Source organism: Melopsittacus undulatus, chromosome 2, assembly GCF_012275295.1.
Source record: "Melopsittacus undulatus isolate bMelUnd1 chromosome 2, bMelUnd1.mat.Z, whole genome shotgun sequence".
NCBI lineage: Eukaryota > Metazoa > Chordata > Aves > Psittaciformes > Psittaculidae > Melopsittacus > Melopsittacus undulatus.
The window spans coordinates 26,744,899-26,816,987 of NC_047528.1; the positions used below are offsets into that span (position 1 = coordinate 26,744,899).

The 72,089-nt window shown below is 39.7% G+C and overlaps 1 protein-coding gene across 2 annotated transcripts; it reads right to left on the reverse strand.

Annotated features, from left to right (window-relative positions):
- Positions 1-11,935: 11,935 nt before the first annotated feature.
- On the reverse strand, positions 11,936-56,848 carry RNASEH2B (ribonuclease H2 subunit B). Of its 2 annotated transcripts, XM_005147650.3 has the most exons (11): positions 56,724-56,848; positions 43,646-43,717; positions 40,590-40,697; positions 38,293-38,369; positions 35,576-35,696; positions 29,767-29,831; positions 28,447-28,552; positions 25,396-25,474; positions 24,446-24,488; positions 19,310-19,390; positions 16,643-17,373 (listed from the first exon to the last, which is right to left on the reverse strand). In XM_005147650.3, the coding sequence occupies exons 1-11, from the start codon at positions 56,785-56,787 to the stop codon at positions 17,266-17,268; spliced, it is 924 nt and encodes a 307-aa protein (XP_005147707.1). In that variant the 5' UTR covers positions 56,788-56,848; the 3' UTR covers positions 16,643-17,265. The 2 variants fall into 2 exon arrangements, with proteins under 2 accessions (XP_033929795.1, XP_005147707.1); XM_034073904.1 differs by lacking the exons at positions 16,643-17,373; positions 19,310-19,390 and adding an exon at positions 11,936-13,422.
- Between the last annotated feature and the right edge of the window lie 15,241 nt (positions 56,849-72,089).

Here is a 72,089-nt window from a genome sequence, read left to right on the forward strand (position 1 = left end):
CATCTTATCATTTGTTGCAGATAAAAGAGATCAAATCACTCCAATTACTTTTAAAACCTCTCTATAGGATGATTCTCATCACAGTGCCACTAAAATGCACTTCTCACTGGAATCCACAAACTCCAAGCCAGACTCAGAGCCTGTGCTGTGAAGCATGTTGTCCAAAAAAGATGCCTAACCTAGGGACCATTGTACAAGAGGGGTTTTTAAAATTATATTTTAGCAGCAAGCCATTGCTATAAACCTAGTGCTGGGTCTCAAAAATCTGTAAAGATAAGTACACTTGGTCTTCTTCAAACTGTCAGTTCCAGGTCCCTTACTTAGCTATCAAACTGCAGTGTCTCCAGGGAGAAGTGGTATGTGGTTCAGAGTCTGATGGTGAATGCATCCTGGCCTGCTCCTGCCAAGAAGAGCAGTCATTGCCCTGAAGGTAGGCATATGGACCTGGACTCATCCCATTTAACTTCAGGCCAAGTTGTGAGTCTTATTACATTAGGATTTTTCCCACAGTCTGTAGAGAGAGGCACCACCAGACCCTTTGTCAGCACTCAAATAAAGACACGTTTCTGTCTCCAGTGACTCTGGAGGAAACAGTTTCTGACAAAGTGTTCAGTTAAATGCCTAAAATGAGGTGAAGCAATATGGACCAGGCAGTAGCCCAGTGTAGCTGCCTCCATATGAACAGCCTATGTGCTTCATTGCCAAGTTCATTGGCAGGTGAGGATCAACATGTCTAGCCATGACTGGCATTGCATTAGCATCTGAGGATACTAAGGGAGATGACCTCTACTCCAAACAATTTGGGGGCCACACAAGGGAGGGAGAAGCCAGAAGAAAAAGCACATCACCATCTCAAGGTGCCGGGTAGATGCCTGGCTAGAACCAGCATCAGTCCCCGGAGGGCTCCCCTCCTCCCAGCTGGCAATGCTCTCTGCTATGCTTTCTGCATGCTTGAACCCATGTCCGCGAGCTCTCTTGGTCCATCACACGCCACTGTAAGAGGACAACTTCTGTGCTCTTTTCAGAGCTTTTACTCTGCTTCAGCTCAAGCTGTATGCATGCATGAAGGGGGAAAAAAAAGCCACAACTGAATGAGATCATTTTTCTCTTCTCATCTCAGACATTCAGCCTGCTAGCCAGGGTTACTGGAATAAAGCAGGGAAGCTCTTTTTCCATAGCAAGCCATCTGGTTGACATAGACTCACACTGATGCTAATCTGTTGGTTTCTTTCTTTTTATTATTTTTTTTTTTTCCTGAGGAACACTTCATCTGCAGCTGTAAATTCAGACCTGCTCCCTCTGTGTGCGGAGCATTCATTTTGCACACATATTTATTACCGCATTATGCCCCATTGTAGGTGTCAGGAAATCATTGTTATCCTTGGTGTGTCTACGTTGTTCTAATGTCAGGGATGTACTTTCAAATGGAAATTAAGCAATTATGTTTCACATGGGGAAACCTGACAGACGCATAGATTTTTACACCACTGGCAATGTCGCTGTCACAAAAGCAGACATTGTTCTCAGTGGACTGTCAAAGAAATATAATGTATTTCAAGAGCAAAGCGGGAGGGGGAGGGGATCAAGGAGGGGGAACGTGGGGTAATTAACTGTGTGATTGGAGTTCATAGATCATGGAGCTGTTTAACTTCAAAATGCAGTAACGACATGACAATGAGGCTACTTAACTCATCCTTCAAAAGGAGGTTTCCAGTAGCCTTTTAAAGCACAAATAAAAGCTTTCCACCCTACATTCACCTCCAGCCTGGTTAAATCAGGATGCTACTGTGTGTTTACTGTTTGCACTGTATTTAGGAATTGGTTTAAGTAGCCACCAGGACAAGTACCAAGTGAAGAGCCATGCTGGTTCCCAGTTTATTCAGCATCAGCCCTCTCTCTGAGCTGATCAGGTGGTGTCCTTGAGGCAGGGAGCTGGGGAACCTTTGCCTGGTGAGAACCCTGTGCTGCAGGTTGGTGCAATGCATGAAATAGGGATGGGGACTTTCTGCTTAGCCCCTGTGGCTCCGTTGTTGTAATGCAGTGAACAGCACCGCTCTAGAGCCTTGTGCAGCACAACTCACCTTCCCTTCTCCTTGCCTCCCCTCATTGATTTCTGGTTTGTTACAGGCTTTATTCAGCAGCCTCTTGTGTAACTCTCCTCTACCCTTGGTCATTAGCTTCATACTACTCCCCCGGGTGTAATAGACCAACAGCAGTCCGAAGCCGGCAGCCAGTGAGCACAGGCAAAGGGCTGTACTCGTGCCCAGTTGAACTCAAAAGGAATCTGGGGCCCAAGGAAGAGAATGTCTTAAAAAATGAAGTCTTTAAAAAATGTTTCAATCAAATGCTCACCAGTAAACACACACATTTTACAGCAATGGCTGTAAAGAGCTACAATACAGTACATCAAAAACTAAGCATCCAGTTAAATGAATTTCTAGACAAGATCAAAAAGCATGCTCAGGAAGATGTATTTGTTTAATGGGTATTTTAGATGGGCAAACCCTGTAGTCTTCACTGTAGCAGAATTCTTCTGATTGAGATTACAGAGGGATAACTGAAAATCAGGACTCTTGTAAGCCAAGAGCTGCATCAGCATGGCTGAGGAAATGGGCCTCACCTCAAGGAGCTCCCATTAAAAATACAAGGCATCACAAAACCACTGACAGGAAGGCAGAAGCAGAGATTTCTATTCTTCCCCCCCTCTATGAGGCATAAAAGATAATATCTCACTCCAGGTCTCAGTGGAGTTTTGAAGCAAGAATTGAACCCAGATGCCAGTCTGGGCTTTTAGGGTCCTCCTCTGGTCAGTCAGGTCACCTTTACTTATGTGAGCAGGGAATAAAACCACAGCTGTTGGTTTGGGCCCAGCTGGGTGCATGTGTCCAGAGTCTGTTGCTCCTCAAGATGCAGAGCAGAAACACTTGTTGGTACCAGGACACATCTGTTGAATGTGGGGAGACCCTGTCCCATTCCCACAGCCCAAGGAGCCTTGTTGAGAAACTGCCTACTGCCACCCATAGCTCTCAGGCTGGGAGCTACTGGTGATGCCATTGGCTCCAGGACATGAACACTTCTGTCCCTGTCTTCTGCAGCTTCCCACTCACTTTTCCTATCCACTCACCAACCCTGATCACATGCTCCAGTTTTAATTCTTTTTGTGGGAATTACCAGGGAAGGTAACACTTGTTCATTAAGACACCCCCCTCCTGTCCTTTCTCCAGTCTCATTTATTTCATTCTCAGCCCCTTGAAGAAGATCAACCACATGAAACTTGAAAGCACTCCTTGAGGAGATTAAAGATCACTGGACAAAAAAGTGCTGCTGTAACACCAGTAGATTAGCACTTTAGTAGATTAGATGTGGCCTCTTCAACAAGAGACAAAAATCGATGCCCAGCAGGTTGGGTGGGAAAAATGAACAAACAAGCCCAATGGTAGAGATCCCTGTAAGTGCAGAAGGTGAATCAGTATCAGCATCAGCTGACTTTCTGACAAGCAAGGCTGGGATGGGGGGGAGATGACCTTTTTTGGCCCTCTGCAAATATGTGTTTTGCAACAACTTGGCAAAATCCACAGAATTTTTCCTAGGAGTATTTGCAGCTGGTTGGGTGCTAAAGGAGAAAAACAAGTTAGTGTCACTCTCAGGACAGTGGGCCACAAGTAATCCATATGCATGCTAATGCTGTGATGCCTAGGGGTAAAGAGCACAGGCCATCCCAGGAGGCAATGAATTTGAGAAAAAAGCATGGTGTGGGCCCAGTGTACTGCTGATGGACCACCCACACCATGTGCAGCATTGTGGTAGAAAGGGGGAATGTAATCCTTAGATAACAAATTGCAAAATCTCAAGTAGAATCTAGATTTTGAAAAATTCAAACTTGAACCAGGAGAACAGGCAAGTAAGCCTTTCAGCAAAGACTCCCATCTATCGATCTTCCCTCCAGAAAGCTGAACAGCTCAGGGTACAGAGCGTGGTTATGTTCTCCACCCCACAAAAAAGGAAGAAATCCAGTGGCTAGAATCATAGAATGGTTTGAGTTGGAAGGGATCTTCAAGATCATCTAGTTCTAACCCCCCTGCCACAGGAATGGACACCTCTCTTTTTATTCCCTGCCTCTTTCCAGGGAGTCAGTCAATAACAACTCTTCACTTTGGCAAACTGTACCACTATGCCTGTTATAACAATGGTGCTGTACTGTTGCATGCAAAACTTTAGTTCCTTCTGCTTGTTTCCCAAACTGATTGCATTTGTGTAATTGTACTTGAGGCAAATGTCCCTTTGGCCTGCTTTATCATTCACGAAGTCTTTATTTTATCCAACATACTGCAGCCTCTGCTTTTGACCTTGTACACTGCTATCTCACTTAACTCATGATAGGTCATCATTGCCACCTCCCTCCCTTGTACTTCCTAGTCCAGCTCCCTTTACCAGGTTGGTCATCCTATTGGCAAAGATGCTTTTGTTTCACCTTGTCAGGCAGATCTCATTTCTTCCTACAAGGCCTCAGTCCTCAGAGTGGGTCCCATGGTCATAAATGCCAAATTCCTGTGGACACCAAGTGTGCAAACAAGTATTGACCCACCAGACCTAGTGTTCCTCCCCAAGCCCTCTCCTTCACTCATGGAGACCAGGTATTGTGAGCATAATGGCTTAGGCTCTGCCAGCCTATAAACATAAGCACATTAATACACACTTGATATAAACTCAATGCTTCCAAACCCCAGAACAGAATTTAGCTACACAACTCCCATTTTGCTCAATAGGATTTGTGTGGTTACACTTTGGCGGAGTTCAAAATATACCCACATAGAACAGAACACATGGACGTAAGTATGAGGACATCTGAGAATGTCACTGTTTGCAGTCATTCTCAAGACCTCTGGGACAGATATCTCGTCTCTCAGTGGTCTTCAAAGCCAAGTAGGACTTTTTTGTACCCTGTAAAAACAAACAGTCTTCCATGCAGAACTGCTGAAAAAGGCCCTGGAAAACTCTTGACCCAGAATCTCTCTGATCCCTGCAAGTGCTTCTGGCAAACTCATTTCTGTGGTGGTTTTCTCTTAAAAAGGTCCAGTAACTTTTTCTTGCCACGGAGCAGCATGACTATTCTAATGAGTTACTGCTTTTTAGTAGTTGCCTGCTACCTCGTGGTTTTCACATACCACTGGCACAAGTAAAGAAGAACATTTACTGCACAGCTCCTAGACAAAACGAGATGATGGAAAAGAGCTGAACCCCAGTCCTCTTTGCTCCCCTGTGCTGTCCAACCTCTCTCTCTTCTCTCTGCTCCTCCTACATCTGCTCCTTCATTTCCCATCTTGAACCTTTTTTTCTCACATAATTTCCTGCAAAAAATTACTCTGATCCCTATAGAAGATCATTTGGCCCATGCTGCTGGTCACTAAGCAGTAGCCCTGGAAGGGAAATGTCAGTCTCTTTGAGCCCAACATATGCACACAGGGACAACTTGCCATAGAAATAAAAGACACAGCTGACAATTTTCCCTGAAGGCCTCCTCTCTGCCAAAGCTGCACTCTAGCCCACTGGCTGGAAAAAAAAGGACATAACACACTTGCTGCAGTTATGTGGCAGCACATCTATTATAGTTTTCACAGAACTATAGAACACCCCAGGCTGGAAGAGACCTCGAAATAGCATCTGGTCCTGCCTTTTGTGGGAAAGGGAGCTTAGATTATCTAGCACCCTGTGCAATCATATCTTGAAAACCTCCAGCAATGGGCACTCTACCACATCCCTGGAGACGTTGTTCCAGTGAATGATGGTTCTTACTGTCAAAAATTTCTTTCTTATGTCAAGGTAGGTGTAATTTATACCTGTTGCCCCTTGTTTTCTCCATGTGACTCCTCATGAAGAGAGAGCCTCCTTTCTCTTTGCAGTTAGCCTTTAATTACTGGAATGCTATGATGAGCTTCCCCCCTGAAGCTTCTTTTCTCTGTGGAGAAAGACCTAACTCCTTCAGTCTTTCCTCATACAGAAGGTTTTCCAGCCTTTTGATCATTTTTGTGGCCCTCCTTTCAACCCTCTCCAGTCTGCCCACATCTTTCTTGAACTGTGGGGACCAGCACTGGACACAGTTCTCCAGATGCACCCTAACATTAAGCAGAATGGAACAATCATGTCTCTACCCCTGCTAGATTTCCCCACTACATTCAAATTTATTTCTTTATTTCAACCTCACTCCAGTTCTGCCACTGCGCCATCTGCTTAGAGCTGGAGCAGAGCATATCTGAAGGGGGCCTATAAGGATGCTGGCGAGGGACTATTCATTAGGGACTGTAGTGATAAGACAAGGGGTAACGGGTTAAAACTTGAACAGCAGAGGTTTAGATTGGATATAAGGAAGAAATTCTTTACTGTAAGGGTGATGAGGCACTGGAATGGGTTGCCCAGGGAAGCTGTGAATGCTCCATCCCTGGCGGTGCTCAAGGCCAGGTTAGATGAAGCCTTGGGTGATATGGCTTAGTGTGAGGTGTCCCTGCCTATGGCAGGGGGGTTGGAACTAGATGATCTTGAGGTCCTTTCCAACCCTAACTATTCTATGATTCTATATACTTATGTCTGTGCTGGGTGAGGAACTCTTGCGAAGGTTAAAATCCTGTCCTGCCTGGGAGGAGCGTGCATGGGGAATCTCTCCTTGTCTTCATGGATCTTGCAAGTTACCCAAATAATCTGTCATTCAATAAACTATTCTGGGAACAACTATCCTGCTGAAACTCCCTGAACATGTTTTTTGTTTGTTTTTGCTAGGTTTATGGTATAACCATACTCCAGCAAGGACAGCAATTACAATTTGAGTTTACTAAGGTCAAAATCATGCCCAAGCAACACAGAACTGTAGAGGCTTTTGTCTGTGGCAACAAATGGCAGCATTAAATCTCCACAAAGCCTCTATTAGGCAGAGCCAAGCCTAAACCAACAACTCATCACCTGGATCTGTAGAAAAACTTCCCTCCATGAAGATTAGGGAGCCTGGGTCAGGGCCCAGTTACTCTGAAGCAGGTTGTCTGCCTCACACAGTGTTACAAACCAAGTGGTAATCTCACATTGCTTTACCCAAAATCAGAACAAATCAGTGTCTCTGTGTAGCTTTACTCTCCAGAGAGGTATTCCTGCTTGTGGTAGGCATATGGGAATTCAAAGAAGTTCAGGTTGAGTTCACCAGATTCAGTTTTAAATGTATTTTTATTTAAACTATAATCCTGTGAGCTAGTAACTGTCACAACTTACTGTGACGAGGTAGGGAGACATAATTCACAGTTTATAGATTGAAGGCCGAGGGACAGAGAGTTGAAGCATGCTTGGATATACTCTTTCAGTTGAGCCTTAACAGCTTAAACAGTTACAACCCTCTGGCTTTTGGTTGCTGTTTTAATTCACACTGAAAGGCTGTCTGTGCCTTGCACAATAAGTCACAGCATCGCAGCCAAAGGGGCAGGGGGCAGTTAACAGCTGAGAAACAATAACTGGAAATTAAGGGCTAAAACTCCTTAAAATCCCTCACTAGAGTACATCTGGAAAGGGGGGAAGAGGCCCAGATCAACTTACCTACCTTTATTTCTTGCAGATAGAGCAGATAGTCCTTCCCTGTGGGCTGATGGGAATGCTTCAGGCACCAGAGAGTGGGCTGCAAAATTATTACAAGCAAATTTTGCCCTCTCAAACATAGAACAGTAATTTGGGGGAGGGGGAGGAGGGGGAAGGAGGAAGGGTGAAGGGGTAGTAATAGGGCAAAACTTCAATGTTTTACATTTTACATGTTTTACATTTTACATGTTTTAGTATCTTTAGGGAAAGCAGTATGGCAACAGTGCAGAACACAATCTGTAGGGTGGAGAGGGGAGGTTTGCCCTCCTGGGAGAACAGGTTAAAAATTAAGTTTATTATGTATTTATAAAATTAGGAGGGAGAAGAGAGAGAGAAACAATACTTACTGACAAGCTAAAGAGATCTTGAGAGCCTGAGCTATCCTGTTGAGCCTGGAGGCTAAATTTAATTCCTCAAATACAGGACTGCCTCCAATTCTTGAAGGCACAGCAGTTATGCTGAAGACAACCATCCACAGATTTGTGGGCAGGCACACACAATGTCTAGGCTCATCTCAGTGTTTATGAGAAAAAGCCACAGCTCTAGTAGGCCATTCTGCTGGAAGACAGAAGTCACCTTTTCAGGATGCTCTTTATTAATAGCAGAGAACCTATGTAGACATCTAAATTTCAGGTGGTTAAAATGAGGTGGAATGATTCCTTAGTGACTTCCTTCAAGTTAGCTTCACTGCTAATCTCTGTAACCATTCTGATTAATTACATCTTTTACTTGCACTCCTTTCAATTAAGTTGGAATGGTTTATGAAGAACTCCTTGTAATGCCAGCTACACAGGGAATTCAAGAGGAAGCTGATGGTGGTTCCATTCACACCAGGACCAGCTTCGTTCATCTGTAGGGTTGCAGAAAACTTCAATTTTGGCTATCTTCAAGAGTGCAGGTGCCCATTATGAAACGATATGCTTGCTTGGCCTGAAGTCAAGGGGAGGTAGGGTTTTATACCAAGTTAGCAACTTTTGAAATACATCTTTTGAAGACTGAAAAGACAGCAGGTGAGCGCAGCAACAAACACAACCCCAAATTAGAAGCAAGATTTTAAAACACAGCTCTTTACTTTTCTATTAGCTTCCATTTTTTACTATTGATGAGCCTAGCTCGGGCATTGTTTTACCTATGATAACATTGCTTGCTTTGCAACTATCTCAGGGTACCAAGCGCATTTAAAAAGGGAGCTTTGCAAAAATTACTGCAGTTATGGGACAGACCCTAACAGATAACAGTTGTACACACAGAGGGTACTAGAGAGCTAAACTTAAACATCTGAATTGTAGCAGTTCTTTAAATATGTATAGCAATGAACCATTTTCTTTAGTTTTTGTATTACTTTGCCATTTGACTTTACTGAGCAAAGCAGCATAAATGCTTTTATTCTTAAATATAAGTTGCCTCAGCTCTTTGCCCTTAGCACTAATTCCATTTCTACAGATAAGTGCTGGTGAGTGGTGGAATTATGAAATGGTACAAATCTGACTGTTTTTCTTGCTTGGTTCTCACTAATACCAATAAACCAACTTGACTACCAAAAAAACTCCCAAACCACTATGTTTGCTTTGCTTTGCCTGTTGTTCTCTGGATTTTACAAACGAAATGGCAGTAACTCTCCTAAAAGCCTTGAAGCCTCCTGTCAGCACTTAGTGCAGCATCATGGTGATATCACAGTGTTTTGGCAGAGGAACAAATTTTCTCTTGTGTTTGATTAACTGTCTGCTACAGAATATATGGAAAAAACCTATCTATCAATTCTGTCTAAATCTGTGACAGAGCACCTATATACTACATATGTGATGGAAAGGAAAGATGCAAAAAAATGACATAAATATCACATCACTCTTTCTACCTTCACTCTCCTCATCTCATCATCACTCAGATTCACTGCCATGCTAATGAAAATCAAAATACCCAGAATACTTTGAGCATATAAAGAGCAAATAAATTGAGCAAATAAAGAGTTTGTGGGTCAGGGTTAAAGGGAGAACTGTGATGGGAGACATTACTTTGGGATCTGTTACAGACTGCCTGATCAAGAGGGCTCTGTGGATGAAGTACTCTACAGACAGATAGGAACAGCCTCACACTTGCAGGCCCTTGTTCTCATGGGGGACTTCAATCCTGATAACTGTTGGAGAGACGGTACGGCCCTGCACAAGCAATCCAGGAGGTTCATCGATTGTGTGGAAGACAACTTTTCTGCAATAGAGGAGCCAACAAGGAGAGGTGCCCTGCTTGACCTCCTGCTCACCAACAGGGAAGGGCTGGCTGGAAATGTGACGCTCCAGGGCAGCCTTGGTTGCAGTGATCATGAGATGGTTGAGTTTGAGATCCTCAGGACAGTGAGAAGAGCGTGCAGCAAGCTCACTGCCCTGGACTACAAGAGAGCAGACTTTGGCCTCTTCAGGAACCTGATTAGTAAGGTTCCATGGGATATAGCCCTAGAGGGCAGGGGGCCCAAGAATCTTGGTTAATATTGCCACACAACATCCTTGTCTCTAAGTTTGAGAGACATCAATTTGATAGGTGGACCACTCGGTGGATAAAGAACTGGCTGGATGGTCGCACTCAAAGAGTTGTGGTCAACGGTTCAATGTCCGGCTGAAGATCAGTAACAAGTGGTGTCCCTCAGGGATCGGTGTTGGGACCGGTCTTGTTCAACATCTTTGTCAATGACATGGACAGTGGGATTGAGTGCACCCTCAGCAAGTTTGCCGATGACACCAAGCTGTGTGGTTCCATTGATACGCTAGAGGGAAGGAATGCCATTCAGAGGGACCTTGACACACTTGTGAGGTGGGCTGATGCCAACCTTATGAAGTTTAACCATGACAAGTGCAAGGTCCTACGCCTGGGTCGGAGCAATCCCAGGCACAGCCACATGTTGGGCAGAGAAGAGATTCAGAGCAGCCCTGTGGAGAAGGACTTGGGGGTGTTGGTCAATGAGAAAATTAACATGAGCTTACAGCCCAGAGAGCCAACCATATCCTGGGCTGCATCAAAAGGAGCGTGACCAGCAGGTCAAAGGTGATCCTGCCCCTCTACTCTGCTCTCGTGAGACCTCGCTTGCAGTATTGTGTCCAGTTCTGGTGTCCTCAACATAAAAAAGACATGGAACTGTTAGAACAAGTACAGAGGAGGGCCATGAGGATGATCAGGGGACTGGAGCACCTCCCATATGAAGACAGGCTGAGAAAGTTGGGGCTGTTCAGCCTGGAGAAGAGAAGGCTGCGTGGAGACCTCATAGCAGCCTTCCAGTATCTGAAGGGGACCTACAGGGATGCTGGTGAGGGACTCTTCATTAGGGACTGCAGTGACAGGACAAGGGGTAATGTGTTCAAACTTAAACAGGGGAAGCTTAAGATTGGATATAAGGAATAAATTCTTTACTGTTAGGATGGTGAGGCACTGGAATGGGTTGTCCAGGGAGGTTGTGAATGCTCCATCCCTGGCAATGTTCAAGGCCAGGTTGGATGAAGCCTTGGGTGATATGGTTTAGTGTGAGGTGTCCCTGGACATGGCAGGGGGGTTGGAACTAGATGATCTTAAGATCCTTTCCAACCCTAACTATTCTGTGATTCTACTTAGGCCAACAATTATATGTACACATAAATAAGTTGTCATTACAACATCTGTACAGTAAGGTCCTCAAGGATTAGCCTAATTGCTTCACTGAATCTGTCTTAATGAACTTTCACATTTGTATCTATCTCAGGATTCATTATTTCCTTCAATTCAGTCTATGAATAACTGTCTACCTTGTGGTGGCTAACAGCATTAGTAGTCTGATTGCACTCTATTTTATTTGTATTTCTCTGAGAAATTAATAAAGTAATAATCAACAGATTATTCCAAAGGTATTTATTTCTTTCTTGTACATGAATTAAAGATCTTACAAAAAATAGAACTATGCTTTATTGAAATATATTACCTTATACATCAAGGATTTTTAAAAATGTAAGCTAGAAAAATAGAAATTTCATCTTGGACCCATATAATATTCCTGCAGTATTGCCTAGAATACTGTTACATATTTTTTCCTTGAAAAGCAATAGCACACATTGCTTTACCAGACAAGCATAAAATTAACAAAAAAGAATTCAGTGTAAATGTCTAAAATAAGCATTCAGATTATATTTCCCTTTATACATGATTTCTGAAGAGTTAACAGGTGAGGTTTTTCCTATTCTGAAACCAAGTTGATCAGAATCAGTTGAAAAGAAAGTTGAATAAGCTGTTGCCTCTTTGCCTTGGAATTTAGTTTTCAGCAATGCTCTTCTTGGAGCTCTTGTCTGACTTGAAGTTACGCAGAATTTGCCAGTTTTTTTTTTTGTTTGGTTTTTTTTTTCCTTCTTACCTAGAATGCTTCAAATATATTCAAGCTTTACAGAACATTCTGGCCATTTGCTGTAGGTCTCGGCAAAGTGGGGTCATAATTAAAACTTACAGAAGTAAACATTCATTACTTTAAAAATCCTGCCAATTATTACTTTTTAAAAGTGTTGCAGCAAAGAGGTAATATTAATGATAATTTGATAAACGGGTATCTAACTTAACATCAGACTGCATGATACAGATCACATGAGGGCTCATTAGCATCATTTTCTGTACGTCAGCTCAGGCTGACAATTTGGTTGAAATCGTTCCACAGGAAGTGTCTCTTACATGAGTAGAGAAAGTAATAATTATAATAATTATTAATTATATTATAATTATTATTTTTGTTTTTTTTACGTGGAGGATTACGCAGGTTTTTGTTTAGTTCTTAAAACAAGACGTAAATGTTATTTTATGCATGGTTTTAAGGTTTCAATATCTTAGAACAAAAGTAAAATAAGAATGCAACTTCTCCATCTGTACTTCTGAACCCACATGCTGCCTCAAGTTTTATAAGAGTCAGACTGTCCACTCAACCAGAGCTAGGTAGCATCTTTTGTACAGTAAGTCAGACTTGACCTACTGCTTGGACAAAACCACGTAAATCAAGCTCAATGAAATTATTTCAAAAAATGTAATTGTCCTAAAAATTAGAGTTAACTTTTTTAATTTTGGATGATTCTATGTCTGAACATTGGACTTCTGAATTTATTAGATTTTGGGAAAGAAAAGAGAAAATTTCATACAATTGCATATTTTGCTATGCAGCTTCTAAAACTTATGGTCACTAAAATCATATGCTCTGATAAAAAAAGAGTACAAAAAAAAAAGAAAATTCATACAAAATCAAGTAAATATTTAAGACTTGCTCAAGGATCCTGTTGTCTGACCTTGCAAAATACTTAGGCAGGTGCTTAATTTTAAGCATGTGAGTCATTGTGCCAAGAGAAGTTTTATGGTGAACACTAATGCATAAATATTAGACTGGCTCTTCCACTTCAAGATAAGCATGGACGTAAGTGCTTTGCTGGATATGGATCAGGATGCTCAGCACCTAACAGGACTTTAGGCGCTGATCCAGCAAAGCACTTATCCACACGAACAACACTGTGGACTTTAACATCACTGCTCATGTGCTTAACATCAGGCATGCTCGTAAGTGCTTTCCTGGAAGGGCCCAATAGACCAATAGTGTATAAGCTATAAAATTTGAAGCAGTGTATGTTTAACACACCACATATTTAACAATGTTAATCTGCTGAGATTTGCTTTTTCTTGGAACAGGGCTTGTCTAACTTCAAGCATTTATTTTCAGAAAGTGTGTAAAAAATGCCTTTAAAAGCTGCTTTGAGATTATGGCAAGTTAAAATAATATTAGCGAGTCTCCTTATGCTCCTTTCATTTCTTCTTTGCATGTCTTCGCCCAGGCATCTAAAAAGGGAAGAGAAAACCCTAGTCATAAACATTAATCTATTCAAATGAGCATCCATGCATTTAGTTTCCTGTAAAAAACAGAAGGTCAGACACAACTGAACACCTAAAAACAAGCAGCTCTTCCAGGTTTCAGATCTGAATGCAAATTCTGCCAAGTGTGTCACCTTTTCCACTGAAAATATTAAAATCACCAATTGTCACTTCTACAAATAGAACTAAGTTTATTACTTAAGAATGAAAATGATGTGCAAGTTCAACCCTTACATATCCCTAAGTCAGTGCTGTTATTTCCATATGAAGTTTTCCATGCCCACTGGTGTCAATCCATTTGCAATGTGAAGTCTAAAAAGTGGAAATGTAAGAGCTGCTTAATCCCAAACCAACAATTATAAAAGCATCACAACTCATCAGATATTTACATGAACATGGAGAGATATCATGTTAAGCCAGAAAAAGAAATAAAGTAAGACCACATTTCTGTAATGGTACTGGCATATTGTTTCATACTAAGCTAACCAAGGAAGAAATAGCAAAGCAAAACTTCTTAATGACCTACTGCTACTGCTGGCCAGGCACAATAACTATATTTAAATCCTCATGGTAGGAAATATTGTTTTATGTATTTGGCACCATATGCTCTTCATAACTTCTTACTGCTACATGTTGAGGAAGTTTCGAAGTTACTAAATGTATTTCATTCTTTCCTAAAGGGAAAAGAGTTTTTGTTTTCATCTGAAAGCTTTAATGGCTTTTGGAAATGGCTTATATTTTTGTCATGCACAAATTCCTGCTCAACCAAAAGCAGTCACTAATAAAATTACAATTGTTGTAAGTCACAGCATAGCTGACAGCTGAAGTCGTGATGTGACACACTAAAGCATAACGCACCTATGCACAGAGGAAGAACTCTAGACTTAGTCCCTGAGTGCAGTGGCAAGATGTGAAAGTCATGTACAGAGAAAGAAAAAAAAGAACCGGTACTTCAGATAGAAGTCAGCACAAAGGCCTCCCATCCCTATCAGAACTGTCTTCCTGTCCTACATTCTGACCAGAGAAATGGGGACTGTTTCTTAGAAGAAAGGGTCTCAAACTGTTCAGTCAATGAAAAGACACATTTCCAAAGTATGTTTCACAAAACTTTTCAACTATTAAAACCCAAACCCCTAAAACTAGCAGATTTAAACATCCAGAAGAGATTCTGTCATACATCCATCCTACTTACAGGTCCTGTTTCTAGTGTAATTCTCTCCCATTCTTGGTTTTCCACTCAAACATCCACCCATGCTTTGCTTTCTCAACATCTTCTAGTGCCTACAATTGGGCTGCCATTAATAGATACATAATTCCTCTCATTTATCAAAACTCTCCTAGGATGCTGCTTACTACAAAAACCTTCACGCAGATGTGCCTGGTTATCTTCTTTTTTCCCTCCATAACATTATCCTGCAGTTTTGAGTGGTGGTTTTCAAAAGTTGTCATCATTGGCTTATCCCTTCTTCTACTGATACGAAGCTTGGTGGTTTCTTTGACTGTCAAATAAACTGCTGGGTTAAGCTGAATGTTTTTCAAAATCTAACCCTTCCAGTTCATGACTGCAATTGCTCATTCAGGGCTCACCAAACGCTAGTTGTTTCTAATCATAGCAAAGACCCATCAGATAAACCAATATGTGCTGCCACAGGGCGGGTCTTCACTTACAGCCTAGACCAACTCTAAAGGTGGTGCACATAAAAATCGTCAAATGCAGTGACACCTACGATTAACTTTTAAAATTGACAGTTTCAGGAGGGAAAAAAAGGGGAAACTTTAGCGATAGGGCTGGTGAAATTCTGCTGAAGACAGCTGAACAACAAGGCGGTGTGGGGTAGCAGGAATTTATGGCAATTCCTGGGGGTTTTGTGTCCCCTACCTCTTCCCACACCCTAATATTGTTTCAGAAAGTTGACATTCGTGACTTTATTTTATTAAATAAATTTTATTAAAGCACCAAATGACTTGGAAAAATTATTCTAATTGAAAAATCAATAAAGACTCTGCATCTGAATCACACACTTCTCAATCTACATTCACACGCTAACAATACAGGCTGATTTTCAGAGGTAAGGAAGACTTACAATACTGACACCTCAAAATCCCTGAAAAGCATTTTTCCCCTGAAGAACTTCATTTTGGGTCTAGATAATCCACTTCAGACAAACACTTTTAGAACTAGGAACATTAACTGTATGCTTTTGGGAGGCCATCCACATTTGTTAGATAAGTCTCTGTAATTTGAGATAATAATTCCTTAGACTGCCAAATATTTTCTTTTATCTGGAATTCCAACCACACTGACTTCTCCGTTTACAAGCTATGTCCAAAACTGAAATAGCCACTGGTCTGAAAAGCACACAAACTCCAATAGTAGCAGAACTGCACAGAACACCCAGCAAGACTTCTCATTCTTTTCTGGTTGAGAGAAAATGCCATAATGCTCTTTAACCTAACAGACAACACTGTAAACCAATAGTTGTGAATGCAGCAAGTAATCTGAAGTGGAAAAACAGTGCAGTTACTAAAGAACTAAAGAAACTATTAGCTTCTCTGAAACTCCACATTATCAAGTGACACAGGCAGATTCTCTACCAAGCTGATGTAGCAAAGAATGAAATAATTTGTCTTTTTAAAACACAAGCTGTAGTTGACCCACAGTAATGACTCAGTGCAACAAATGGTGGATGAAACGATGAGTTTCCTGCAGAACTGGCTAGACCTATATTAATGATCCCAGTGATTCCATACTCTTAAATTCTGTGAATGAGAGAACTTGCAACTTAGCAGACAGCTATCCTTCTGAATATATAAGAATACTCAGCAATGTGGAAAGAATACGCCCAAAAGTGAGTAGTGTGTTTAAGTAACAGTCCTACCTTGTGCAAAGCTTCACAAAACCAAACCTTACCTTAGGCACCCATACTTAAGCTTTAGAATCCAGGTCCAAATAAGCTTATTTAAGAAAACAAGTTTTGTCTTTAAATAAATCTTTCCTTAATTATTTTTGTAAGAACCTACTGACCTTGGAACTGAACATAAAAATACCCCTGCATTGCTATGTGTTAAAAGATTTATCATGTAAGCCCAAAGTGATGCTGTAATTCTTTAAGGATTAAAATTTATACACAGGAAAATACCAAAACCCCTAAATCTTCAAATGTACATCAAATACAACAAGCACAAATTTGTTACACAAAGTACTTTATTGCGTTACATGTTGATTGACATATATTGCAATTTGTTTTTAGCATATTTAAACCAACCGGAATCCCAGTACAGACACTGGTTTTGCCTCCATAAATTGCCACCAATGACAATGCTTACATCAGCACTTAGATTTGGGTCAACATAAAAATCTAATTATGACATCCTACTCTGGTGTTATACTCAGTAAAAATCTCCCTAAAATGTCAAAATATAATGTTCAATATGAATGAAAAAAAATCCTTAAAAATTCAAAGGGGGGCATGTTTCCAGCCTGGAATGGAGTGCAATGGAGAAAACTCTGGTAGCCTTGACTGAGCTTGCTCTAGAACAAGCTGCAGTACAGTATGCTTAAACCTTGCTTCATGGTTCACAGGACCATGTGCTAATGCAGCAAGTCTATCTTCCTGACCCAAGTTGGAATATCTGTATGGTACTGCTTTGCACAGCTGAGGCATAACAGCTCTGTTCCGCGCTCACTCACAAACTCCACCATGTACACAGACATGCCCTGCACATACTATACTAACAAAAAACCCGAGGAGACAGCTTTAGCTTAACATAAAAATAACCACTGTAAAAACCTCTTTCAAGAACAAGCCCTTATTTTGATGCTTTAGGTTTGGAGCTGAAGAAAGAAGAAATTGATTTCATTCCAGTCTTATCAACTTTGGCCAAAGCCTTCTGTGCTGCAGACATCTTGCTGTTTGCCTGTTAGTGAAATGATAAACAGGAAAAGTTAAGCAGCATCTCCATAGGAAGAGCTATAAGCTCCTAAATACAGAAGTCAACCAAGAAGTTTAGTTGCCTTTTTAGTATACAGCAGTAAATATAATGTTGTGCAGGCTTTAAATTGTAAGAAAAAACCCTTACAAAACAAATTTGAGATTATTCAAACAGAAAAATACTTGTCACAGATTACTTAACCTCAGACAAAGAGAATCAACTACAAGGACAAGGAGGTGAAACGTATTTTTTTTCTGCAGAATGAGGTATCCCAACTCAAACGTTTACTTTGCAATAATCCCTGAGTGTACATTAAGAGGAATAATGCATGCAATATAACAGATGCATACTGTACCCTCCGACTCAATCTCATGATTATGCTGTCAGCAGGTTGAATTACAGCCTTGCATTACAGATGATGAATAATTCACACTGATTTATTATCAAAGACTCTAAGCACAGTAAAATAAAGGAAAAAGAGACAGAATAAAAGAATGAAGAAGGTAACTAACATTTGCAAAGCACTTTGAGGCCACTGGGACAACTTCCCAGACTTTTACACCTAAAACACATTTTATGAGTGCATTTTACAGAGCTGACCTCTTTTCTTTCTTGCATTTTAAAATGTTACGGTTTAAATCTCTAGCTGTTTTCCCTATTAAGAAAACTTTGCATTGACCTTTCTTTATAATACTCCTCAGTCTGCAGGACTTCACAATTACAATACTTGGGATGAGCTAGAAGATTATGGATAGGATGGAGATACACAACAACAGTATGATCGTCTGCATTACTATACAAGCAAAACCACTGCCAAAGTATTTTTAAAAAAGTAGTACAACGTACAGAGTCCAAGAGCTATCTTTTCTTTCCCAGATTCTCTCATCAATGTGCTTCATTATTTCAGAAGTAAATCATATTTAATGTTGCAATGAATTATCTCTCCTCAGCTTATTTCTATCTTTATGCTCGGTTCAAAAGCTATAGGTGCATAATGGGGGAAGAGGGGAAACATGCATATTTTAGACTATTTATCACCTTCACTTAGAGGGCAATCCTCCTCTTACTTCAAAACTATCATGTGCCCTGAGTACAAAAAAATCTGGGGTTGTTGGGGGGAAGGAAGGAATGTATCTGTCACCAGCTGCTTCTCTTTGCAGAGGGATAAAGAGTAGTCAGCATTAGTCTGAAGGTCACAAGACCAGCACAGAGGGCCTTTTTGGTTCCCAATGGATTGGAGAAGGATTGATTTTCTTTCAATATTCAGAGAAATAAGGCAGTGCAAGCCTCACAACCTTGGCACACACAGAGAGAATCTTTCTTTTCACATCTCTGTTGCTCTCCTAGGAATAATACAGTGGCAGGCACCACTGGAGTCAGATTTGAATTGGCCTACAAACTTGTGCTGGAGCTGGCAATCTCAAGTTCTGTGTTGATTTAACTTCATTAAGTTGACATAAGTAAGTGCACAAGCAATATTTCTAGGTAAAAATAAAGCCTGTCTTAGCATCCCTTGGAATTTAGGTGAATGCTGCCATCTTTGTTTCTTTTTCAAATTACTGAAATTTAACAGCTGCTATCACTAAGCCACAGGATTTCTCATTTCAAGTTCTCAAAGAGCTTTGCAAACATTAGCTGTGCACCTTAACACATGTGTCCAAGTCTGTGAGGTTCACTGGAATGTTCACTGATAAAGTACAGTCAAACCTTAACAGTATAAAATAATTCAGAAAGGGACATGAAGACTATCAAAGTAAAATTAAACCTGAATGAAAAGTTCCAAGGAGATATAATTACAAACATATGTGCTTTGTATTTGTTTTTCTCACATGTTCTGGAGGAGAAAAATAGGTATTCTATGCCAATGTTGGAAGTTAATCTATGCTTTAGCAAAACATGCATGAATGCAAGGCTTGCTTACCTTTTTGGTTTTCAGATTGCTGCTGTTAAACTTAGTATAGTCTTCTTCTGCTTCCACAGGGGCATCTGTTAATTTCCTTTTCTGAAATGTTAGAGTGAGGAAGTTGCTGTGTCAACCACTTTTATGATGTACACACATGGAAGTTTAATTTTTTTGGCTTTATAATGTAATCATAGCACCAAAATAGGACTAGCAATCAACTGAAGAATCTTCAGTAACAGTGGAAGATTTCTCTTTGCAGTTGTCTTCTTTACATGTGAATATACACCATCTCTACAGTATTCAGAAGATACGTTCAATGTCATGGGAAGCATTTTCTTCTTCCTAGACTTCTGAAGAAGGACTTCTAGAAATCCCTTGAATCCATTTTTTACTTCCATGATTGTGTTTTTGGTGTCAGAATCTATTTAGACAACCTTTAGGAAGCAGCTGTTGGAAGTTCGTGCCTAACAGCCAGGGAACCTAGACTCCCGTCCCCATGGTCTGATGAAGCAGCTCAGTGTTACTGCTACCTGCCAGCACAGGTGGATCATTATCTAGTCTATTATCTGCTTGTGCACAACCTTTAGAATTAATTAGTTTCTGCAGTTTGGCAGCAGTGAAACACTGACATAGTTCTGCTGACTGCTTCATCACTTGAATCCAACAGTATATTAAGAAGCTTGACTGCATGTGCTGGGTGCCTTCTAACTTCAAAAATAATGGAAGCGAACGGTTCTCTGCACTTCACATAATCAGCCAGTAAGAATGAATATTTCTTTCCATAAACTGTGAGCATGTGTTTAGTTTAAAGGTGAAAACTTCGTGGTATGTTTCCAAAAGGGAAAAAAAGTATATAGTATTTTACAACACTATTTTCATTATTATTATGTATCTGATATTACTACCATGTCCTTAATATCCTGTGAAATCTAAACTGTGGCCTTCCTAGTTCTTGTGCCAAAGAGAGTGATTTTGCAAGCAACTTGGACGGTACCATACATTTTAAGATCCTGTTTTATTCATTTTGTTTATGGTGCTTGCGATCTCTCTCTCTCTCTCTCCCCCCTCCCTCTCTCCCTTTGGCACAGAAGCCAGGTCTGCAGCTTAGATTTCTCAGCTGTTAGAACCACATCCAACAGCAGCCTTTCTTTTGATTTCAATGGGATCTGGATCAGCCTCTCTAGGGGGCTGTTTACTGTGCTGTGATTACATTTTCAAATGACAATCTAATGAATAATTACTATTCTTCCCCTTTTGGAATCTGATAAACAAGTTTTTAAAACTTACAACAAAATGTTTGTGTTCCAGCAAAGTGTTTGCTGTTTAGTTGTAGCAGAGTCTACATACTCTTTGTAGATGTCTCTCATCATCTGCCAATGGCCAGACTCCCTGTGCTGACACTGGACAGTATGACAATTACAACTCAAGATCAATGGCTCACAATTAATACACAGAACATGTAATTTTGGCTTAATCGTTAGATCACGGAATCTAGGCTGTACCCAGTTTACTATTACCCAGTACAAGAGAATCTCTTGTAGCTTTTCTGTTAACCACTGAAGTTTCTAAATCTCTCCTCCCTTAAGATTTTATTTAAACATGATTTCTAAACATGCAATTACTTTACCATAACAGGAAACACATGTTAGACCCTTCTTTATCTACATTAATCCTATACTAGGTCTATCAATACACCTCACTTTCATGAAGAGAAATATCAATGCAAGTGAATAAAAATGGTCTGAAGGAGACTATAGGTTCCAGTGTACAAGCCTGACTTGCTCCTCTGAGACTCTAAAATAAACGGGAGTTTTAATCTCTGAAGTTGCAAAGACTTAAACACAGAAGCATCACACACACCCTGGTCAGTGCTCTGGATATTAATCAGATCCTCAGCAAGATTTCACTGCCCAACAACCAAACAGTTCTAAGCCTCATTTCCTCTGTAACCAAGCTGCTGAAATAAAACTATTTTTAAAAATAGATTCTCAGAACTATCCCAGTGGTATAAAAGTGATTCATACATAATATGTAATGTACATCACATGTAGTTTAATATAGTTGTTGTAACATGCTTATATGGCTAATGAATATCAGTTGGCTCCTGATGTGCGTTTAATATTTCTTACAATGCATAAAGATAATTCTTAACTGAATCAAAGGGCCAAGTAACTGTGCAGCCAGGACAACTGTCCAACCACATGGAAGTAACTTATATCCATTGATATACATTGGAGAACAAATGCTATTAATAACAGTAGGGCCCAATTATTCCTGCATGTGCTAGCTGACATACTGCTTAGTGGAATAGTCACTGAACCAGCCAGCAATGAAGTTATTTTAGATTTTGTTTCAGTAAGTAGCAGGGACATTGCAGAAAAGGTCGGTGTAGTAAGTAATCTAGTTTCAGTAGACATAAGGTGCCTCAATTTAAATTAACGAGAAAGGAAAATCAAAAGTGGGGGTTTTGATTCTAAAGGGGCAAACTTCGCAAACCATATGCCTTACTTCCCTAAGCCAAAGCAAAGGGACTTGATGTCCCCCTTGAGGAAGACACCTGGAATGTAAAACTAAAAATGGAAGTGATTTTGACTCTTTTATTTCAATCCAGGTGAAAAATCTTGGAAAAGCTTCTCAGACTAAACTGTATCATGGAATATCAGGTTGGTGGGACTTCAAGGATCATCTGTTCAAACCCTTCTAGGCAAAACATGACCTAGACTAGATATCCAGGCACCCTGTCCTACTGAATCTTACAAGTATCCAACATTGAAGAACACATCAGTTCACGGGGAGTTTATTCCAATGGCTGATTGTTCTCACTATGACAAACTTTCCTCTTGTGTCCAGTCAGATAAGTAACTTGTGCCCATCACCCCCCATCTTTTCCATGTAATTCCTTGTAAAAAGGGAGTCTCCATCTTCTTTGTAGCCACCCTTTATATATTGGAACATGGCCTTCTATTCTCTATACGGCTCCCAGTTCTCTCAGCCTTTCCTCATACAGCAAGCTTCCTAGTCCTTTGATCATATGAATGTTCCCCCTTGCTCATACAGATGCACACATATACCCACTCACCCCACCCCCCCCAAAAAAAGGATTTTAAGAGTAAGCAGAATTCTACAATGAATGAGAAAAAAGACTGCCAAAAACCAAAATTTGTTTTACGGGTCAGGTAATATTGGGATTAAGTGAGAACTGCCAAAAAGTCAAGCTGAGTTAGACCTTGGCAAGGAAATTAAAACAAATAGTAGAAGGTTGTTTAGCCACAGAGGCAAAAAGGGAAACAAAAAAGAAAAAGTTAAGCTGCCATAAAGTAAGTATTGGATAGATTTTAAAGCTAATCTATGTGTAGCCCCAAAATGGAATAAATCCTTTGTCTCAGTAAATTGTTTTCAGTAGGGATGAAGAGGTTAAACACAAGGGCAGAAAAGAGAATAGAAATCACTCTATTCAAGACAGAAGTAAAACTCAATATGCTGACACTGTTGGGAGACTGCCTCAGAAATCACAAGTCAAGAGCAAAATCTGGCAACTGTTCTATCAAGCAGGGACCATAATGTGTCAGAATAGCAAAACACCCATCTGTACCCAAGGAGGAGGAAAAAGTGGTAGTAGGCCTCAGCAGAATGGAGAGAGGGAGAAAAAGTTAAAGGAAGAATAACTGAAGATATAGAGTAAATGAAAACTAAATATAGGTAATGACTACTAACATTTTGTTTCCTGAAAGATAACATGTTTTCTGGTGACGGAAACATGAAGGATTGCCAGAGGACTTGACATGGTGGCACTTAAGCAACTGAAATTATAGAAAACAAAGACTGCATAAGAATTTTAAGATAGGTAAGAAACTGGGTAAAAAAGGAAACAAAGGCTAATGCAGAAAGAGATGGCATTGGATTGGATGGAGATTACTAGCGGAATGCCACAAACAGTATCTATTCAAAAGCTTCATTGTTAAAGATAACAGCATGCTTACATTTACTGAATGTACACTATGAGCACCTAAAACGCTTTTAACACCGTGAAGGAAAAGCCAGAGAACCTTCAAGATTAGAAATATTAAAAACAGGTGAAATGCACAGAAGTACAAGGTCACGTACACAGCGGCTAACAGCATGTTTTTCTTGTAAATCAGAATGCCAATCAACTGAAAACCGCAGTGGAGAAAAAAACCCCACCTGTGTGTCTTAACCAGTTGCAGCAGGTTTGTGAACTATCTGGTACATCACACAGTAATAGAGGCAAATGGGACTCTAAGATGTAATGAGATGAAGTACTTCCAGTTAAGACAAGAAGGGAAGAATGCCATCATATTGTACTAATAAAGCTTTTATCATGAATAATTACGTATGATTCTGGCCACCTGCTTTGAAACAGTTGATTACATCTTCGAATAGGAGTAAAGAAATGTTCCTGAAATGATGAGGGAATGAAGAACCTATCTGACACAACCAAGTTTGGCTTCACAAAATGAAACTGAAGGGATATGTGTTTTCCTTTTACACATTGAGAAAAGATATGTTAGGAAGGGAAAACAGCCATTTCAATTAAAAAATTAAAGACAGTGCTGGCATGAAAGCGCAAGGGGATAAACTGGCCAGGAATAAATTCAAGGTGGAATTTACAGAAAGGTTTCTAAGAATCAGAGGAATGAGGTTATAGAACAGTCTTCCAAGAGAAGTAATGGAAATAAAAGAGTCCTAATGAAACTTAGAATGAAGAATGGTCAGTGTAGGAGAGATTATCCAACACGGTTTTCTGGAAACCCATGAACCGAGAAATCCCTTTCAGGGTCCTCATAAATTACATATGAATAAAAGCCTATGACGTCATATTATCACATCAACCTTAGTAAAACTGAATAAGCAAAAAATGTATGAAAAGACTGCTGACCAAAACAAGAAAGAGAGACATAAAATATGTCTCTCTCTTTCTCTACCCTTTTTTAGACAGGAAAACCAAACAAAAGATTTCTTATTGAAAGAAAAAATAAATACATGGTAAATTTCTCATGTTATTTCAGACTAGCTTTTCGCAAGGCCAATCTACGTATTGTATTGTACCCAGTGCTTGCCCTAGTGTAGTTCTAATAATAGAGAGAAATTAGCTTACAACACAACATATCTGTCAATATCTTAATATTCTCCTACCTTCAATGGTGGCTCCACTGCTGGGCTTTTAAGTTCTGGGAGCCTGCAGAACAAAAGATTTTAAGTTATAAATTAAGACAGCTGGACTGCACAACCTAAAGCTTATAATTCCTTCCCCATAAAGTCTGCTTTGGTTATCAGCTGCTCACACATGGCATGCATTTGCAAAAAAAGCTCATGGACTCTATATTAGATAACTAAAACAGAGCCAGGCACCATAACAGAAACATAGGCTCTTTTAAAAGTTCTTAGATCTGGCAAACAAGACAGAACTCCACCTTACTTTTGAAAACCTTGCCTATTAGTAAGATGGTATTATAAAGCATGTAATATCTCTTCCATGAAACAGTTAAGCTATGGGACTTCAAGCTGCAAATTGCACATTTTTCCACAGGCCACTATAACACAATCCTCTGAACAGAGCTGAACTGAGGGACAGGTGCAGGGTCCCAGTGACGCTCCAAGCAAAGGCTGCTGCTGGCAGGAAACGTCAGGGTGAGGATGCTGATTTAAATATAAACTAACACAGGTTAGATATATGAAGTCAAACCCCAGCAGCACCGAGCAAATAGGGAAAACGAAAGAAGACTGGGGATGAGGACTCTACTCTTGGCTCTGCTGCTTGTACTTGACAGTTCTGGACAAACTGCTGTAAGTCTTTGGATTTCCTTCCCACTTTGTTTAAAATGAGATACACTGCTCAGGGTTTCATGATACAACTGTAGTAACAGACATACCAGACTTTTATATCACATCTATCTTACAGCCCATCATAGGCACAACAGAAAGGCATAATGAACATTTGAAAAATAACCCCACATTTAAAGTGTGGCAAACACAGGCTTACAGTGCTATTCACTGCAACCATGATGAACAAATCCCACTATTCAACAGCACTGACCAAAGGACATTAATGCATTGCTTATAAAACTAGCTGGAACAATACTTACCCTAAGTATTTTAACAACTCTTTACTCAGATCTTCAGGAATATATTCTGATATTAACCCATGGGCATAGCGTACATAGTCTTCAGGAACAGCGCAGGGAGTGAAAAGTAGAAGAAAAAGAACATTCACATCATATAGTCACGTTGCCTTCGCCATGTTGCATGTGCTACCATAAATCATAAGGTTGAATTAACAGTAAGACTTCTAATGGATACACTGTGATGGTTCTCTGTGTCGAGTAGTTTATGCTATATGACACTTGTAGGTTTATTTAAAAAGTAAAGACTTACTACACTCACTTTGTCAGCACATGTTATTAATATCTGCTGTTTGTACTTTACAAAAGCTGTTCACTTACTGAGCATACTAGATATCATGTATTTTTCTGAAGAAATTAAATTTAAAAAACCTGCAACAGTAAAAAGCTGACTCAACAGAACACACAATCATTAATTTTAAAGCATCTGGATCTTACAATTATTTGGCAAGGGCTTCAGTACTAAAGTACATTTTCTGGCTTCAACTGAAAACAATTAGATGAGACAATGAGTCTATTTCAAAGTCTTGTACTTAATTTCAGTACTTCACAGAAAATGCCAAGGACTATCTAAACATCACTGGCAAGATGGGATAATTATCTGTGGAAATATGAACTACTAGAAGCTGTTTTCAGTACAGGGCACTCCTGCTACGAACATTTTTCTGAGCAACTGGAAAAAAAAAGTGACCCTTTTAAAACATAAAGTCCTAAACCAGATCTTTTCTGGTCACGTTCTACACAAGTACTTACTGATCACAGGCTGGATCTTTTAAACTTGCTGTTGCTGGGGCTGCTAGCGAGTAACAGCACCTATGCATAGGAAGTATTTGCCAGACAGACATTCAGCCAAAAGCTCACCTCTGAATTTCACCTACAATAGGACAGCTCTATCTGTTCATATGCCTACACACTTGAAGAGTTCAGAAGCATGTGGTAAACTAGCCTCAGGGTGGTGAAGAACTGTTTCTTCTGTGCCAGACAGTTTCCTTTTGAAAAAAAAAACAAAAAACAACCCACCTAAAAAGCCCAATGCAAACTGGCATTAAAGCAGAAGGAATTAACAAACTGACACCAGTACATGCATTTCAACTATACTGACATCAAAATCTTAGTATCTCCTATCTGCACTTCTACTTCCTCCACTGCTTAGATTCATCAAGGATTTATCACTCCCTACACCCACTTTGGGGTCAGGAGAGAACAAGAAATAATTCCAATCCAAGAGAGAATTTCACCTCAGCATTTAATACATCCAATTTATTGCTTAAGAAAAATATTCCCATTATTTCACTCTTTACATCATGACACTGAATGGTAAGTCCAAGTCAACTGCTGTTATTCTGTACTAAATAAAGAATCCATTCTCTTTACATTTCTCCCTTGAAGCAGTCTTCACTGATTTCCTTTACCAATTCAAAAATACCACTGTTTGCCTTCTAGGGAGTTTGTGTTCTCATCCTAGCCTTGCTTTGTTATTAACCTCCTGTCAAACACCAGGAATACTTGTGCATCTCCCTTCTTTGTCTTCTGAATGAAATATTCAGGTCTCTTATGTTAAACCTCCCCTCCTTCCCCATTAGCACTCCTTATATCCTCCAAGATTTTTGCCCTACAACGTCTGCAGACGCTAACTACACACACCCATCTATTTATTAGGTACTGAAATTTTGTAATACCCCTATGAAAGCAATCTCTACAGAAATAAATTTCACTGTCATGGCAGTGAAAGGATCACACAAGAAAATTAGTCTTTGTGTCCTTCACCTTGCTACATATAGAGGGGCTGCCCCCAAAACTAACCTACTTTTAACTGCTAGTATTCACTATTTCAGTGCTGATCTTTAGATTTAAAATCTGAAAATGGCTTTTAAAAAGACTGTTATATCCAGGTATGGAAAAAACACTGCAGATAAGCTAATTACAAATTTCAGAGATAAAGTAATTTAAGCATAGTCAAGATGGTTGCTGTTAGGGTGATTTTCCCTTTCTTTAAAAAAAAGGGGGTGGAGAAAGGATGAAAAGCTACTGTACAGTTAAAGTCACTTACAAGTTTTGCAGCTTTGCCTCTTTTTAAAAAACATATATTACAATCTCTGTTCTATAAAACTGTCTAGTTGCCTCTTAAATCCCATTTATGTTGTTTCCTTTGATATCTTTACTTGGTAACTCATTTTCCACTTCGTCAGCAAGTTGCTTTGTTTCTACTTATTTTTCAACAGCATGCAGACTTCTGAATGTCTCTGTAATAAGAAACAACTTTCTTTTGTTCATCTTATTCTAAACTTTTCTCATTTGTCATTAACATTCAAAGAATTTATTCTAAGTCTATTCTCAGGTTTCTCTACACTCATATCCCAGTAACATTTAGTACACTGCCCTCCCCAGGGAAGCAAACAGGATCGCTACAGACTTTTGGGTACCAGGACTGTCAACATCAGGGCAACTTAATACACATATTATTAAGGTTTTGTCCTGTATAAGCACACACTTGTGTATTCTATACATTTGTCACATAAAGTAATGTTCACAGCAGGAGCTTTTCCTCTGTGACTATGACTTCCTAGGAACCCTTCTCCTTTTGGAGAATCCTACGAAGAGTATTTGAATGCTAATAAAAATATCAATAAAAAAGAACTCTGTTCTAATACAGAGAAACGGGATAGATACTCATATTATTATAATCATCTGTCCTACTGTTCAAGACAGTCTCAGTTTAGTGAAACACTAGCACATTTCATTGAGCAGAAAGTCTTCTCCTCGAACTCAGAAGCTAAACGAACCCTAGCTGAGACCTACCACTAATTACAATGTCACCCAATGAAGACACCAAAGAACTCAGAAAAGTCAACAACTGCTGACACAGCTGACACAGTCACAACAGATATGGAATTTTCTGTACAAGGAATAAATTTACTGCAAATGCCAATTTCAATACATTTGACTAATCATGTTTTATCTCCACCTATGCGACTTCACAAAAATGGAATTCATTACAATGTTTAGTTTTCTTACCTTCTTCAGTATCTGTGATCTGTTTACTGCTGATAAATGTAGCTGCAAATACCCTTTCACCTACGGTTATATTGTTGCTTTTAAGTGCTTTCACTGTTTGATTGACCTATAGGAAACCACAGAATGAAATGTCTGTATCAATGTTGTTATGCACATGTTAATGCAGTGACAAAGCTCTTGTAATTTTGTTTCAAGCATATAAAACACTCAAGTTATGGGCTGTGGTGAAATTTAATATACATTTGTAATAACTAGCATATGAGCTCAAAGAACTCAAAAAACCTAGTATGTCTTTGAAGATGTTGCCTTGGCAACACAGCACCAGTTTTGGAGCACCCTAAGATGAGCCAAGCAACTCAGAGGCAACAGCCATGACTACACAGGTGAGCAATACACCTGGCTGGAGAACAGAGAATGGCTGAGCTCAGCTGGATTGCAAAGGCAGTCCTGGAGGAAATCAAAGATAAAGGACTTTACGAGGCACTGGATCTAAGAGAGAGGTAACTGGCAGAAGACATTTCAACAATACAAACAGGTATGCTTAAATGCAAATATTCAGACAGTCATTGCAAAATAAGATATCCCCATTCCTCATCATTGCAGAAAGTAGACCAGATTTTGTGCTTGCATTTACAAATTTAAGTGAGGAGGTTTCCTTGTATCATGTGATGCATGCAATCTTTTTTACAAAGTGGCACCATAATAGGGGCACAAGCATGTGCGTAAAAGAAGATTCACCTTCTTTATACCAAAATGCAGACCACAATCAGGCTTTGCTATAACACTAGCTTATTTTCTGCATACTGTACAGACCTCTTGGATTCAGGGCAAAAGCAACCATACCAGGACCATCCTGAGAGACTCTGCCAAACTTCATGAGGAAACCCATTTGCAGCACAAAATCAAGGCATTTCTGTCCAGCTTTAATGCATGGCAGAATTTAAAAGCTGCAGTAGTCAAAGCTCTCCTCTAGCTCATCTGTGAAGTGGACAAAGCAAAAGACAAAGCCCCTCACCTTATGCAAAGCGTAATGAATACAGCGATAAGCTGAATTTCAGCTGTTTGTGCCTCCCTCCACTCCATGAATCCCTTTTATGCCAGCATGTCAGAAAAAGAAATGTAACAAACTTTCCATTTCTCTAATATCTCATCAGGTTCATAAGTGCAACAACTTCACTGTTATGACTCTCCTTCCTGCACAGGACACAAACCTTGAACTTAAGCACACCACATAGCTCAAAAGCAGATATGGACAAGTTAATAAGCATTTTCATTTTAAGCATAAAGCAATTTTTCAAAGCAAAAGAGAAAAAAGAGTACCTTTTTCTTTAGCCACTTCAGTGTCTTCTCTTGGCTGTATTTGTAGAATTTCTGGCTGCCAATCTCTGAGAAAACATAAGTAAGGGTAAGAAAGTCATAACTGGTTTGAATTGCATTTTCAATACATTTAAAATCTTAAGTTGTAGATACAGCATGAAAGTTAATTTGCAGCTTGCACATGTTTGATATCAGGGTAATAAGTTTCAAAAATACCAGGAACGTGGAAAAATAAACAGAATGGGCTGATATGCACAAGTCTGAACACTTTGACAATTCTGTAATCAGGCCACAACCAAGCCAAGCAGATGTTTTATTTATTTATGTGTAATCTTGGGCTGCCTGAATTCACTAAGGCTCTTCTCATAGTTTGCCAAACCTTCACTGCCATGTGCCTCCAAACTGGTCATTTTTAGTGCACAGCTCACAATATAAAATGTTGGTTCCACAACAGCTTTAAAAAAAACCCAAAAGCCCAGAAAACAAAAAACCCCACAACATATTATCTTAAATCTTAACTTACTGAATTCCAGCACCTAGTAAGGGGACAGGACAGAGAGCTGGTTAGTGAAGATAAACCATTCACACTTCCAGTTAACTCTTTTCCTATCAGTTCTCCCCTGTCATTTTACAGTGTGACTAAAGCGTAAGTTTTACTTCTATTCCCCTTTTACGTAGCTTAATATCATGTCAAAAGAAAATACAGAATCCAAAAATAGTGAAACACACTCCTTGTGGGAGGAAGTACATGATTCATTTACGATTTATTGAGCAATATAAATTAACTCAACAATATAAGAATTTCAGAAAGTGTTTCCCCTGTGATAACTAGGGTATCATGAACACTTGCTAGTCACATGTGATCAGCTATCTGGATATGCGAGTTCATGATGCTGAGGTAAAGAGAAAATTACAAAGGCTCATGGAAATTTCAGTAAAAAAAAATAGTATAATTCACAGAAAGTTACATTTTAGAATTGCCTAATAAGATTGCCTAATAAGATTTCACAGAAAAGACTCTGCTTCTGTCTTTAACAGGTATTTCAGTAAGTTTTAATCTCCTGTATACCATTCCCATAAATATCTACATTTGTTCTGTGTCATTTACTGATCCAATATCATATTCCAATGTTCAGTTCAAGAAATTTCCTTCTGTCCTTGCAAACAATAAGGTATTATTTATGATTACTTCAGCATTTCTTTCTTTGGCTTTATCTTGGCTCTTTCAAATGGCATTCAAATAGCCAACTATTATGCACTCTTTGTGTATGCATGGTAGGGAGTACCATGATACTGGTACTTGTGTACCAGTTGAGTACTGGTTGAGGAGAGTTTGAGAAGAGGTTGAGGAAAGCTGTTTACAAGATAAAGTCTAAAAATATCTCAACAGTTGTAGAAGATCATAATACAAAAATTCTTCAGAGCAAAAAGGAAAAGATCACCAATATACACTTTGATTCATGAAGATGATGAGCTGCAGGTAACTACCTGTGACATTGCTGACTGGAACCTTTAGGATTTAGAAGCTTCTAAATGGCTTCTAAATGAAAGAAGCAGAATATAGGGGAGACACTCTGGATACCTAAACCTGCTTCTCAAAGAGCTAACACAGTTTGGGTCCAAGTACAGTGAGTGATTCATGGATTCCTTTCTTACCTAAGAAAGTTTGAGGAAGAGACATCCCTCCAGCCATCATCCCCCAAAACTCATGCTAAAAAGTAATTCCAGTCCAGATTCCCAGGCAAACTCCCCCACAACAGCATGATTCAGAGTGACTCAGTTAGGGAAAGGAAACATAGAACTGTGAAGCCATTTTCATTAAAACATGTGAAAAATAATTACACTGAACCCTTCAGAGATCACTTTGTTTGAAAATATTTTGTGTGCTTGACAGTTTTGACTATTAAACTCTAGGAACTGACAATATTTGAGACCTCTGAAGAATTAAAGTGAGTTATGAAAGTCACAAACTGCTGACAAAAGGATTCAATATTGGAACGTGGATTTAACATGTGATGCACATTTGGTATTGGTGAGAGTTAGCGACTATGTTTGATAATGTGAGTATATATTGGAAAGCCTTTTGTTCCCTAATGTGTCTGGTGCCTATAAAACTGGTCTGAGACATCTGGAAAGATTGGGTTTGAGAAATACAGATGGAACATAAGTGGTTCTACAATTAAATAATATGTTCATGATCGGGTAATCGCTATGTAGACTTGGAAGTTTCCCTGATGTACTGTTGAGCAAACTGCCTAAAGCACATTTTAACATTCATTTTCTCAGTGTTTTCCATAATGCTGAAACTCATATGGCCCCTTTTTCCCTTCCTTCTGGGAATACAAGCTTGGCAATATCACTTAGTTATTCTAATCAGGTAAGTTTTCTTGGCTCTTCATGTTAATCGTATCAGACAAGATCACAGTACAGTTTTTGCCTTGCAAAATGAAACAAAGAGTAAAAGTCTAGAACTGGAATTCATAACCTTTTCTTCAACCTTCTCAACTGCATTTCACACCCAATGTTCAAATTTATTAGCAAACAACCTGCCTCACCCAGATTTAGTGAGCTGTAACACACCCTTTCCCCAGCTACTAAATAGGTAACTAGGAATTTAATCCAGCAAAATGAATTTTCAGTGCCCTTCAACACTGAGGCCAGGGAAGGTGGACTCTCTGCTAATTCAGTAAGTGTAAACTGCAAGCGCCCTAGGGTAAGAATTCGTTAGACAGATGTTATGTGCCTTAAGATTTAATTAAAAGTGAAATAATACATTGTTAAATTCTGCCAAACAGCACAGAAGGGCAGAAAGCTCAATACAAAAGATACTTTTGCCCTAAAACCTTAATCCTTAAACAAGAAAGGCTACAAAGTGGATAACAGGTCCCAAAGCTAGAAAAGAGTACCTTAGTCATACTGGTACTTTTTACAGGCAATAAAAGACATAAGAATATGAAACACATAGAAGTGGATTGAACAGAAAGGTGACCAAATTTTACCTTACATTTCAAAACAAAAAACGGAAGTGAACGTAACTTCTTTACCAGTTAATATAACTTGCTGGCAAAATGACACAAACTTACAGGTGTTTATAATACATTATTAAAAATACTAATGCAAAAAACAAGCAGTAAAGCATTTTTACTAATGTCTAACAGAATACTGTTTTTCAGGGGATGCTCTGATGGATAACAACTGCATATACAGTTTCAGAATAGATACAGAGGTTAGGCCAAGATACAAGACCTTGTCTACAGCACTTATATATATATATTACTTTGCTGTTATGAAGGGAACATAAATATAGCTCAAAGGCAGCAGTGTTGTTTGGATGAAGTGCCCCTTCAGAACAATAATCCAGACATTGTCCTACGTTCCTGTAGGATTATTCTTAGTTTGACAGCCAAGAGGATCTGGCATAATTTTTCACCTTCTCAGATGGGTGCACAGAAGTTTAGTACTCCTTCTCTCACCCCTAGCTCCTTATCCAGTGTTAGAAAAGTTGTAGGGCACAGCAACTGCCTTAAAGTTTAATAATAGTTATTACCGTAGACACTTAGAATTTCATGGGAAGGCAAAAGTGGTTTTGCAGTTCAGATGCATCTGTTTCAAGGAAGTCTTCTCTAAAGTCAGACCTTAACCAAAGAAAAAGGTTCCCTATTCCCAGTGATACTGAATGTAACTAAATGTTTTCTGAAGCTTCTTTTGGAAATACAGGAGTATCACAACAGCACATAATTCCTACTACCACAGTACCAGCAAGAATGTAACAAGAGCCTTGCTGCCCAGATTTCTTGTTTTCATGTTAAAGTGACCGTTTTCCATGGAAACATGTCTTGCCCTAAAGTTCAAATTGATTTTCTGGGAGAGACAATTGCCCTACATTACATTATGATATGCACCACATTGTACTGGAAATATTTAAACTTCTGCATCTAAAACTTTCAGGAAAAAACCACTTATCGATGTTGTACATAGCAATAAAGAATTCTGGTGTTTTACTTCTCAGCAAGGTTTTCATTCTTTCATCACCTTTCTTAGCCACTTCCCAATTATCTGTATATTACCTAAATATTTCTTCTTATATATTGAGGGCAGAGTGCTTCATGAAAACAGATTCCTAATGTTTCTGGCTTCTGTTCTGTGTACTTCCAACTCCCTGGAAGGAGCATGTAGTTGGAATCAGTAAGGGTCAGGCACCTTAGCTGTTTTGCACTTGGTGGTAAATTCCATGTTCTAAGACTCCTGTATTTCCTTCTGTAGACTTCCCATCTGTGTGTAGGGAAATTTCCATTCTCTATCAGGAAGTCAGCAAGCATAAGGAGAATTGTCTTTAAAGGACTGAATATAAAAACTGTTGTCCTGTATCTTCCACAGGTCTGCCAAGCTGTGAAAATTATGCAGTGCTACTTCTTCTTCCCTAGAAAGCATATAATGTCCTCAAACAAAATAAAAGCCCTCATACCAAAGTGTATTCTGGGCAAAGGTTTAGGAATCTATGCACAGAATTGATACTTTGCACCAACTATCACCTGATCAAGAGGAACCTGTGAATGAAAACTCTACAGACAAATAGGAAAAGCCTCACACTCGCAGGCCCTTGTTCTCACGGGGGACTTCAACCACCTCAGGGATCGGTGTTGGAACCGGTCTTGTTCAACATCTTTGTCGGTGACATGGACAGTGGGATTGAGTGTGCCCTCAGCAAGTTTGCCGATGACACCAAGCTGTGTGGTTCTGTTGATACACTAGAGGGAAGGAATGCCATTCAGAGGGACCTCGACACGCTTGTGAGGTGGGCTGATGCCAGCCTCATGAAGTTTAACCATGACAAGTGCAAGGTCCTACATCTGGGTCGGAGCAATCCCAGGCACAGCTACAGGTTGGGCAAAAAGGAAATTCATGGTAGTCCTGCAGAGAAGGACTTGGGGGTGTTAGTCAATGAGAAAATGAACATGAGCCAGCAGAGTGCACTCACAGCCCAGAAAGCCCACTGTATCCTGGGCTGCATCAAAAGGAACGTGACCAGCAGTTCGAAGGAGGTGATCCTGCCCCTCTACTCTGCTCTTGTGAGACCTTCACTTAGAGTATTGTGGGCAGTTCTGGTGTCCTCAACATAAAAAAGACATGGAACTGTTAGAACAAGTACAGAGGAGGGCCATGAGGATGATCAGGGGACTGGAGCACCTCCCATATGAAGACAGGCTGAGAAAGTTGGGGCTGTTCAGCCTGGAGAAGAGAAGGCTGCGTGGAGACCTCATAGCAGCCTTCCAGTATCTGAAGGGGGCCTATAAGGATGCTGGGGAGGGACATCCTTAGGGATGGGTTGGAAGGGATCTTAAGATCATATAGTTCCAACCTCCCTGCCATGGGCAGGAACACCTCACACTAAACCATATCACCCAAGGCTCTGTCCAACCTGGCCTTGAACACTGCCAGGGATGGAGCATTTAAAACCTCCTTGGGCAACTCATTCCAGTGCCTCACCACCCTTAAAGAACTTCCTTATATGCAATCTTAAACATCCCCTGTTTAAGTTTGAACCTGCTACCCCTTGTCTTATCACCACAGTCCCTAATGAAGAGTCCAAGTATTTTAGTTACATCAGATAATCTGAGATCCACACATTACTATTCACAATAGTGCAATGACAATTTCTAAGCTTAAACGTTTGTTCTTAAAAGTACAGCTGCATCCAGCACTCTGGGTGTTTCGTAAAGCAAAACCCAGTATTTAAATCTATCTTGTAATGAAGTGACACTAATAAATCCAGTCTTTTTTTTTTTAATTTGCCCCAGCCCGTTTTTTTCACCTTTTACTTCTGTTATATGATGTATGTACTGTTTAGCATCTGCACACTTCAGCAGCAATGGGCAGTTAGGATAGTCTGCATCTAGCACAACTTGATCGAGTGGCTGAAACTTTCCTTGTTGCTGAAAACACAACAAAGGGATTATAAAGCGTTATTATAACGTTAAGACACATATACACGCTACACTTATATAGAAATACATATGCATGCAATGGGCATGGTATTAAAAAGGATTTAAAAAAGATTGTATTTTGAATGGTAATACATGACACAGTCAGAAACTGATTACAAAGCAAGCTATAAGTATTTATTTCAAACCAGTAAATACCTGCAAAATGCTGAACTCTTCAATTACTGCACTTAAAAGACCAAATTTAAAACAACACAGGGAGAAACTAATGTGAAGTACAGTGGGATTTTTTGGAAGATGACACAAGACACAGTAGTCAGTGTGTGCCAATAGCATTTTAGATCAAAACCTGTTGGATTAAATCCAGTGTCATAACTTCCATTCAAATTTTGCTTTTCCTTCCATTAAGTTAATTCTCAAAGGAGCAGGGCAGCTTCTGGAACACAGTATTAACCTTTCACCTCTGCAAAGTCAATTCCAGTTTGGCCAGAGTATGTATATAAAGTGATTTTGGCACAACTTAAATAGCCCCACACATGACAGAATCATCAAACAAATTTTGCCGTTGCCAAACAATGCATAATCATTCAGCACTGTTTGGCACAACTGGCAGCCTTCCTTTGGAAAGATCCTTTAGCGCATCAGTACAAAGACTCAGTGAGCTCTCCATCCCTAGAGAGTGCATGGTCTCAGGAGCCAAAGCTGAAGTCATTGTACCGGTCAGCATGAAAAAACCCACTTGGGTATACTGCTTTCACTATTAATTAATCCTCTTGCTGGACAGTCAGAGGCTTAAAATGTGTGTTAAATCACAATAAAAACAAGCAAAAAATCCCAAAGAAACTAACAAAAAAAACCCCAAAAACAAAAACCAAAACACAACAAAGTATTTTAAGTTTTTTTCTCCTGAAAAGGGCACAATAACAATGGCAAAAAGAATATTGTAAGATGCAGAAATAAAGCTGGAATAGACTGTTTTCTATAACTTACCTGTACAAACCTGCTTGTGTCCCAAAACAAGACAGCCACATTTACATTGTGCGGTAGAGGAGACACTAAGCCAAGAAAACCTGCTGGATAGGAGATGGCTCTGCTCAAAAGACACATTAAGCAACCCTTCATCACACTATCAAAACCAAAGAATGGTGCAAAGGATGATCCTAACATACACAGTGGGTACTTAGACACCCACCAGTTCGAGCCAAGCAATTGTGCTGCATTCAAGCTGGTCCTGCAAGAAGTATCTGCAACACAATCCTCAAAAGACTTCCCTTTACTAAAAAAAATTAAAAGGCTAACTTGGGCAGGGAACTGCAGGAATGCATTTGCCCTGATTTATGACTCAGAACAGCTCTATGGCATTTATCTGGCATCATGCCCAGCCTACAAAACCAGAAAACCTAGAAAACAATGTGCCAAGAGAGTAAAGGGCAGTACACAATGCTTCTCAGGTACAGAAACAGCAGCAGTTGTTGTTCTTTACTCAGGCTACGTCAACACTTTACCACATAGAGGACATTTCCTGTTTCCCTAATTTAGGGTTTGGTATAAAGCTTTAAATGGATGCTGAATTCTAAGACAGCACAGTGCGTAGAGAATGAGCTGAACTATTCCTTGTGAAATAACTTCTTCTAATGGGCCATCCTGAAGAAGGAACAGACCACAAAAAAGCAGAATATATTTGTATATCCTATACCATAAATAATTTAAAAATAATGACAGAACAATAGGTTACTATTACAGGTGTTTCTTCACCATGTAAAAATTTTCTCTTTCATTCTCCACTTGCAGTCTAAAGCACAAAACAACAGACAACCTCATAGGAAGTGCTATTAGAGCAAAAAACTCTTAGGATGCATAGAGTGAATTTACTGCCTCTATGAAAAAGGAAAAACCCAAGGATCAACTTGTACATTTCATGTCTTTTTTTACCACTGGCAGATTATAAGCAATAAATCAGTAACTTTGTCTACGCCTTTTGATAAACTTCAGAAATTTAAGGAGGTTTTGTCATACCCATGATAAATCCAATTAAGCCATTTATCAATTATACAGCTTTCGGACACTTGAACATCCTATTGCTGATACAACAGCTCTACAAATACTGCTTGTGAGAAGGCAGCATTTCCTTTTAAGTTCAAACTGCCATATAAATGTTTCTTCTTTTTCTCCATAGCATCAAGATTCTTCTTTCTTTTTCCCTTCTTTCCCAAATTGACCCATCTACTGATGACTACGAAAGGGCACTGGTTTGTTTTACTCTGATGACATCTCATAATTTAAAATTCAGTAGTTCCGGGATAGGCTCTCACAAAAGGACAAAAGAGATTCTCTGTTTCTCTTAAAAAGGAGATGATTAGAATTTGCTGATATTGGAAGCTGACTCCTGGAATATACCTTACTGAAAAAAAAAACTTTATGCAAATAAAAAAAAATTCTAGGGTGGGTATCTCTGCTTTAAATGCAAATTAAATTTCCATTATTATGGAAACCCCTCTTTGTAAAATTAACACAACTTCTGCAGAAGATGAAGACAGAAATAATGTTTTCTCCTAAGAATTCCAGTGAAAAAATAAAGCAGGCTTACCTCCTTGTCTGCCTTTATGAGGTAGTAAAGTATCAGAAATAAGGGGTCCATCGGTGTAACAAACAGCAGGCGCCCATCTACGTGACATATATGTAAGAGTAAGTTTAGTACCAAAAAGCTTAGTATATTAACTTTTTTTTTTTATGTTTTCCAGGAGTGTGGACAATAAGAGGAGATTTTGTTGGGGTTTTTTAGTATTCCAGTATTTAAATAAATGGGCAGGATAACAGTCTTTGTGATTTTACACTAAAAATACAGACAGAACTCAATTCTCAACCCTGCCAAACCAAAGCACAAGCTCCACTACAGGTCTGCTGGCTTCAAGCACTTAGTTTTGCCTTTTTCTTGACTATATTAAAACCAGCAAAATTGAAGGTGCCCTCTATTGGGAGATTTGGGTGTAACAGAAATTTGTTTTAAATACTAGTATTAAATACATAAATTAATACTAGTATTAAATACAGTATACTCCACCTCAAACACTGGGCAAGGCAACATTGTGCTGGCTGAAAAGGTAGGCAAGGCAAGAAAGAATTTCGAGAACTAGTTAAGTTAGATATGCCTCTCATCTGTATGGGGAGAATCTGCATGCAATCTCCTAATAGAACAAAATAAATAAATCAGACAATATGGCCCAGTATGTTGTATTCAAAGTTATACCCAAAGGAAGAAGTTGGTTTCCCACTGAAACAGACACCTCAGCCCATCTGGACCTCATTGTAGGACAATGACTTAGTCAGGCTTTTTGTATAATTGTAGATAATTGGAAACAATGTAACATCAAGGAAATTCACTAATAAGACCAAATAATCGATGACAATTTGACATTAATTAGCAAACCAAAAGCAAGTGAATGTAATTTTTGTTTTAAATCACACGATTAAGATAATTAGAGAAAAGTAAATTCTCTTAAAATAGCCCTAAAAACTAACAAAAGATGGGGTAGGAAGAACACGGTCTGGACAAAGCTAACACCTGCATTGCTAACATGATGCATTGCACAAAGCAAGGCAAGCATCAGGCAAAACAAGCATAAGGACTACTTACAGAAACCGCAGGCACTTTCTCAAAGCTTTCATTTAAATGCTTTCCACTGTACCTTTAGGAAGAGGCATTTTATTTGTTCTAAAGAGTTCAGACTCACTATAGGTGTATAAAGACTTCTGTCCTTCTCTGCACATAATTTGCAAACACTCAGTTTTTTTCTGTAGTTCTTCCCCTGACTGTTTCAGAGATGCAGCAGCCTGACATTCATGAACAATTTCCCCCTCCCTGTATCTTTTAAAGAAAACTGTGGCGATGATTCCTTAAGGCAACTGTTTCCCAAGGGCCAAAACAGAACTTAGAAAGGGAGGGGGAGAATACAATGTGGACATAATTGGGAGCAGGGAGCAGACCCAGTCTTTTGGCTCACACCCAGATAGAGCAAAGAAAAGCTCACAGACACACCGCTTGCACTGCTATATGCGCCTGCAGAGGATGTTTAAAAGTTAACACACGCTTTGGGATATTATGGTTAAAAAAGGCGTATGTCTGATGGAGTTGCTTTTATTTATTACTAAAAATTGTTCTAGTTAAAAAGGATAAAATAAATATACTTTTGTCTCCTGAATTAATATTTATTGCTTGGTCTATAGACATGCTGTCAGGGAAACACTACTGAAATGACATCCTTACTGTTAAAGCTATCACAGTTACACAAGTTTCCTCCACATTTTCAGAAAGGCAAGGTAGGATCAGAGAATGACTAGGATGTTATAAAAGAGCTCACTTCAGACCAAACACCGAAATGGCACCTTTAAACAGCAAACCTATCTTGAAATACCAGCACTCACACAGGGGACTACAGAGGTAACTAAAAGAAAGCAAGACCATACATTCCAATGCTTGGAGCTCTAACACACCACTCAGAGCTAAGGCCCTCCAGCCCTTTTTCCCCCCTGTAGGATAACACATATTTTATTTACAGAGAGGACTTTCTGGTGTGATTGACAAGGCAAGCTAAGTATTTTATGGCACTTCAGTTTAAATATAATTGAATGACCTCCCCTCCGCCCCAAAGACAAATGAACATCTGTCTAATTGAGGCTGCCAAAGGCAGCCTTTTAAAGAGAGACCACAAAGCTCCCAGCCCTGGTTAAATCCAGATGGCAAATGAGTGTGTCAGAAGGTGGGGATGTGATGCAGCATGCCCCAAACAACTCAGAAAAACACCTGTAAATTTACTAGAAGGGAGAGGAAAGGCCTTTGTATTAACATCAGTTACAGTTGGGAGAAGGATACATTATATTTCTCACCTTGTTGAACAGTCTGACCTATAAACCAGGAACGATTTTCCTCATGAAAAGCTTTTACTTCAAACAGCTGCTGTGCACCAGTATTGAATAAGTAAAGGGTTGCTTCCCCTGTTGAAAAGAAATCTGGTTTGTGTTTGTAAGCTTTCACAAAAATCAAAAGAATACCCAGTATGTCTGAAGAATGTGCCTTATATACATACAGACACTCAAACATACACACATTCTATATAAATTCACTACAAAGAAAGCTCAGACAAAGAAAACTATTATATACAGATGTTCATTTACTAGCTTTATAAACCAAACTGAATTTGAATCAATAAATAAGATGTGAGAATAGTTCATCTTACAACACAAGGCCTTTGATCCAAACACAAATCAAAATCACTAAAGAAATCAGCTTTTGTCTCTGTACTGAAGGGGAAAGGTGGAAAACAAGAAAATACTTGCTCCTTCCATTATGTCTGTCTTCAAGGTATCAGGCTCTGGGTTAGGGGAACAAAAGCCTCAAACATTAAAGTGGCAATTTTAAATCTATTTTTTGTGTGCATCAAAATGGACTGCAAATGGCTCAGTATAGGTAGCCAAATAAGCTGAACTAGGAAGCTAAAAAGTTGCTTCAAAATGCCCATTAGAATCTTGATACTTTGGAAAGCAAAGCTTTTTTTAGGCCACCCTATAGCACAGCTCTGCCATTTCACATTAGTTCTGGGTTATAACAAAAAGGGTGACAAGTATGTTGTGAACAGGACTGTATTTTCCATACTTAAACCAGAAAGCTGCCAGAACTACAGAAGGGGCCACTGAAATTTGGTCAGCTGAGTCTGTGGCTGGACTGGTCCTTCCCTGGTTGCCAATCCAACTTCAAGAACAAGTACAACATGGCAGCCCTGCTCAAAACACATGAATTGCAAAGCTGCACCGACTTGCTGGCTCTAAAATGTCTCAGTGTAAGCCCCCGCAAGCTGACACCAGCACTGCTGTTCTCAGTCTGCAGAGATCCCTAAGGGTGGAGGGATGTCAGCTAAATTGGGCAAGCACATTTCTTCCCCAAAATGACTGATCATACTTTTTTCCCCCTTTATCCAAAAGACTGACCAGATGTTTAACCTCACCTAAATAGATAATTTTAGTTCTCATTTTCTTTTAGTTCTCTCTTTCTTTCAGTTCTAATTTTTCTTTTGGGGAGAAGTGAAAACTAGATAAGAGGGGGAGCACAGATTTCAATCATTACCACGTGCTTCTCAGCAAGGGTCTACACCATAGTTTGATCAGTACCAGACATCAAACTACTCACAGAAGAGCTCACTAAACAACTTAAGACTCCTACCAGTGACCACATTAGCCAAATGCAGTGATGAGCTACAGAATTTTAGGAAAGGGACTAATATTGCCTAACTCCAGCTTCTTAATTTATTTTCTTTTGTTAAAAGGACAGTCACCACAGGTTCCCAGCAGTGGCATTAGACAGAAACTCCAGCGGACGCAGAGTGAAACTAGGCAGCTTTGCTCAGAACTTTACCACTTCAGTGAGTTGCCTAAATTTTGTGGTATTGTTATTTCCTTTCTTTTAGTTCAGCACCTTTAAAAATGCATCTTGTGGTACTTCTGAACTGCAAGCTAAACCCTAGTTTATAGTCTTTGTTAGGGATAAAAATTTAGTCCTTTTTACCTGTAAAAAAAAGGACCATGCATACTTTTATTTAATAAAGTGGTTCACATGAATTCTACTGTGCCGAGTCTTTCAGTGTGCATTTATACAATATCTGGCATCAACAATTCATCGGTTAGACCCAAATGTAAGGAAAATACATTAATAGGGTGTTCTCAGTCCTTCCATTTTCAGACCCTATACTTCTAATGGTCTACATAACTGAAAGTTTTTGCAGGTCTATAAATAAACTCCTGTAAATTCTAAAGGAACACACCCAGACAATTATACTTTAGGCTTTCCCCAGAAACCTTTCCCAAGATCTCTGATTCCACAAGGTAAATATATTTCTTCTTCCACAGAGAAAAGCAAATTAATATCCATGCTTTTTAAAAACATTGCAGATTAGAAAGCCAATATAACACAGCAGGTGGAAAGTATCTGTGGCTATATATTCCCACTGCAAATCTAAGCATTCGAAAAGCAGGTATCATGATGAATAAGTGAGTTCACATTTTATATCTATTGTTTTTAATAATTTTCCCCTTTCAAGAACAAGTAGCAGTTACTATACTGAAACATTAAAATGCACCTGAAGACTTTAGTTAAACATACATAAATAGAAGCAGTTAATTTCAAAACAAAACCATACAACATAAGTCTACAGAAAACAAATGAGCTTATGAAAATGAAAAAAATCAAACAACATGAAATGTGGTTTTCAAACAAAATATTTTAACCCTAACAAAGGCTTACTGCAAATTTCTGTTGCAATGCCTTGTACTCCAATTATTACATTACTCAGTAATAACAAATCCTTGACAAAAAGAACAATTTGTCTAGCAGAAAACAGCTGATGGATGGTAGTGTCATTACATTTGTCTGCATTTCCTGGTCTTTCCAACGTATTTTGAATTAAAAGTGTCTCATCATCTATTAACAAGAAAAGAGATACCACCACTTGGACCAGGGCAAGAAGAAAATTCTATTTTAAAATTAAAAGACTCCAAAAACTTGGTAAGTATAACTGAATCATATCTTGTGACTCTGCCGATTTATTTTATAGCATAAGATGAATGCTATGAAGCCTAGATATGGATTAAAAAAAAGCCTAGGCTTCACACCCAACACTGCAGGCTCCCCAAAACTAATGCACTTAAAAACAGAACTTACATTACACCTCTTTGTTTGTGCTGCCAATACTCCTGATGAATAAACAGTTCAACCAATTGAAATTATAAAAGAAATCCTGTTTGCATAGCATTAACTATCTCGCATTGCCAGCAGTGTTTTTTGCGCGTAAGACACTGTCATCATTATTTCAGCTTGCAAAATATGAACCTTTTGATGTTGGAGGGAATCAACCAGAACATTAACAGGCTCATGTAACAAGAGCAAAACTTGCCTGTGCTTGGATTGCGCAGCTTTGTAAACAAAGATTCGCTATCAGGTGTCTCAGGAAAGTCAGTAGCAGCCTCTGTAAGGGAAGAGGAAAAACTTATGACCTCATAAATGAAGAAATATTTCACATTCTGCCATGCTTCTCCAAGGCATTCAAAATCAACTGGACTGACACTTTTTGAAAACTCATGTATTTTCTGCCCAAATTCATCCTACCTGACCAAGACACCTAAATTATGATTCCAGACTTCCTGGCAATCTCTATCTGCCACAGGAAAGATATGTACCTGGGGATGATTTAGATTTTGAAAACCATTTCCCCCTAGAGAGCCTCAGGCAAGAGAGGCCCCAAGTTTGACATCTCAGTTAAGTGAGATGAACTGATATGTTGCCCTGTTTAGTCACAAAGACAATGGGAATGCTTTGGTAAGTTAGGCCAAGCACAGCATGGACGCTAAAAAGTTAAAAGTGCAAAAGGTAAAATATTCATGGGATGAAACGGTGGTCCTCTAAAGCTTTTAAGAAGCCCAATTATGCAGGAATATGGGTCAGGAATTGTCTGAGTGGTTGTTACTAAATATGCACACTTGTTTATCTGTTATATATAATCTTGAAAAATACAGAGTGCATTTAACTCCCTCCAGAGGAAAAAGAAGCTGAGGGAATACAGCACCTCTGGCTTAAGCCTCTGACAGTTGCTCTCCTTTCTGTGTCTTTAACAAAAACAAAAAAAAAAAACAGACAAAAAACCAGAACCACAAAGTAGTTCCCTGTGAAAATAAAAAAAAAAACAAACCTGGAAACAGCTCCCACAAGGATGCTGAGTCAAGTCTGAGAAAACATCTATAAGGATCCCCAGTTAATTACATTCTGTCCGAGTTCTCTTTTAAGGGAATACTAACTTATATTTATGAAAACAACTTCCCACATCTGAATGAAGAGCAACATGACAGCATCATCCTTCTTAGCTTGCACACTGCCAGTTCTGTCACAGTTCCTTTCATATAGGCATTCGTAAGAGCAAGGAAAATTACTAAAGCATTTCACATACATAACCAGTATGCAGACCCCAGAGAATGGACTGACAGAGATGATACTGATATTCGTTGCTGAGGAAAGCAGAGAGGGGCGGCTGAGGCAAGCTGCACAGCTATGCACAAGGGAGGCCACTGGAAGGAACAGAAGTGCCACGTCGTCGTCCTTCACCTTTCAATAATATCCAGGAGGTTTGTGGAGAGGGAGATAGCACAGTTCTTGTCTAAGGAAAACAGGGAAGTAGGAATCTCAAGTACACCAAAATAGGTGTCCTCCACTCTGAAAGCCTTTCCCCAACACACCTGGAAAGGGCAGGTGGACTTCTCACAGGCTATTCACTGGCACCTCTGTGGCAAAAAAAAAATTAAAGCCCTAAACAACCCCCATCTTTCACATCCACTCCTGGTTATTCAGTTGTGCCACAAACAGAAATCGCCCAGATAAAGACATAAGCAGGGCTTAAAAAGCAAGTGTGCTTTTTGAGAAAGTGTTGGAGGATAATAGTTCTCAGAGAGATTTGAAGAATTTACAGTCATTTTCTTCCCGCAAATTTTTAGCGGAGGCTTCAGGTGGCTTGAAAAAGTGCTTTAAAAAGTTTCAATATAAGTTGAGAGGTTTTAATGGAAAAAGTCCGTATTTGCTAACCAGACTTGCTTCATATGCTGATACATAAATACACACAGGGCTGTCAAGCTACATTTGCCCTGGCAAAGGCAAACTTCAAATTTCTAGAGCTGTGTATATTTCAATTCTTGACCACAGTTTAGCATTAGTTTATTTTTTGTTACCTTTTAAAGCACTACAGTGATTAATGACAGTGAAAGAAACACACTGCATGTGTTTACTTTGATGTGTTTCACATGAACATGTTAAAATATACACACTAAATGTGAGTTTCAAAATTTAAAACAAAATGCAAAACAAAAAAAAAATCAAAAGGAATTTCTAACACTCACTTGCTCTGCTTTCTTCATGCACAGATTTATGAACACTGGGAATGAGTCCAGCTGAGCCCTAAGTTGCATCTTGTATAACACAAACAATTAAGTAGACAATCCTTCCTAATGTAGCTGTTTTTAATGAAGTTCACATCTTTATTTAGCTGATCTGTTCCTAACTTTCTAGGAACACACTGGATTCATCCATCCCCACTAAGCCTGGGAGACACCTGCACACAGGGAGCACTCAGCGTTACAAAACCTCATCAATTCTGTCTTCCCAGCCCAGATAACGGCCCTCCAGCACCATGGCCTGCGCCATACTAGCCTAGCCTCAGTACCCTCTGCTCTGCCCCTTTGTATACACAGCCTGCACAGAGGACAGCAGTGACCATACCTTAATGAAAAGTCTGAATTGCAGCCTTCAGTCCCAGTATCTCCTGCTGACAGGATCATAATATATGTCACAGCCACCACAAAACATGATTTACCAGAAGGGGCACATACACAAGTGGACAAAGGCAAAAATGGTCTCTTTGAGTTTCTTTCACCTTCACTTTCCTCAAAATGTAGGCAATACCTCACTACATTTCCAGGAGCATCTGAAGTATATTTTTTTTACAGATTGGCTCTAATAGGTGTCAAGATGGCAGATAAAGAGAGGAAACTGGGAGAATACCTGCTTGGAAAACTGCATGCAATATTAACATGGCCTTAAGGGCAAAAAAGGCCCTATTTATCTGAATTTAAACACTTCATGATTAGGAAAAAGCTGCACAAGGGATTTTTCAAGTTAGGTGTTCACACCTAACCTGTGTGTGCTCTGGCCTTTAGCCAGGAAAGGTAACTGGATTTCTTTAATATCATTACATTTATCAGTCCCTGTATTTGGGGAAGGATCTCTCCTAGCTAAGTAAATACAGACTTCTTAAAAGCAATACTGCAGCACTTTTCTAGCAAAACTAAGAGTTAAACTACCAAATGTCTTGCAGCTTACAGCTGCAGGTTACATACAGAGTACAGGTAAGCTTACTAACAGATGTGCCAGTATGGTATGCTATTATCCTAGGAAAACATTCACTACAAGGATACAAAAACTGACACAGGGGTACAGAGAGGCTCAATTAATTCTGTCCCAAGGAGGCATCTCAATTTGCAAGCCACCCTCTAAACTGCCAAGGAAGACAGCTGACAGGCACTTCCAGGGGGCACCCGAACCCACCTAAATCCTAAGCCCACCTGCATCATCCCCTGCAAGTACATGCCTCTATCTCCATTGAACTTACACCTCCAGCAAGACAGAATGAATCCAGACATAGTGCCACTGCAGCTGTACCAGAAGAGGAAGTTCTGAGGACAATTAAATGCCAACACTGGCCTGATAAGTATGTCTACTTGCTTAAGTCTACTGTTCATTTACTGTTAACCGAATCATACAAAGTCCATCTGAAAATGTAGGGGATACATACATCAGTTGTACTGAACTCTATAGTCAGAATCTCAGAATCCTGAAGCTGAGCAAAAAAGACTATAAAAGCTTAAACAGAGTTTTCCATTACAGAAAAGAAGAAAAGCCTATCGTATTTTGTGGAGGTCAGACATACAACCAGGCAAATTCTATAAAATATATAAACAGAACAAAGTGAAAAAATGAACCAGCTGTCAAAGGATTTCTGGCAATAATTACTTCCACAAAGGATAGATATGAGGCACTTATGAATCTGGCTATTTAGAAAAAAAAAATGTTAGCTGGTACAGCAATATGAATAAATTGGAAAAGAACATTAAAACTCCGACTAAGATCTATGAAACTGTTGTGGATGATGCAAAGACTATTCATGTGTTTTGGTGGGTTTTTTCTGGGGGGTTGGTTTGGGTTTTTTTTAATTGCTTATAGAATACTATATATAACAGACTAATACCAAGTTATATGGAATTCCCATGCAAAAAGCTGCCAGCCAAGCAAGCAAAAAGGCTGTAAATATCTGTCAATTGCGTAAGAGGAAAAAACCCTCTGAGAGCACAAATTTCCCTACCACCACTGCCCTGCAAAAAACAGGATTATTTAAAAGTCTGGAAATATAAAGTTAAGATTTCATTTTAAAACAGATATTAAACCATACGTCACCTACACAAGTCTTTTCCATTCCCTTCTAAACTTCCAACCATGCACGAAAGGTGTGTCAGACAGAGACATTATGACAGAGAACACTAAATGGACATTTTATGGAAGACTTAAACTCTGTAGCCTAAGGGTAAGATATGCTAAATCAAGTAATCATTTTATTTAGGTTCTTTTCAGAATCAGTCAACCCTGAAGTAAATGGTTTTAACTCAGTGCCTGTGCCCCTGTCCTGCAGCATGTCATGAAAAAAGCCCAGTGAAAATTAATAAATCCAGTACTTTGTAGCACCCAAACTTTTGAAAACTTTTGTAAGCTAAAAGGTTATTAACTATAAGAATAATGAATTAATTCAGGTATGCACAGACTGAGGGTACTGTTTCACGAATGGCTTCAAATGACCAAAGATCACAGGTCATTGAAAAGTTCAGTCCAGAGGTCCCAACCTCTGTTCACTCCCGTTGTACATCCCTGCTCCTTTCTTTCCGTTAAAACTAGCAATCTCATGGCAAAATAGCAAGTCATCTCAGTACACTGATCAAGCTGAGAAATAGCCAGTCACAAAAAAAAAGGTATTGGTTATCACCCACATCAGTAAGCTCTTCTCACTCACTGCTGGGTTACATGACAAGTGCAAGGTCCTACACCTGGGTCGGAGCAATCCCAGGCACAGCTACAGGTTGGGCAGAGAAGAGATTCAGAGCAGCCCTTCAGAGAAAGACTTGGGGGTGTTGGTCAATGAGAAAATGAATGTGAGCCGGCTGCAGTGTGAGCTCACAGCCCAGAAAGGCAACCGTATCCTGGGCTGCATCAAAAGGAGCATGACCAGCAGGTCAAAGGAGGTGATCCTGCCTCTCTACTCTGCTCTTGTGAGACCTCACTTGGAGTATTGTGGGCAGTTCTAGTGTCCTCAACATAAAAAGGACATGGAACTGTTGGAACAAGTCCAGAGGAGGGCCACGAGGATGATCAGGGGACTGGAGCACCTCCTATATGAAGATGGGCTGCGTAGATTGGGGCTGTTCAGCCTGGAGGAGAGAAGGCTGCATGGAGACCTCATAGCAGCCTTGCAGTATCTGAAGGGGGCCTATAGGGATGCTGGGGATGGACTCTTCATTAGGGACTGCAGTGATAGGACAAGTGGTAATGGGTTCAAACTTAAACAGGGGAAGTTTAAGATTGGATATAAGGAATAAATTCTTTACTGTTAGGATGGTGAGGCACTGGAATAGGTTGTCCAGGGATGCTGTGAATGCTGCATCCCTGGCAGTGTTCAAGGCCGGGCTGGATGAAGCCTTGGGTGATATGGTTTAGTGTGAGGTGTCCCTGCCCATGGCAGGGTGGTTGGAACTTGATGATCTTAAGGTCCTTTCCAACCCTAACTAGTCTATGATTCGACGATCATTGGAACAAATCAACAGAACCCATGGCAGAAGCAGATGGCATAGAATGTAACCTACTCTGTATGTGATGCTGACACTTTGACCAGCGAAACTAGACTGTATGCAACTTTACAGAGGTAAGAAATCAAGAGATGAACCACAAGACTACATTGTTACTTCCTTGGCTCACAATACTCTCGGGGGGGGGGGGGGGGGGGGGGGGGGGGGGGGGGGGGGGGAGAGGGGGGAGAGTACTCTCAGGCACACTGCTTGATTTACCTCTGCAAACAGCCTCTTTTGCAGATGCTTATATGTAAGATATGGCTTTGCACTTGCAAACACTTGATTTTTGGAAATACCTTCTTAGTTGTTACTCAGTTATGTTAACGTGATGTTACCTGACCACCTTATCCTCTCCTTGACCATACATATTACTAGCTTCAGCAAGACAACTTTTGCCATGCCTGCTGTAAAAGATAAGACTGGTTATCAGATAGACTGGTAATCCCAGCATTTAATATCTGGTACCCGAAGGAAGTAACATGTAATGTGACATACTTTATACCCCTTAAAGTCTTTCTGGCTCCCACTTCACCTGAAAATCCTATAATAAAACATAATGACATGTTAGTGCTGAAAGTTACATTGTTTTCTATCTTGAGCAAAACTTCACATGGAAATGCTACTAAATGGTTTAAAAGGTCCTTTGCTCCAATAACTGCTATACAATACAGTTAAATATTGAGGATTCTGCCTGAGAGCATCTTTTGGCTTCCTCTTATGCTGGCATAGTCCACTCCTTAGGCCAACAAAAAAACATGTTCATGGACTCACTGGCAACAATGGACCATACTAATTCATCTGTTACTGAAATCTCAATGCTAGGCAGAACATGTAGGACTTTGAGCTTAATAAAGGAGAGATCAATCTTGAGAAGTTCAAGAACAGGTTATCACTTGAAAGGATAAAAACTTCAGACTTCCCTTCTCAATATTTATAGGGTCAACACTAGTGCAGATGTATTACTGCCTGCATCAGCCCTATTCCCATGTGCAGAGAGGCCTAAGTTGGCATAAGTTGGTCTCTTCCAAGCCAGATGGCAAAAAGCAGAAGTAGGAGATGGTGTTACATATTAAAACATCTCTTTTCAGTTATTTTATTTGCTATGCTTCCTTCTTGCTCCTTATTTTGCCAGTTATATCTGCTTCATACACAGCTGAGCTCAGTATGCCTTTTAAGAGATGACATACAAGAAATGGTGCAAATTACCTGCAGGCAAAAGGCTTTGTTCAGGAGATGCAAATGCCAGTTTAGGGGGAGGTTAAACAAAATATGCCCACAGAGTTCTAACTTCTGAAAGAAGCATATTCACATTCACCTTATTAAAAAGATATAAAAACATGTGTACATATTTTATATAGTATTTCTAATATTTTAAGTCAGCTATTAAAAACATATGCATTTGTTTATTGTAAACATTATTTCCAAGTTCTTTATATAACTTATTCTGGAGGTATTAATGTTCAAGTATCCTGCTGAATTTTTACATTCTTACAACTCTGAATCAAGCTCCCTTACAGTCCAGAAGTGTGGTCTCTTCTGTAGCAGATAAACTGCTTTTAAATGCTAAATAAAAGCATGTATCAAAGCTTTAAGGGCAAGGTACGAGAATGAAAATAAAAAAAATACAAAATCTGCCTAATTTTAAAGCAAAATACTTTCACGTATTAGTGTTCCACTACTTCTTTTGCTATGACATCTTCTCTCAGTATGAACCAAAATTTTCAAGTCACATGTTTCCACTGTTGTTCCACAGAGACAAAAGTTCCTTAATCTCATCTGCAAGAACAAAGGATTAATTTAATGTGTGCTGATGCCCTATGGTTTGGCATCACAGTCCATTTATTTCTGCCTCCATCTGACTTTTGGCACACATGAGATTTGTTCAAACAACTTGCCAAGTCTAATGTGAAACTGCTCCTTTTATTTTTAAATAAGTAATTCCTAAAAATAATAGGATTGTTAATTTCCTTCCCCCCTTGCAATCCTTCCAGTGGTACTCATATGGCAGTTCCCATAAAACAATAAAAAAGCTAATCAATTTACTGTTGAAGAAAACAGCAGACTGAAAATATGTAGTAAACTAAACTTGCCTAGTTCACAAAAATAAAGGTTGAAAATAATTTTCAGCTTGCAGCTAACCTCTACTTCTTTTCCTAATAAAGACAAAACTCCGAACAAATTAAATACAGCAGTCTTAACTTCAGGTGTAGAGTGGAACACCAAGCTTAGAAAAGTGCCTTCAATTCCTGACCTCTTTGCTAAAAACCAGTGAAGGATATAAACAATTTCAGTTCTGACATAACACCTATCCCTGAGAAAGTGTACTGAAAAGAGACTGCCCTTCACACCTATCTTGTTAAGCAGCTAGTGTCATTTTGGTTGCTACTCGCAAGACCAGTTTGAAGCCACTATGTACGAATGTGTATTTCTTATACAGATCCCACATAAGATCTAAGTCACACAGAGCAACTTTATCTAAGCATCCGAGGGTCTTTCAGAGCCCTGCCTTTAGAACCCTATAGTTAAGTGGAGTACTTCTGTCTAGAAAATAATTTCTAGTGTTTGTGATTTTCAGATAAATATTAAAAATGGCAGTTCCATGGGCCCAGTTTACAAAGCAAGTAGACATCTCCTATATGAACATAAAAAAAAACCAACCTCATTGGTTCAGGTATCAGGATTTTAAAAAAATGTACATGAATACTCCAGAAACACAGACAGATCTCCTCTAGTAAAGCACAAAGCACACCATCAGCATCTTTCTAGCTGTGAGATGGCCAGATTTTAATCTTCAGGAGCTACCTTGCTTCCCTTGTACCTGTTCAGTAGCCAGACCAATACAACAGGAAGCCTGTACAGGAAGCTCTACATCCTCAAGGATAAAGCGGGCTTGGATACACGGGCCATATAACATTCCTGATTATCCAACTACTACAAGAAATGCAGAAAAGCACAATCTGGAAAATCAGTCATCCATCAATGAAGTCAATGTGGGTCCTTCAGGACTTGTTAGCACTTTGGTGTCTCTGTACCATGATTCCTCCAGAACTCCAGATTTGGGAGGTCTTCTTAACCATCGACGTCAACTACCCTGCACAAAGCAAGTTCAGATCCAGGTTCCCAGCCAAGCTAATAAAATCCCCTGGAACGTGAAGCACAGCACAGAAACACCCAAGTGGGTCTGCACAGAGCCAGCTTGGGTCCATCAGGACTTATTAGTTCAGACACTGTCTGAAAGCAGCTGCACTGCAAAGCTGGTCCTGGAAATAGCAGAGATGTGTTAACATGGCACAGCGCTTGAACTAATAAACTGTTAGTGCTGAGCTGAATCTGCTCTAGGCCAAATCTGGTGCCTGTATATCCACAGCATAGTTAATCTGCAACTGGAGAAACTGCCCAAAGAATTGATTCTGTTTCGAGCCCAGCACGCACAGCTCTACTCCTACCCATATATCCAAGTTTTCAGTCCTCATCACCTCCCTTCATATGACCAATCACTCCATCTACCCTCTTCCTGTTTGTTCATCATTTTCTGTTTTGGTTACTCACATTCATTTCTCAGCCTTCCTCTAAATGTCCATAAGGCTGCACAATTCTGCCTCCATGGAAAAAAATTAAGTAACAGCAGAAACACCATCACAAGAGCTCTCATCAGGACAAGGGCAGGGTATTATTCCTAAAGATAAAAAATGCTACCTCACCTAGACACTGTTTACCAGCCAGCCCAGATATGACTGTCTGAAGCTCTCCTTTCCTCTTCCTACTCAGACTTCCCTTGTGTGACTCTCACATACCAAATAGCCTGAGTGCTTCAGTGTGGTGAAGGGCTGAGGGGAGCAAAGACTGCCACCGGGCTGCTGGTAAGAATAGTGAATGAGGAAAGAATGCCACAGGAGAGAATGCAAGGACTGATGGAAATGAAGCACAGGGTGACTGGCCTGCTGACTGAACATCAACTCTGCCCTCAGCTCAGGTAACTCTGCTCGCTCTTCCCACCTTCACTCACCTCCATAATCCATGAAAAATACCTACAGATCTTTGTTGTGTGTAGCTCTGTCCTGATGTGTAGGCATGAGATGGACACTAACAAAGTTTTACAGTACCAGAAATGTAATGATAGAGTTAATCACTTGCAACAGAAAATGACAGTCTGAATCTCCAGAACAGTTCAAGAGGGCTGAGATAACATGTATCATTCATAAAACAACCACTCCAGCTGCACTACTCCTCTAGCCACAATCATGTCTTCCACAAAGAACAAGGCAGTTCTACCTGATTGAGGAGATTCCTTGTTTCTAAGCTGTTTCCAGAACATTAAAATAAATATAAGAATTATAAAATCAGAAACAAAACTGAAATTTAACTCCTCTGTCATCACATGTGATTTAAACAGCAAGCAGCTGACTATGCAATATAACAAAGTATATAAATGTATACTGAAACAAGGAAATGAGTAATAATTTTATAACCTTCAATACTAAATCAGACAAGTATACTCTGCTCACTTTCTACGGCAATTAGAAAATGAAATCTGCCTCCTTATTTTTAGCGGCTGTGTTTCAGACATCAATCCCATGTTGTCAGTTGCTGAAGTCCAAAAAAGAAAGAATCTCATCGTTTTCTTGCATGTGCTTTTTATAGTTGCTTCTACATTCACATAACCAACAAAACTACAGTCAGACTTTTGCAAAATCAGCAAAAACCAACATAACTAAGTAATCAGAGCAACACATGCATCACGGTTCAGAAGACCAGCCGTAATTTTACCTTGTTCTAGGAAGCTACTGTTAAACCTCTAACAGCTTTAACGATTTAAAACTACTGATACTTCAGAAAGCAAGTTGCAGTTCTCATTGTTTTACTTCCATACTTGTAACAGATCACATTCTTTTTCAGACAAAGACACTGAGCCTCTTTGTATAAGTTGTCACCTATAAGGGCATGTAGTGACATGACAAGGGGGAATGGCTTTAAACTGCAAAATGGTAAATTACAGATTAGATATCAGGAAAAAAATTCTTCACTATGAGGGTGGTGAGATACTGGAACTGACTGCCCAAAGAAGTTGTGCATGCTCCACCCCTGAAAGTGCTCAAGGCCTGGTTGGATGGGGCTTTGAGTAACCTGGTCTAGTGGATGGTGTCCCTGCCCATTCTATGATCTCCACCTATACAGAAACTTTTAAGGTATCACATGCAAAGAGAGATGAATGGCATATATGCAAGTGGAGATGCTATTAGGTTGTGCAGGATGGTACCAATTATTAACCTTAAAAGCTGTTCTAGGAAGTAGACTACTCAGGTGAGTAGTTAAAACAAACCTAAACTCTTGAAACCAAGACCTTAAAATGTGTCTTTATTACAGGAAAGGTTATTACAGGAGCTTCTTGCATACCATTAAAACACAACTTGCTCATTCTTCCCACTATGCACAGGATAACGGCTACAGGTACAAAAAGATAAATAGGCCGATGACACCTAGAAAGTGTTGGTAGACTTATTAACAAATGGTACTCACATCCAGAACCAGATCTTGCAATTAATTACACCAGGTATTTTTATGTATGTATATTGCATAATGCTATGCAGTTTTATGAATATGTAGATTGCCATATGAATAAAATTTAACATAGTCAAAGAGCATTTTTTATTATAAATCCAACTCCATCAACCTTCATTCACAGAAGTAATCAGATCATCCTACCACAAATTCTGTTAAATGGACAATGAAGAACTTCTGTGATCCACTCAACAAAGCAAAGAAATGCAAAATTCTGGAAAGTGTCAGATGTGAACTTTTAAAAAAATCTCTTTTCTGGAAAAAGTTAAACCCAAACGAAAATCATTAAATCTATTTCATTCCAGCAGTCCTATTTATACGACTGGCAAGTTTCATCAGCCTTGGAGTTCTGAAATTATCAGCCACAGATTTTTTTTTAAATCACTACGTGCTCAGAGGCTCTACTAAGTCTTAATAAACTTTCTTACAGGTCTGGAGTACTATATAAATTTTGTGAGAGCTGTCCTGGCATAATCTGTAATACAAACTGTCTGGCTTCATGAAAGTTACAAGCTCTGGCTCCAATCCTGCAAACACTTACTGAAGAATTTAACTTACTGCACAGAACTGACTACTCATGCATAAGTTAAGCGGATTTGTAAATATTTGTACAGTATGGATATCTGTTGGCACAGCCAGTCATCTGATATAAGATTCACCTTTAAGTCCTAGTCTGCAGAGTCAATATTAAAAAAAGGAATCCCTCACATACAAATTCATTCTTTAGGTATTGAGCATATGAGACTCCAAAGGGTGGATTGAAAAGTTAAAACCAGAGGAAGGGTGGAATCAGTGAAACATAATTGGTTCTGTTTATCATGTAACTAGAAAAGGCTAGTTTCTTATGGATACATCTCTCAAGACTGAGCTCTTGCCTTGTTTTCAAACTGCTGAACTAAGCTTTCCCTATACCTTTACTTGAGAGGTGCCACTTATAACACTTCTCACATCATCACAGACATTTTCACAAAGCCCATAAAATTACTCCCAAGAGATCCTCCTTTTTATTAGGTTGGGTTGAAATTAACACTCAGACGTTTTAGGTGGGGTTAAGAAACAGGCACAATACAGAGATGACTCACAGGTGATTGGAAGCTGCATTTCTTTCAGAAACGAAACAGAAAAAAAGTCCTTATGAAATACCCCCTAGTGCCTTGGAGCTTGAGCATATGCTGTTTCACACATCCTCTTTAACACAAAAAACTTGTGATCTGTGAATTTAAATTTTCAACGTGAAAAAAGGCACAAATAAAAGGGAAAAGGCATCTTCCTAGTTATTCAGCACAAAGCGAGGGAAAGTAAGCCTACATCGTGTTTAAGGCCTTGTGTTTCCTGCATCTGCAGAACCGCCATGTGGAGGTCTCATTCTTTAAACTATAGAGAGAAAGAGCTGAGGAGAGCTCACTCTGGCTTAGGGCGTACAGTTTCCAAAGAACTTGTTTTAAAGCGGAGGCTTAGGGCACTGAACCATTTCTTCTCCCCCCCCCCCCCCCCCCCCCCAGAAAGTAAGAACGGGCAAAGGGGACGGAGGCAAAGTGGGCTACCACTGCAGCGAGATGATGGTGAGGCCCATGAGGGACCTCAGCAACGAGACTTCTCTTCTGCAACTCCTCTCCCCGGGGCTCACAACTCTGTTTGCGAACCAGGAGCGAGCTAGCCTGTGGAAAAAACTAATGACACACAAAAATGAACCGCAGAGATGCACTGAGGTAAGCAGGGTGATAGAGAGAACAAGGCAGGTATACTCTGTAGGGCCTAGTGTAAGGGCTGTGTCTCGAAACGTCCTTACCACTGTAGGGCTGGCGCCGGCTGCACGCAGCAGCTCAAGAAACCTGCCCCATCCCTCGGAGAGACGCACCCGTCTCCTGACCGAGAGACCGCCCGGCCCCGCCGCGATGCAATGCGCTACAGACGAGCACGGCCACGGCCGGTCAGCGGGAGCTGCGGCAGAGCCTGTCCCGCCTCGGGGCCGCGCTGTGTTACCTGGTGCAATGAGCACCCACTGGCCAGGGTGCGCGCCAGCGGTACCCTGCTTCGCGCCGTGCATGCTCCGTAAACCCCGGCCACCTCCCGCGACCGCGCCGCCGCTCGCGCCCCAACATGGCGGCCGGGGCGGGGCCGCATGGGGAGAGAGGGGAGAGGCGGGGAGGGAACAGAAAAGCCAGCACGCACTGCCATCTTCCCGGCGGCTGAGCTTCCCGCAGCCTCTTGCGTGTCGGCGGGCGGCACCACGCCGCTGGAAGGAGAGAGGTGCGGGCAGCAGCAGGGCATTGAGATGCAGGCGATTCTCAATTTCGCCCTCTGTCGTCTCCCCCTCCCAAGTAGAGGGAATGGTACAAGCCATTGCGGGCAGTACAGAAAGCGGCAAAGCTTCCCTTCATCTCTGGGGTTGTTGGGCGAGTGGAGTGGGGCTAGGAGGTGTTGCGGGTGAGTGACGCCGCGGAACCGTTGTCCGTCCCTCTCGGCCTAGGAGCGTACAGGCAGTGGGGCTGCTTTCCCATACACGTGTTCCCCTCACCCTGAGGCCTGGGAGGCAAAGGCTTTCTTTTAACCCTGACCCATCACAGGCTTGGGGATGACCGTTTTGCAGTGGTCGGTGGTAAACGCTCGAGTGGCCTTAGCTGAGCTGTGCCTGCCGCTGCCAAGCCCTGGCAAGAGGCAGCATCTCTGCCGAAAGCTTTGTGTAGAGGGGGTGTAGCTTCGATTAAGTGTGGTGAGTTTGGACATAAGGGCTGAAATGCAGGGCCACGGAGGTGGGTAATGGATTCCAACATCAGATGTGAATGACAGAAAGCTGGAGCTGTTCAGCCTGCAGAAGACTCGGGGGATCTTAATCCATGTACATAAGCATCTCATAGGGGGCCTAAAGAGGATGGAGCCAGGTTCACAGTGGTTGTCCTGAATTATCACAGTCTCCATCAGTGGAGATGTTAAAAACCTTACAGACGTAGCGTGCTCCCTAGGGGCCTGGACTAGACTCTCCAAGGGTGCTTGCCAGCCTCTGCCATTCTGTGGAACTTCGTCCTCTACGGCCGGGCATGGGCAGTCCTCTGATGACACTCATCCTCCCCAGTATGTATAATCTGATCCTGCTGTAGTCTGGTCCTGTATCATCAGGTTGCACCATGGAGCCATAGTCAAAATTGGATCCACACTTAAATGTATTTTCATATATACATACATATGTACATACACTTTGTTTTATCAACAGAAGAATGAGTTGATGGCCACTGTCCCAGAGATTTAGGAGACAAATATTATATGTTATCAAAAGTGTTAAGGTATATCAATTGTAAATCACAGAGATATGAAACAAATATTAAAAATGTACTAACATCTGTGCCCCAAACCAGAGCAGAACTAACCAAGGTCAACATATGCAAAACAGCTGAGTTGATCTAAGGCTGAAAGAAATAATTTCCTGAAGTTTGAGCATATACATTCATAACTGAAATTACATTAATCTAAATAAGTTTTATTTTAATTTTCCCGATTTTTTTTCCCCTGCTTGAAGTAGGGCAACATCCAAGTGCCAAAGACCACACCACACCATGTGTTTTGAAGAAGTCCATGCTGAAATCACTTGCTTTCAAAGTGATTGCAGTTTCCATAGCATATGCCTGGGTTGCAACATTCACTGATGAGTCTTGTAAAACTCTTATTACTACTTTTGTTAGCAAAGAGAGAAAGAGACTCCCAACTGTTCCACTGTAATCATACAAGAGCACTGGAGCAGCAGAATAGAGCTGATTGCTGCTGAAACCTTCCTAGAAGGAAAGCCTTCCACGTGGAGAAAAGGTTATCCATAAATAACAACACTGATTTGACCTCCAGTTCTTAAAATGACAATGAGATGCAGGCTGTTGTACACCACTGAGCTTTACAAAGCTCTGGAAAAGCTGGGAATCCAACTGTGCAAGCCTCCAGATACAGTATGTGTCGGGGTCAAGTCTAGAGACAAAATCTGCAGTTGTTCCAGACATCCATTTCCTACCTGACTGTGGTGAGTGATGGAAATGTTGTAGCAAACATTGCTGCACATATACAAAACGGACTTATTGAGCTCACATTTTTCAAAGCACCAATCTGTCCTTATTTAAGCACCTGATAAACAAGCTAATTTTTTAGAGGCACCAAGTACTCCTGACATCAGTTGAACTGAATGGACATCCCATTTGTTTGTTTCTTTTAATTTATGAGCATCTCCCACAGTCTCTAGATGCATATTGGCCCTGGGATCTATAATGTCCCTTTCCAGGGACATTCCCAAACAGAAATTCTCAAATGGGTCCAAATATGAATTTAGAAAGACATCAGTTTTGGAATAAAAATAATGCAGTAATTTATACATACTAAATATTTAAAGCTTTCTGTTATTACTCATGCAAATTTGAGATATATTATCTGTCTTTATAAACAGAGGATATACTATATCATTATAAACAGAAGATACACTAATTAGGGATTTCTGTCAGGAGCTGATGATACTAAAATCTTATTTGCTTAAGAATTAAATAGTTTCCCTCCAGGCTTGCCAACACTTTTAAACCTTAGCAATATCTCCCAGAAGGAAAATGCTGACGTTTAAAACACTAGACTGATCTGAACTGCTGTGGTGATATCATTGTAAATATTGAAATCTTAATTTTACACACCATGGGTATTGTCATTTGGGTACATATGACTCATACAGAAAGCTAAATGCATGCAATGTGGGACTGCATCCTATCTGATGATAATCAGTTTACACATTTCAGAGCCATGTGATGTGCATTCAGAGTTCACCTGTGTGCTGTCCATTCATTCATTCCTTCTGGGGCTGCTTCTCATAATCCAAGTGGCTGTGCAAATGCAAGCATCCCTTTTTGCCAAGCGAAAATTACTGGTTTTCTGCTGCCAAAGGAACACTACCTTTGTCTACATTCAGCTGTGGAATTTACCCTTTCCTCCTCCTCAGCACAGGTGGGGATGCACTTAAATGCACAAGTTGCATTTAAGTGAAGTAACAAGTAAGTCTTGCTTGGAGCAAGAAATGGAACAGTGTTTAGAAAGAAGTGTGGTTCATTGTTAAGTCAAGGTTGTCATTTGAAAGACGGAAATGTTTCCACTTACGATTATGTTTCATTTTACACTGTTTTAACAAACAAATTATATATATGGGCCAAGTTTATCTATTTTATGCTTCAGTGGTTCAAACATTTACATGCATAACTTTAAATCCATTGATCTGCACATTTAAGGGTCAGCTGTATGTATGCAAGTGTTAAATTTCATCCCAGCCTTATTGATACATGTAACTTTAGCTGATGTTCAAGGATAATTATGATTCATTTAAAGTGATTTAGCTTCAAATACTGCTCTCTGTTCATCACAGGTCAAGTTATTGTTTTGTTTGGTTTTATTCAAAATAAAAGATGTATGGCATTGAAACAAATTGAAAATACTTTCTTCAGTCTTTTTTTCCCCTTATTTTTCTTCTTCTTAGACAAGTATCACATCCTTATGATTAATGGTGGATACACAGAAATAAAAAAAATAAGACAAAGATGAAAACTGGAAAGCCTAATAAAAATGTATAAGGAAACATGAATCATGCTTCATTATACATTAAAATAAGCTCATTTAAATGACAAATAGTATATTCTTAGCATACTTTAACTGAACATAAACCGATGATGAAGTATCTGTACTCTGATCCACCGAAGCAAATCACAGTTCTCCTTCATCGTGTGACCAAAAATATTCCATGAATGAAATGCAGTATCACTTTAAATAACTGGATCATCTTGTCACACAAGCCTTGGTGCTGTCTTATTCTATGGCAGGAAAGATTTCCATTTTGTCACATGAAACACACACATGCTAGCACATAAGAGGGAATAGGTCCACATGAGCAGTCATCTTGTTCTCCAGAACAGGTTTGCTTGCCTCACAAAGTGGTTTCCCAATCTCATTTTTTTTGATTCACAAATACCTAACAGCTAGTAAATCCCTATATTTAAATCGTAGTGACCTTAGAAGTTCTGCTGTGACTCAAAAGAACATATGGAGGCCTAATATGGAGATGGCACTGACCAGAAAGAACACATGCAGGCAAACATACAAACCCACATACAAACCCATATAACAACTCTCAAAGCAATGTTTGAATTTCTAACTGTAATTGCAAGTCAATTTTTCAAGTGGAAAAATAATTATTTGAAATAGTTCTTCATTGCAGTATTCCATTTTAAAGAAAATAACAGTATTCATTTAAAAACATTCAAGCAATGATGAAAAAGATTCTGAACAGAAATCACTTTGTCCTTTGAACTCTGACAAAGTTGTGTCACACCTGTTGGTAACAATTATCAGGTTTTGCCTTAACAGAAATAATCTACTGGGTTCCAAAGTTTGCCTTTGTGTCAGGTCAAATAGGAGTAAGACAGAGAAGAGGAAAGAAACCACAATTAGATGGGGAAATATGGGTACACCCACAGAAATCAAGGGATTTGTACTGTGTATTTTTGTATTGTGAGTATCTAGTGCCGCGGCCAGGTGGAGGGGAGAAAACACCGATACGATGTAGGTTCACAAAATGCTCCGTTTATTGATTACAAGGCTGCTCTTAATATACTGTCTTACACGCAATCACGCATTACTTGATTGGCTGCTTCACTTTGCCCGCGAGAGGTACACGCTCCACTTTGCCTCTCCTGATTGGTTTCACACCTTCGCTTCAGCTTAGCGTTACATCATGCTTCTGGCATCTTGTTATTGCGTTCCTGTTTTGCTGACCTTGACGCTTCCTCTTCCAGCCTGGGGTCAGAGGTTCACTTTCTCACAGCTTGCTGCAAGCCTGTTAAAGCGCCCGTGCTCGACCCCCAACAATCTAGCTTCAAGCTGATTGTTTAGGGCCAATGGGGAGAAACAGAGTAATATTTGTCTGACCTTCTTCGTAAGTTTATCTCAAGAGTTGGCCCATCTATCTAGAGGTAGATAGCCAAACTGCAGATACCTTTTTTCCTCTACAGGGACAGGCCACAGTTTTCATACAGCTGTTATAATTATCTCTTACTTTTTCACCCCATCTTTCATGCATCCATCACACCCAAAGGATAGATGAAGACTTTATTGTGGGGTTAGCACAAGCGAGTATTTATTGACCCAAGTATGCTGGGTCTCCCACTTTTCTTTCAGAGCACCTAAGAACTATTATTTTTCCTCTGTTTAATTGACCAGAAAATTTGCTATTTGGAGGTGTGTTGCTATAGCAAGCAGAACTTGGTCTGTTTATAGAAGCTGCTGAGAATGATGTATACTGTTTGGAGAAAAGAGTTGAATGAGTATACAGATTGTGAGCTGACTTGAAGTGAACAGTAGCAACACTTTTTTAATGTGCATGATAAATTCATCCACAGCAATAAGTTACTGCAAAATATTCTCCAGATTATGACTCAGAAACTGGCAAAAAAAAAAAAGCATTAACATATTAAAAAAACCCAAACCACCAAACATACGGTGACTTTTCTAAACATTTTCAGATTAGAAGTTGTTGCATCAGAAGTACTATAGTGGCCATATTACTGCCTGCCTGTACTGTGGGTTTCAATGAACTTCTCAGCCCTATCAGGACATTCTCAGAAAATAAGTGTTCACTTGAAAAGCAGAGCATGAAAAAAAAAAACCCTCTTCAAACAAAATGTCCAGGTTGGTGAGAACCATATAATCAACTAGGTTGAAAAATACCTTGAAGGTCATCAAGTCCACCCTTTACCCTAGTTCTGCCAAATCCACCACTAAACTATGTCACTGAGGGCCTCATCTACACAGTTTCTGAACACTTCCAGGGATGGTGATTCAACCACTTCCCTGAGCAGCCTGTTCCAATGCCTGATCACCCTCTCAGTGAAGAAATTTTTCCTAATATCCAGTCTAAACCTTCCCTGAAGCAGCTTGAGGCCGTTACTTCTTGTTCTATCACTTGCTAGTTGGGAAAAGAGATCAGCCACCTCCTGTCTCCATTTTCCTTTCAGATATTTGTAAAGAGTGTAAGGTCCAAGAAAGAAGACAATACTTGAGTTTGAACATTCCAGTGAACCTCATAAGTGACATGTGATGGTATTATTACTATTATAATCCAATTGTACTTTGGAAGTCTTGATGCTGCACTTTCTTTCGACAGTATCAATAGTTAGAAATGTAGTATCCATATGATAAAAAACCAATAAACAATACCCTTTTACCACAGGTAATACACATAGATACATATATATAAATATCTATGTACACAGACACAACTCTTTAAAATAGATATAGAAAATTTCCATATAAAATACGTACATGTCTGTTTCTGTGTGTCCTTGTCTGTGTATATGTATATGTATATATATATGTATGTCTATATGTGTATATGTATATATCAGGGTATTATTCGGTGCACCAAAATGTTACAGAATGTGTCAGTTTACTGTATCTGAGGCTTTGTCCCTATGATATTGAGGAATTCCTAGATTTCTCAGGCAAATCAGTACTATTTATCCTAGAATGCTATCTGTATAGTTGAGAAAATGTCTCTTCTTCTCCCCATTCATCTTTAAACAGTTATAATTCCCTTTGATGTTCTATATTCCCATTTTTCCTCTTTCAGGAATTCTCTCTGAAAAAAAACACGGTGTGTTTAATGGTTTCATTTTTGCCTATTTTTTCTCTCCCCACTTTATACTAACAGCAGTCTGTTACTGAAGCAACATGTGCATAATTTGAGTATCTAGCAATAACTAAGACAACATTCCATGCACAAAAATCATTAAAAAGTCAATCATGGTTAATTATGAAACTTAAAAAGTTAGCATCTGCTTTCAGTCATCCAAGTGTAAACCAACAGACTTATCCTCTTGCAGAAAACCCTCCAGGTGGGATCTCAAAAAACAGAACTGTTTATGGTGCTGTCTTCAGAGAGATCCCTCCATTTGGGCTCAGTTTCTTTCCTAGCAAATACTGCGTGCCAAGCTGCCAAGATTGTTGACAAAGATGGTCATTCATATGCTTCACACTTAGACTTGGTCCCTACCAGACCCATTGAATTTCTGTCACTGGGGGTGGCATAACAGTCCTTTAAATCAGGTAGAATGTCCTCTACCATGTATAGAATGGGATAGGGAACTAACAGCAACATAAGAATAATTATAGAAGTTCTGAGTGGTGTTTATAGACCAGTCTCCCGAGGAAATAGGGCTTGGGGGAGCATATTGTGTGGATGTATGCATGTCTGTGTCCTCCCTCAATAAGAGGCCACTGACTTCAGCCACCTTTGATGCAAATTCATGTTTTTGCCCAACAACTCTCTAAAATCCATGGCATTTATTGATTGCAGGCTTGGTTTTGTTGCAGTGGGAACACCTGACCACCCACTTCTGGTCCAGCAGGGCACTGGTCTCCCGTACATTTTTTGTCATGCCTTCTATCCCCATATGCATGTGTCAGATATCTTAAGGTATCTTAGATGGCATTAGTGACCTTTCTGGGGGAAAAGAGGATTGTGAGATGAAGAAACATAAATTCTAAATCACTTAGCCATGAGTATTTTGATGATCAGGCCCCAAAAGGCAGCGGAATATCAACATTATAGCCAAGATTTCTCTCACCTAAGAATTCTATCAAACTGGGGGTGAATATTCCTGAAAGTTTCCCTGCTATGACAGCATTCATAAAATGACTAGTATCTGCATGGATTAGCTGATGTCTAATAAGATATGACTGTACTCAGTATGAACAGGGCCACCCTGTTTTGGGGAAAGAGTACAATGTCAGCATCATGCTTCTTTCCTAGGCACAATGAAAGGCAGCCTGTCTGATTTATCTACTGGTATAGACACAGCCATGCTCCTTTATATCTCACAATGTGGCAAGTGAGAATTTTTGCCAAATAAGTCTACTGAAAGCAAATAAAAGAGGTCAATATTTAAATAAATCTTATAATGCATTCTTATTTCTAGCAGTTGTGGGTGAAGATTGCGCAGAGATGAACAATTCAGGCACCATGAGCCTGACATTTATGGAAGTATCTGGCTTATTGCACATGCAGAAAACAAACTGTACTGTATGTCTGCATCTGTAATGTGTGCAAATAGACTTAACAACTGCAGGCGAGTGCAGGTACTGGTTAATGCATCCTGGCTGTGTGACCAGAACTGACAGCCCAGGCAGAACAATTGCCATAGCTCTAAACAGACAGCCAGACATGCAGAAACCCTTGACAATCAGCCATGTTTATCTTTTTCTGACAACACAAAATTTTGAGGTGGAAAAAGAAGCCTTTTCTGTGAAAATATGCAGATATACCTAACTCTTTTTATACCTAGGACTTTTTTACACCTAAACTAAGATTTTCAGTTGCTTCTGAGTTAATGGTTTCAGCTCCCATACCATATAAAACTTTTAATTTCATAACAGTTTTTCATTTATCTTTTAAAAGTCTTCTAAATTCATGTGCAAAATGAATCTTGCTGGGAGTTAGGTATTTGGTGAATTCTTAGCTTGTTGCACATCTTAATCATGTAGAAACTAGATGTATTCTAGGTTTACTTTTAAATCAGACTGAAAATCAGAATTCTCAGTTGAATTGTATATTGGCTTATGAAGTGTTGTGTCTTCAGTAATGCAAGTAACTCCTTATTCTGTGAGCACTGCAAGATTATATTGTTAATGTACATAAAAATTTATTTCAGCCAAGCATGTTCTCAAGGGAAATTCTAGAAGGCAAAGGGTCCTTGTTATTTGGAACATCATTAGCAGTATTTTGTGACCTTCAAAGCAGATCATTAGAAAAATGACTTGTTAAGGTATATGTACCATTCATAGCTTTATTGAAACAAAGGGCCTGTGTGAAATGCTATATCAAAGATTCTGTACAGATCAAGAAGTGTTATCTTTGACATAACCCTTATCAAGAACATCATACCAGAAATGAAGAATTGGCAATAAAATATCCCCTGTACTGGATTTGGGAAGCAACCAAACTGATTACAAAGAAAGATTGTAAATTGATTTAAAATGTGAAAGGGTAGCATTAAACTTAAAGACTGCTTTACTTGTTCCATATCTTTGGAAGTGACTGGCTGAGGAATGACTTGCCTATAGCCTGAAACAGACTTTTTATCATCTGTCTGCTGGATGGAACAATACAGACATGTTTCATTTATTTAGAAAATGGCCAGAGTCCAGAGAAAGATTAAAAATGTAAGCAAGAGTCAGTGCAATGGTTGTTCCTATAATAGTTAGGCATTTGGACTGCAATATCAGCAAATACTGCCACAAAAGATATATTCCTACAACACAGAATTTGCATTTGATGTCCTTGAAAAGCAATCGGTACGTTAAGGACAGGCTTACCCATTACTCCAGCAGTTGAATTTGGAATGCATTTGGCATTTACAAGAGTAAACAAAAGCAATTGACATACTTGACTAAGTTGTTTTGTGAGCAGCAGAACTAATGAATGCAAACAAATTCTAAAAGGAGCAAATTGTTTCTTATTGATTTCTATTTTTGTTCTTCAGCCTCCCCCATCATAACCCCAGCTCCCCTGCCCAGGTCCTCTGCACCAGTTCAACCAGCTGAGATTCATTGTATACTGCAGCATATCTAGAGCTGTGGGTTTAGAGGTTGGGCCCCCAGCTGCAGCCAGACAGACCATGCAATAGCTAAGCTCCATGTGTCTCTGTCTCAGTGAGGACAAATTGTCTGAGGACCTCTATCCTCCAGAAGATCTTCATTGATGTATACATGCCTAAGAAGGGATCAAGCCTGCCTAAGCAAGGGACCTAACTTGATCTTAAATTCAAGAAAGCTACAGAGACAGGCTTTTTTTTCAGTGTTTCTGCCCTTACCACAAGCAACAGAAGATCATCACTGCCTTTCTGAGATTAGGGATCTGAATTTCACAGACAAGATCTGCCTTCAGAGACATCCAAAAGCATTTACCTGTCTTTACTGACAGTGGAGAGAAACTTTGCTCTAGGAGGACTTCTTCTCCAGTTCCCTGAAATGTTTGTTCAAGTTAAGAACCTTAGAGAAGATTCCAGTCTGAGCCCTACTCTTTCTAATCTGATTGAAACTGGCCATGGAGGTTAGGAGAGGAGGACAGATAGATTGCCCCATTGCAGGAATTATGGGAAACCAGGCTAAAAGCAATAGCAATTAGGAAACATGTATATAATATAGGGATTTATCTGCTTTAATATTGCTATAGATAATGTAGAAAAATACAGAAAGAATACAACTTTTCATTTACTACCATTAAAATATTTTATGGGTAGGTGAACAACAGTCCAAAACTTGGGCATACCTGGAACAATTTAATTCAAGAAACACAGGAGAGTTCAGTCTAGGATTTAATTTCAGGTAAGAAAACTGATTCTTCTATGTACATCATAAATGAGTTGAACAGAAGACTAAAACCTTTTGAACACAAACTTCTGTAGAAAAGCCATATCTCAAACCAGTCAAACTCAGGTTTAATAATATTTCTGAGTCTTCTGAATGTACCCAGACTCATGTGTAATGTGACTCCTTAACCTTATGTTTTAAATTTTTCCTTGACATGCAGGTTCAGCAGAGATCCATTGTTTTGTGATTTAACTTCACTCAACTGTTTTGGAACACATACAGTGCATTGTACAAAGAGAGGAGGAGGACAGCTAGCTCAGAAGGACAGTAACAGAACTTGAAATAAGTCAGTTTGAATAAAATAAGAAACAGGCTCAGCCTGTGTCCAAAAATCTGACTGATTTCAAAAGGTTTTTCATATTTGGGTAACAAAGAATACACCATGACATTTAGTTTTGTGCCTTCTTGCTCTGTTGGGGTGACACTGGAATAAGGATGCACTCTGATAGCACTTCCACTGGTGTGCTAATCTGATGACCAAAAAGCAGTGAATGTGACTAGGCAGTGGATGAAGTCTCACAGGATGCCCATTTTGAGGGCAGCTGCAGAGGCAGAAGTGAGCTTTTTTGAAGTGAGTATACCCAGTTTTCTTCTGTGAATGTCTGAAGACTTTACTATATGACCCAGAAATTCACAATGTGAACTGCTTGTCTCTTTGTCCACCCTTGCTGGTGCTTGTTTGTTTGTTTTAGTTTGGGTTTGTTTGTTTGTTTTTGCTAGGATATGCATTTGTGAAAAGTGCTAATAAAATCTCTAATCACCTAGGCTAGCTTTGTCTCCAAGACAGCATATGAAGCAGTGATGAATCCTCTTCTATGAGCAGTGACATTGGCACAACAAATAGCAGCTCTCCCTGCTACAAATAACCAGCCTCCTTTCAGATGGCAAGTGGGGATTTCGTTCACAAAATCACAGAATCATTAGGGTTGGAAGTGTCCTCTAGAGATCAGCTAGTGCAACCTCCCTGCCAATGCAGTGCCACCTAGGGCAGGTGATACAGGAACACATCCAGGCAGGTTTTGAATGTCTCCAGAGAGCGAGACTCCACAACCCCCCTGGGCAGCTCTGCCACTCTCAATGTAAAGAAGTTCTTCCTCGTGTTCATGCCATTCCTTCAGCTTCTTCCATTCACATGCAGTGAGACTTTGCTTCTTCTCCAGTGTACAAATGCACTCAGCGTCTGCCATGGTTTGGCTGTAGACCCATCTTCAGTCACATTTCTCTTCACAGAGATGAAATAAGACTTTCCAAGTCAGTTTAGCTTAAGCAGCAGAGTGCTTAGGGAGCTATCTTGGACTCAGAGAGAGGTATTTCCACTGTGATAGTAGAGATACTGAAGTACTAAAACCATTATCTGAATGTTCCTGAAAAGGAAGAAAACCTAACTAATATGGAAAACATCCTTGGTTTATTTGTGCAATGTATCATTTCTGAATTCTATAGAACACACCAACAGCAGTATCAATCCTAAGGAGGATGTCTTAGTTCTGCCTCACAGGATTTCCGTATTCAGTGCACCTAGCAGTGGAGTGGTAAACAAAAGCTAACACCTTTTTCCGTGTTAAACTAAGACTTTTATGTGCTACTTTTAAGTGATTTAATGTGGAAATCCTGAGGGGCACAGTTCAAAAGAAGGAAAAAGCAATTGGAAATAAAACCACAAGAAGCAAGGGGAACATAGGCAAAGTAGGCTAAAAAGATATAGAAAGAAAAAGAGAAGTGAAATATGTCTAGTGAGGGAGAAATTACTTCAAGGAACACTAGAAAATTCCTATCCATGGGACTGTCTCAGTGGCTCAGAAGGAAGCAGCTGTACCCAGCAGAGACCCAGATTTGTCAGACACCCTGGGGGTCTCTTGCCAGAAACTGTACCCAACTTCCAAATGCCAAGGAAAACAGGGTTAGAAACAAAGAGACCTTTTTGCTTTAAATAAAAGCTTTCATAGGACTGTCCTCCTCTCTCCTTTTTACTGTATGAAAAATAGCAAACTTTAGCAATGGCTGTTAGTCTCCATTGTCAAGGACTTGGTTATAATGCAGCTTGGGACAGCCAATGGATGGATGAGGCCAAAGGGTGATACAAATGGAATGACTTTTTTTTGGTCGTGTTTTGATTTTCAGTTTTTATTAGAAAATAACTCTTTAGTTTAGGTCTTTACTTAGGTTTTTTGCTTAGCCTAGATATAAACCAGTTTGGCTCCATCCTAACTGGCTAGCCATACTGTGTTATAAGGTCAGGCCATAAACAAATATAACAACTGCTGTTAATTAAATAGTTATTGTAGTATAGATGGGGTCAAAAAAAGGGTATGGGTGGGAGGGAAGGGGAAGAGAGGGCCTAAGTGGCAAAAGGTGGGGGGAGTCTTGGCTTCTGACTTAGAAGGCGTGAACAAGCAAGAACTCTGTAGAAAGACCTCTGGGACATGAAAATAACAGTTAACATTTCAAAGTTTGGTGCAAATATGAAGCGATTAATAGCAAAAGACAGCTTGTGTTCCCTCACTCATACTTTGCTATGCTCTGAAACCATCATGGTAAGCAAGACTTGGCTTTCCTCAAGAAGAAATCCTCTATCTGCTTCCATTGGTGGTATCATTTTAACAGCAGCACTTCATTGAAATATTAATGCCTCCCCATGCCAGGATGTTGTACAAATTCCAGCTAGTTAAAAGAGTTGTTGGAGATTTACAGAAGAGCAATGGGGAAAAAAAAAAGAAAGAAATTGTTTACATTTAATTTCAATACTCAGAAATGTGCTTTCCTTGTCATAAAAGTGGAACCCTCCCTGTGTGACTGCAGCCTGCCTTGCATACTGATTTTGTGTGTGCCTAGCTAAAACCAATGCCTGTGATATGATCTGATTTTGACTCTACAGAGGAAGGCAGGAGGAGCAAAATTTATGTTTCAGGTCTGTAAGGCATTTTAAAGTTAATCGTGTCCTTTGGGTCTGATATAATTTGTGTAAGATTGCTGTTGATGATTAGAATAGCTATTTAAGATTTTTGTTAATAGTCTGTTACATGGACCCAGTGGAAAGATTCCAATAGCTGTCTGTTAGTTTTTCCCTGTCACATTCAGGTTACAGACCCTTCACAGATGTTGTAAGTAGACATCAATACTAAAAGGGAATATTACACAAATTAAAATCATAAGTGTGCTCAAACTGCCAACACAGACATTTTGTTAAAAACATCTGTCACATAAAAGCAAACATTTAAGGCCATTATATTTATAACAATTGTTTTCATTTTTAATATGTACTACATATTTTTCTTTTCTTCTGTTACTCTGAATATTTTTTCTTAGACTTTAATACTTATTTTTTCCAACATTACTTATGTTTCTGACCATATAAACAATAATGGAGACTTTTAATGAAAACAAACAAGTCTCAGTGGTTGGAAATCTAATAGATACTTGCACAATGAATGAATCAACTGAGAATCCAACACCATGTTCTCCAAAAAATATAGAGGTATCAGATATTATAAAGACAAGTATTAAGCTGGATGTCTGTTCAATTATATCTAGTTATTTAATTCTGTTTTGAAATAAATTTCTCAGGTAAAAAGGATAAACCACATATAAATGTCCTGTTCTGGGCCTTTTTGTTGCATACATCTGATGCAGCTGTTTTATATTCACTGTGGCACCCCCAAAGAGGGCATTAGAGCCCCCCAAAGCTGGAAACTTCTAGGGTGCTTTCTTCCTGGCACACCTACTGCACTGATACAATCCATCTCTTCCTTCTGCCATTTCAGGGTACAGAGGTATCCCTCTGATATCTTTTAGCCAAGGAGCTCTAGGCTTTTTACCAGTGTTGACCTCTTAGGCTGTTTCTATCACAAAGTAAAAGCGGGTTAGGAACCACCAATGCCACCATTTTCCCTACTTACAGCTCTTCTCTCAGAGGTTTTCTTTTGGGAGAGCATTTGGAGCTAAGGCAGGAATGGAGCTAAGAGTGAAGAAATGGGGACAACTGCTCAAGCTCACATCCTTCCCTCCTTCCATTAGTAGCAACCCATCTTAACACTTCCTAACAGCTCAAATATGTCATAAGTTTATATAAATTCAATGAATTGTTATGATCAGCAAGGCTTTGCTACTCATAAATCAACAGTCTTGGTCTGGTTGAAAGCAATGCTTGTTATTTTCTATATTATCTGTTTTCTGAAAAACACTTAAATATATGATCAGCTGTATGTTCACACTTAGCTTTTCCATAAGGCAATGAGATATTTCTTTATATAAGGCTTCCCCATAATTAGACACAGTTGAAGAACAGTGGCAGTATCTTGAGACACTGGTTTTTTGCATGGCATGGAGGCTATGCTGGACCCTTTATGAATGTAAATAGAGACACAGCCTGTGGCCTGGAGTATTGTTGAACCAACTCAGATTCACATAGAAAACCAATGAAAAACATAAGTACTGGCTTCTGGTTAAACTCAAGAATGGAGCAGACCTCATGAAGAGATTGAAAAGATGCTCTGTTGTGTAGGACTGAATAAGCCAGGCCCATAGCATCATAGAAAAGTCAGTTGGAAGAAATGTCTGGAAGTCACCTGCTCCTCCAGTCCACCCTCTCCCTCAAATCAGGTGTATTACCAGTGCTAGAGCAACCTTCAGTCTGAAGGCATGTTGTGATTTTTTTTTTCATTGCTATGCATGACACAGTATCTGTATTAAAATCTTATGTACAGCTTCTCCAGAATTATCCTGCATGTCAGGATAAGGCCCATGTGACTCAAGCAAGGTACTATACATTGAAAAACGTGATTATTAGGATCAGAGTAAAGCTGAAACGAGAAGTCGCTGGGCTTCACTAAGTTGCTGAAACACAGCCAAGTGTATTTTAGACAGTAAAGGGCGTCCCTGTAACATCCCATAGCTGCTGCAGCAGGGTTTTGATTTGCATAA

What these genes read in the sequence shown, in the direction of transcription:
- RNASEH2B (XM_005147650.3), bottom strand. Translation starts at nt 56,787, where the DNA reads ATGCACGGCGCGAAGCAGGGTACCGCTGGCGCGCACCCTGGCCAGTGG. An exon ending in GTGGGTGCTCATTGCACCAG is followed by an intron (nt 43,718 to 56,723) that starts GTAACACAGCGC and finishes CTTCCCTTACAG; the next exon opens with AGGCTGCTACTGACTTTCCT. An exon ending in TGAAGTGGCTAAAGAAAAAG is followed by an intron (nt 28,553 to 29,766) that starts GTACTCTTTTTT and finishes GGTTTCCTATAG; the next exon opens with GTCAATCAAACAGTGAAAGC.